A 53,643-nucleotide genomic window follows, 5' to 3' on the forward strand; every position below is an offset into this window, starting at 1 on the left:
CAACTCCTATGACGCACACAAGACTATATGATCACTAGTGTTCAGAATAATTATGACAGAAAGAGACAGGGAGAGTTATATATCTCATTCACATTTTCACTGCAGCACCACATATAAGTCCCACCTTTTCATTTTGTTTTTAAAGCAGCTACAACTTATCTATTTATTTTATATTCCACCCTTGCTCCAAGGAGCTCAAGTTGGCATACTTGACTTTCTTCTTCCCACATTTTATCCTCACAATAATCCTTTGAGGTAGGTTATGTTGACAGAAAGTGACTGACAAAGGTCACCTGCAAGCTTCATGGCTGATCAAGGATTCAAACCCAAGTCTCCCAATCCTATTTCAACCTGGGTTATGTGTACACAACCAAGCATTGTAGCTGTATTAAGCAGTGCTACCAATCAGCATCTGTATTTGGCTGACTAACACCAGTCTCCACAGCTATGAGGACTGCATCACTGACAGTGGTGAGCCAACAGTGTTTATTCCTGTAACTCCCATAGTCGTTATTTACATTAAGTGGAAGCACAATGGATACTTACATGAAAAATTACCGCTAATGCTATCCCCGTATATCTGTGGTATTTGGTCGTATATACAATTAATGTCTACATTGAAAAGTTGTTTGTTAATCATTTTGAATTATGTTGCTTACTTATCAACATATGTTTTAACATTTTCAGAGACAAACAAAGCTCTGGGACATATTCATGTCAAAGTGAGACTTGCATCTTGCTATATGTGTGGGGAGAAAGACCCAGCTTCAGTATGACTAGCTTCATTGTTTTTCCATCTCATGTGAGGTGACTCAGGGCCAGTTCATGTAACCTTGTAGCATATTCACTGCCTCTATAAGGGCAACATCCCAAGCTTAGCAACGACATATGTCATGTAGATTGGGTGATGTGGTTACTTCCCATATCAAGGATGCCCTGGATATCCAATGTTAATGTTGTCCCACCATCGGAGATCAGTAACATCGCTGTGGGAAGAAACTGTATCAGTCACATGATTTGTTCCTACAGATGTTAGTGAACCAGTATGTAAAAGGAGCACATTCCTTGGGTTGAAATCAGATGACATGGTAACCATTTTAATTTGTCACGTGGTAGCCATTTTAATGTATACTGATAACATGGAGAAAAGATCATCTGTAGCTTCCAGACATGTGATAGAGCTGAACTTATCAAATCCCCCACCATGTCCACAAATTTCTGAGTAGTTGCAAGAATGTGGTATGGTTACCACGTATCCAGAAGCCACAGATTACTGTGCCAATGCAAAGGAAGTTTTTAAGCAGCCACAATGTGGTTAGTAGTCCTCTGATTCTCTCTCAGTATCAGTTAATTACCCTGGTCAAGGTGGCAGGATTTCTTTGCTTTAAATGAATGTTTCTTCCTGCTTCATATCCAATTACCTTTATACCTGTCAGCATGATGCCTTTACCACCTTTCTTGTGGAATTACATACAAGTAACAGTTAAGCCAGAACACTTGTTTGGCTCTGTTGTCCTACTTATGTCCGACGGTATGGGTACTTCTCTACTAGAAGATGCCAAGGGTCTTTACACAGATATGTACTGTTCTCAGTACTGTGCCACCTAGAATGACAAATAATCCCTTTCACCTTCTTCCGTAGGAACCTCAGAAGGGTGATTGTGTGGCATATGTGTCAGAGAGAATGTCATTAACTTCATAGAATGAAAGGGTGATCATTTCTGTGAATACTCTAAATCCCCAAATAAACAGGTTCTTCTGTTTTTGTATTTTTATAACAAGTCAAAACAAGTTTCTGCCTACGTAAGAGGAAAGGCATGATAAGAATATGTCTGCAGATGTGATGTAAAAAGGAAAAGTAGGAGACTTGTCCTTTGGTGAACTGACTGGTGTTTGTAATACTGTGAGTGACTATAAATGGAGCTATGCATTCTCATAACTGTTGTGAGATGAAGGATTCCTCAGTGAAGGGCCAGGACCACTGAAGGAAGTTAGGCATCTGGTTTGTTTGGTAATGAGAAGTAGGAATGCAAGGTCTGTGTGCTTCATAATAAACAAACAGGACATTGTATGCCATCATCACAGGATGTCCTTCCTTCAAGGCAGCACACTAACATGGACAGAAGGAAAAAGAAATGGCAAGAGCACATGTCCCTCTAATTACTATACACCAGCACTTCTTTCATTAGCAATATGTTCTTTAAATGATCATGTCTAATAAAAGCTTTTTGTGCCGTAGTATATTAGCATATGAGCCATTCTTTGTAAAAGCATGTGCAGAGGGAAAGTTACTTTTATTGTTCCCTCTTTAAACTGCTGCTGTTTTAAAATAGCACAAACAAGATTAAGGCAGTCCTATACCCACTTTCCTGGGAGTAAGTCCCAAGTAAGTCAATGGGTCTTCTGAATACTCATGTATACCATAGTAATGTAAAATAGGGAAATAGTTCTTGCACGGAGATGGGAGGTGATAATTGTAAGAAAGATATGTAAAATTACTCATTGATCAAACTGGATAACAATACAGTTTAAATATGTTTTAAAAAATCTTAAGCAGGGTTTTGTTTAATTTTTAGTGTTCTAATTTCAAAATAGAAATAAGGAAAGAGTAAATAACTGCATTATTTTCTTCTAACTCTTGTAATTCCATGTACTGGCTAATGGGTTTTTAAAAGACCAAGATTATATAATATTTTACACCACCAAGTGCTTCCCCTTCATATGGAAATTATGTTGGGTGGCAGCAGAATGTTAACAGGCATACGTGTTAACAGGAAAATCTGTATTGGTGTGATCTGCAGAAAGGAAAAATTCCTTCTGACTGGATCAGAGTTTCATTGGATAATGTCTATGTGAGTTAAAGGTATAGCCCCACCCCCCTGCTGTTGGCAGCCATCACTGTGAGTAAATCAGAGATGAGTGGCTAATAGGCAACCTGAAACAGGGAGGAGAAAGGAAGAATCTGTTTGGTTAACACAGACTGAAAGTATTATAACATTCAGCCCTCCAGTGTTTCAAAGAAGTTAAAGCAGTAAGTGCAGCAGCACCTGTCTGACAGTAGAGAGAGGGAGAGGGAGGGAGGCACAAGCAAAAAGAATTAACTCTCTAGGTGTGAGTCAGTATTGCTTTAACTGGGCAAGTGGAAGACAGGAGAAATGTTTACTCTGTAGATATGTGTGAGACTTACCTGAAACGCCGGGCTGCCAGCTGGAAATATTTGTGGACTGTACCTTGGTAAGCAACTTTCTTTCTCCTGAATCTGGAAGAACAGATTTTTTTAGTACTCTTTTGAATGAATATGGCACTGAAGATGTTGAAAATGGCAAAACTTTTTCCTTGGAACCTCTCTCTTAAGTTCAAGGGACCTTGTTTTTATGATGATTAATTCTTTCACTGTTAATGGCAACTGCCAGTTCACTGAGTTTCAGTATTACTTCTCTGTCCTAGCTTACAAAGTGTTAAGTCTTGTTCAGATTGTACCAGGGTATGGAGAATCGCTCTTGTCAAGCCCATAAGCACTAAATGAAGAATTGTTGAACCTTCAAAAGTGAAATAGGGTGAGGAAGTCTGGAATTAAGCTGACTTTGTTCTTTCAAACACGTTACCTTGCGCAAAATACTTATTTTGAGTTGGAAATATGACTCTACGTTATTCTAGTGCAAATGAAAATCTTTGGTAGGATTAGTAGATCAATGCTGAAGCTTCAAGCCTTTGTTCTGGAAAAGCTGTAGTTTAATCCAGTAACTTTATACCAGACAAAACAAAAGGATAGGTTAACATTAACTTTTTCAGTGGACAAATTGGTTTTCTGATTCTGGGATGGGGTAGCTGTAAAGCTGAATGTTGCAAGTGTGTTATTTTAGATCAGTACTTTTTCACAGAATACTGCTACTCTATCCTATTTAAAATGTAATATTCTTTTATTAATGGGAGTGGAACATGCAGTCATAAGTAATGATAATATTTACAACAATCCTCTTAGGTAAGCTATTATTAACATTATGCCAATACTGTAGATGGGGAACTGAGGCTTAGAGAAAGCAGCTTGCCATTTAATGAATACGTAGCTGAGGTTTGAACTAGGTGCTTTGTGGCCCATAAGTCACTGTTCTGCCCTTTTTAAAAAAAAAAATCCAAGTGAATATTTCTGCTTATTTGAAACAGACTGCTTCTGGAGTGATGCTGGCAGGATACAGTCTCCTTTCCATGCCAGAGGATGTCAATACAGGGAAGGGGGGATGTTTTTGAAAGTTGTTTGTGTGTTGGAAGCTGGTGGGAAAGTTCAGCCTTCCCCATTTGGAAAAGGCAAGGCTGGGTTCCGCTCTTCCAGCCTGCACTTTCCATTTTTAGCTCATTCAGGCGCAGACAGCATTTCCTTCCTTTTCCTTTCCTTGTTTGTGACAGGTTTCTAAGGCAGCTTTTCTACAGGCTCTCTTGCACACAGTCTTGAGTTTACAGATTCCCCCTCCCCCCATTCAGATATTGAGGAAGGGTTCTAGAAGAGATGTGCACAGGTGGTGCCCCCGGACTTGTACATCCCTCTCCCGCACCCATTTTGTTTACTGTTACTTTTACCAACCTCAGCTCTTGAAAACATTGAGCTTCAAGGAAGGCAGCTCAATGTGTAGTGCATTCCAGGCTGTTCTCTGCTATCCCACCAGTGTGTATCCCACTATACAGACATTTAGGTCACACTACTGGAGATAAAGAGAAGAGAATGAGAAGTAAATGAGGTTTTCTTTTCCAGGCTGCCACGCTGTGTAGCTCATATATTCTAAATCGCGGACCACTGAGGAAAAAGACAACGTTGATAATGAAAATGGACATGAAGGACGCTGACATGACTCAATGGACAGAGGCTGAATTTGAGGACAAGTGTACGTACATTGTAAACGATCACCTCACAGAGCCCAGCACAGAGGGTTGCACTGTCACCCAGGCCGAGTCTTCCTTGCCAAGGAACTTGATTTTCAAATATGCAGGAAATTGCAAAGAGGTAAGAATGTGTTTGCCAAGGATGAGTACAACTTGGTAGCCAGATCACATTGTTTTTGAAAGTGGGCATGTCCTTTTGCTTGCTGCCATTTTAATACTTTGGCCCCACCGATTTTTAAGGCTCATCCCTAGAGGTATGTAAGAGATTGGCAGGGCGGGGGGTGCTCCAGCTATTAATGCTTTAATTTCCAATATCCTTCATAGAAAAGTTCAAACATTTCCGGACTGGCATGTATCTATATGTTCCTATATTATAGTGTGCATTATATTATATTCCTAAATTACTTAAGATGTTCAACGTATTATTGATGATTTCAAAACTTGTACCCCAAACCAGTTTAGAACTAGCTTTTTCATGACATTCTAAGTATGCATATCTGAAGGACAGATAATGTTAGATATGTTTTCTGTAGGTGCTTCTGGGTCAGGCAGTGAAATGCTGTGGTTGTATAGTAGCTTAGTATTGAAATGTGTTGCTTTCTCTTGCATTATTACATTGAGGATTTTTTGTAGTTTCTTGTATCCTTTGGTCAGATTTTTTGGTGTTCTGAGAGGATGAAATTATGGCCAGATCATTTAATCAGTAACTTGTGCTTATGTGACTTGTTTATCTAGGGCAGTACAGCTTTATTTGTAGCTGGACGCACAGGTATATTTCAGTTCATGTCCCTAGAGTGGGTACATTCTTTGTTGTTGTTTCAGAAGGGCTGGGAAAAAATTAGCCTGGATGAGCAATTGGTTGCCTGTTTATTCCTTCATATAGAGTAGCTATTATAGCTAGGCGTGATGTTCAGCTGGCTAATAATGGTAGGGACAGCCCATCATTTTTGTCTCTGTCCTACAACTTGTGGTGGAACAGCTATAACCTGTGCTGCTACTGTGTCTAAATAAACTGACCATGGAGCTAAGGAAGGGTGTAAATTCATTCCTTTCTAGTTATTAAAGTATCCTTCTAAAACAAGTAGCATGAAAAAGGTTGCAGGCAGAAACAGGACAAGAACTTCAGCTGATATAAACCGGGCACCCTGTTATCACTGCTGTTGGAAAATTTGTACAGTCTAGTTATGTCTATGGGCTTGCTTATACTGTCTCCCGATTGAATGATTAGAAACTTTTAAAAGGTTCCTGGTATATACTGTACCCTGACTTAGGTGGTGAAGCTGTAATACTGTGACAAACATACTTAACACTTGACTGATTAGCCTGGGCATGAACTAAGATGAAGCAACTTGCTAATGTCAAATTTTGTGCTGGAGTAGCACCATTTGTTTGGTTTAAACCTCATTGCCACATCACAGACAGGCTGACAAAGTTCTAAGAACTTGCTTCCTTGGTGTTGACAAACATGGATATGTATGTATAATGTGTTTTCTTATGTTATAGACTGCTGTAGGAATACTGCAGAGATTGTTTTGAACCATGATTTTGGTTTAAGATACTACAAAGTTTCCAGTTCTTTCTCATAAATTGTTACTTATCTGGATCCTTACAAGGAAGAATCTGGACAGAGAAAATCTGTCATTTGCTTGTTATTCTAGTGTTGTTTGCTAATTGAAAAGAGAGCAGAAGGAGATCTGTATATGCGCTCTTAGACCTAAGTGTGCTTTACAATCTGTACATCATTCACTTTGACAACATCTGTATGATGATAGTATGTACTATTAATTACCACTTGATTGGGGGGGGGTGAGGGAGACTGAGATCGAGAGGTGGTGAGTGGCTCATGGCTAGGTGATCTTTGACCCAGGTCCCAGGACAGAATCCAGTGATTTTCACTCATCTGGATTTCAGCTGATTAGAAGAAGAGAACAGAAACTTACTCCCTTTTCATATATAGCATAATAATATAACTCGATAAATCCAATTCTGATTTACAAAGGAGAGTTTGTAAGGAGAATTTAACATTTTGAGTGTGTGTGGGCCTAACATTTTTGGTAGATTTTGACAACTGAACTCTTTCCTAATATTTTTTGGGAGGTTACTCGAATGTCATCACATCTAATAATGCCAGCAGTGAGCTGCTTTTATGGAGAAAAAACATGAGATATTATGAAATATTAATGCTGTCATGAAGGACCATATAGAGTAATATTTCAAGGTCCTAGAGATAATTCTGTGTTTTGTATATGCACCAGTGTGTGCCTCGATGTTTTTGTTGACCTCTCATGCTTTGTTATTCCCAAACCCACCTTTTATTCTAAAGGCAAAAGACACCTCAGTATGTCACATGGTTGGCCCTTGTGGATTATTTTAAGGAGCTGTTTTTTATTATATATTTACAGAATGCGTTGGCATCACGTTATAGCAACTCATTCCTATTCTTACTGTTTGAGGCTTTATTACCTATAAATGGACATTCATTATATGTTATGTTCATCTCTTTGATTCAGTGTTCACAGCTTAGCTACTTATTTCAACTGAAATTAATAAACTACTAGCCATGAATAGACAATTGATTTGTAAATACTCCTAAATAATAATCATGTTTATTTATTTAGAATATTTCTATACCACTTTTTAGGTGAACCTCCCAAATTGCTTTCCATTTAAAAATCATTTAAAATGACCATCAACAATAAAAATACAATAAAATAGTGAAAATACAACATCAGCCAGGTAAAACAAACCGACCTGATAAACACTAAAATCTTGGGCAAATAGAAAGGCCTCTTGTCATGGCTTCTTGGGAGACCATTCTTAATGCAGGCCTCCACAATAGAGAAGGCCCTATCAAAGGTCATCAGAAGGAACCAACAGAATGGCCTCCAATGTGGATCTTAATACCTGGATTGACTTGGGCCAAGAAACTAGTGCAGCTATTTAAGACTTAGAAGTTGTGTTCCATACATATCTTTGTACTAACTGTATTCAAACGCAGCCCCACGCAGAACACATTGCTCATAGTTAAAGCTACACTTAAGAAGAAATCACATGACTTTCAATATTTGGGTGGGGTTTCTTTTAGAATTTATAAACCATCCTTCCAGTCAACAGGAAGATCAAGGTGGCTTAGAGAAAATCCATATAAACGTTTAAACAAAATAATATGTTGACCCATGAGCTATACATCTGGCGCTTACAGTCTTCTCTACATATGAAAGAGGATTGCTAACTCTGTTGCTGTGTAAATGTAAGAAGGAAACAATAGGAAAACATTTCCTCTCACTCCGCCCTTTTAAAAAGAATAAATTATAGGATGTAAGCCCTCTTTTCAACTGCATCATTCTTTCAGTCAGTGTTGTAGAAAAACAAAAGAATGAAAGTGTGTATTGTTCAAAACAAAAAGTTAAGTGAACAAGACGTCATGATAATGCTGGGGAAGTGGAGGTTAAATTAACAGGCAGCTAAAATTAAATCATTCTTGCTCCAACACCTGGCCATCAATCCAGTTCCTACTTGTTTTGTTAAGTTTTGATTTGTTTGGTATTATGTTAGTGCCCACTAAAAGACATAATAGCATGCACGTTTAACTACATCCATTCTGTGCCTAATGAAGTTTATTTCTGCAGTTGTCCTTCTAATAAGGAACCATCAGGTACACACAGTCCCATTTTTTTTAGAAAATGGAACACAGCAAACTATGGAGTACTGTTTCTTGTCCAGAGGCTCCAGCTTGTCAGGATGTGCTCCATGACACAGTCTAGTGACAGAGACAAATGTGGTGAAATAGCAGAAAGGTCAGCGATGCCCATAAAGCATCTTGGGAAGTGGCTTCTGTAGGGACAGATGAAGCATGAGAGTATTGAATCTTTTCAACTGCTCACTGAAGTGTTTATAGAAGGCATACAGTAGCTTTGTTCCAGCAATAATTCATTAGGACCCTGGTCAGTTCCAACAGTTGCTTTCTTCCTGGATTCGGCAAGTGCGCTGACTTTTTAAATGGCCTTTATCTATCTATTTATTTAGCATATTTACAAAGTGCCCTTCTACCCAATATATATCAAGGCGATATACAAATTAGCTAAAATAACAATAATAACACATAATAAAACAAATACATCAGAACAACCAACTAAAAACAGGAGAGGGTATCTTCTTTGGGATAAACAATATACATTTGAATCCATTAAAAGCTCGATCGAACAGTACAGTCTTCGCTGCCCATCCAAAACACAGGAAAAGAAGGGGACTGATGAGGAAGTTCTGTAAGAAAAGGCCCTGCCTCATGTAGCCACTAACCTCTGTAGGTGGTGGGATATATCATAATGCCTCTGATGATTATGGGCAGATTAATACAGGAAGAGGCAGTCTTTCAGGTGTACTTGCCCCAAGCCATTTAGGGTGTGTAGGTAAGAACTAGCACCTTGAACTGGGCTCAGAAAGAAACTGGAAGCCAGTGAAGCCCATACCATAGTTGTATGTTCTATGAAGCACACATCAGATAACAGTCTGGCTGCCAGGTTTTGCACTAACTGTAATTTCTGAACAGTTTTCAAGGACAGCCCCTTGTAGAGTATGTTACAGTAAGCTAAATGAGAGGTGATTAAGCCATGGATCACTGCAGCTAGATACTCCTTCCCCAGGAAGGGCCCATCTGTTGCACCAGCTGAAATGGGGCGAAGGCACTCCTGCCTACCGCTGCCACCTGACCTTCCAGGAACATCGCTAAGAGCATCTTCAAGCTGTGAACCTGATTCCTCAGAGCAAGTGTAACCCTATCCAGAATAAGTTGTACTCCCACACCCAGGTTGGTTTGACTATTATTGACCAACAAGACCTCCAACTTTTATGTATTTATTCTCAGTTTGTTCATCCACAACCAAATGCTCACTGCATCCAGGCAACCATTCAGGATTTCCACAGCCTCCCTGAAATCAAAAAAAGAGATAAGAGTTGGATATCATCAACACAAGGATAAGACCTAATCCCAAAAGTCCAGATGATCTCTCTCCCAGTGGCTTCATGTAGATGCTAAAAAGTATAGGGGACAAAACAGAGCCCTGAGGAACCCCATAGTCCAATGGCCATGGTGGCCCCCCAGCACCACCTTCTGGGAATAATCAACCAGAACCACCATAAAAAGGTGACCCCAAGACCAGTATCTATCTCAGAAGCATATCATGGTTGATGATATCAAATGCCACTGAGGAGTCCAGCTGAACTAACAGTGACATACTATCTCTGTCCAGTTCCTGGTCTAAATCATTCACCAATCCTGTTTCTGTCCCCAAACTGGGCCTGAAACCAGATTGGAAACAACCCAGGTAATAATCAACTTCATCCAAGTCATTCTGGTGTTTCAGCACCACTTGAATAGAGTACAGTAGCAGAGAAGCAATCCTGTAACTTCTATACCTGAAACACCAGTAAAAATAGTACAGAAGTCTGATGAGAATGGACACTGGGATACTTGAGATTCTGCTATCTTCTAATAGTAAAGAAACAGCAGGCTCCCTTCATTTCCTGTATGCTGGTGGCTGGCTTTCAAGAGCTTGTGATAAGTCAGTGTCATGACTGCATACTGAGTGAAAATGTAACTCACTTGGCAATGAAGTCAAGAATATTACCCTTCAGTGCAATGGAACTGTGGCTTTATATACTTCAAGCATGCAACTTCCAAGCACTGAGAATTTGTACTAATAACTCTAGGGTATATATTTCCATGGGACAAATAGAACTGTGTGTGTCAATATTACAAACTTCTACATTGCTGCAACTGTAGAGGAAAAAAATTTCTGCTACGTTTATCATTTTAGTCATATTATACATATAATTTCAGCATATCACTTGTAGGAACCCTTTTAAAAACCTTAGTAAGATTGTCATGGGAATTTGAAAGATGAGATATGCTAAAGAGGCATGCTTAACATTCAGAAGAGCACTTATCAATTTTTACTGTATTACTAAGCATTTCTAACTTGGTACACCACCATTACAAAGCAGGTGTCCTTAATGACACCTTGTGGACAAGTTTGAAATATCAGTTTATTTCAGCAGCCTAATAAGGCCTACATAAGTTCCATTTCTGCTTTTTTATTTGTAGCAGTATTTTTTTTCTGAAGTTTGTGTACAGCCTAAGGCCATTATGATTACTTAAAACAAGCATAGTAATAAAATACTGCCAATTCACCATTATATTAATAATTCTGATTTTACTTGTGAATCTCAACCAAAGTTTCTTCCTTAGTTTGGACTAAAAGGTTTCTACAGAGCTTCAGTATTACTCAGAATTTCTGTTTTAATGAAACTTATTTTTGCACCATGGTTAAATCCCTGGAAACACTATTTAGAAATAACCATTTTAAAAATATTTTGTTAAAATATTAATTGCTGGTTACAGAACTATGGTACTATCTCACATGTGATAGAGTTATATGGTGTTTTCAGCAAGTGCCAAGGTATAATTGTATCACAGAAGCCAGTCAAGTTAAGGAGGGGCCTTTCCATACAAGATGTTCTTAATGCAATGAATGTTGACCATTTGCACATAGTACAGTGTGTGGTGATTCTTCAGAAAGTGCATGCTGTAATACCTGTAACTCGGGATAACCCTTAATGCATTTTATAAAGTGGCCTGTAGTCCATGAAAATTTATGCCATACTAAATCCGTTAGTCTTTACAGTCCCACAAGACACTTCATTGCTTTTTCTGTAACAGACTAACACTGCTATCCCTCTGGAAATCCAGTGTTATTGTGACTGCCTTGTGGAATGTTGTGAAACTGTCAGGGACACCTGTTGATTATTGCCTATGAAGTGAGCATAACTTGCTCTCAGTGTCTCCTGCCTTTAGTGCTCTCATTCTCCCTTTCCTTCTCCAACAATAATCTGCCAGTTGAGAAACTTTTATATGGTGGAATTTTAAAAATAAATAAATTGGGAAGGCTGTGCACTTTTTCTTATTATTGTTAGAATGTATATCCATCAAGCAGGAGAGAGCACGGCAATCCAAGCAGTATGGTTGAAACTGACAAGGATATAAGAGCAACATGGCTGAATGAGGCAAATATTTCCCTCCGTCATCCTCATCCTCCCTACCCTTCAGCCCCTGGTAGGCATGGCCCACCTGTTCGCCAACCATTCCCCCCTCCCACACACTCATACACAGTACTTAATGGTAATAAGAAATAACATTATAATTTTCAAAAGCACCTTGCACAAAGAATAAAATACTGTTGGGGCATGCTTTGAATGATTGTACAAAAATCCCCTAACTTTCTATTTGACAAGTTCCAAGTAATACTGATTCCTAGATGTTCTGAAAACTTCAGCATACATCTGAATTAAAACTAAGATGTGTGTGTGTTTTATAACTATGTAGGAGCAAAAAACAAACCTTCCGGTCAGACTGCAAGTACACTTTGTATACTAGCTGTGAACTTTTCTTGAAAGTTTAACAGAATGTAAATGAAGGTAGATGGGGAAAGCTAGAAGAACATCTGCCTTTTTCACCTCTCTGTGAAGAGTGACAAAAATAAACATAGCCATTGGGCATGCTCCTATTTGTTCCTACTTGTTTTTGAAAGTCCCTGTTCGACGCACAACTGGTTTGGTTTTTTTAAGCTTTAAAAAACATATGTGAAACAGTTGCCACAAACTCACCAGTCAGATTCATGGCAGGCAGAATCCTAGACTTCAGTTGTTAGTAGTGGTTCTATTAAGAGTTTTTTCCACTCCACCAACTTAAATTTGTTTAACAGCCCAAGAGAAGCCTGAGAGTTGTAGCTTTAGTAACTTTTTTGTTGTAACATTTCCCAAGAGAAGCCTGGGAGTTGTAGTTTTGTGCAGGAGGCACAGGTGGCGGAGCAGGGGGAGAGAGTGGGAGCAGGATTTCAAACAGAGAAGTCTCAGCACATCATGCAACTACTATTCCAAGAATTCTTTGTATAATTAACAAATTATGTGTTTGTGCTAGAGATAGGGCCTCAAGAGTTTATCTGCTAGACTTGAGTATTTAATTTTGTGTGTCTTAGCACAAAAGAACTGTTAACACACTGGGCCAGGCAGGCTAGCTACAGTTTGGTTGGACCAGTAATGCTACCTGTAGACTTGGGCAGCTAAAACATCCTTTATTCATTCTTAAAGGTACTCTGCAGAAACCAGGTGGTGGATGATTACAAGGATGGGAGGGGTACATCTTTCCACCTTTGTTGCCTATGAAGTACTAATTCTTTACAAAAAATAAAATATGTGCCTCCAGTCTTCCAGTTTAAAAAATAACAGTGGTTACTATGGCACATGATCTAGTTAATTTTGCAAAATTTTGCATATGTTATACTCACTAATTAAGCTCTCTAATATAAATAGACTTGAGTGAAGGGAGGAGGTACTGTGATGTTTTGTTATTGTTAATATGCTTATTTTCTGAGTTAAGTACAATGGATCCATAATGCAATTGTATCCTTTCATTATTTTGGCAGGCATAATGAAACTAGTCAATAGTGTGAGAAGAACATGACTCATTAGCTTTAACATGAATGTTTACCAAGTCTGTGGAACAAACGTCTTCTGTTCATCCCCCACTTTCCATTTAAGCTGCAGACATCAGTCTTTTAAAGTCCTTATTCATGTTTCCTGGTTTACTAAGTTACTCTGTTGTTTATACATTATTTAGAGCAAATTAAAATTTAGCAGGCTTAGTGGAGGCGGAGGCGAAAGGAGGGGGAGGAAAACCCCAGCCTTTAAGCATTGTGTAAAGAGATACCGGCAGGCATGCCTTTCTGCTAAATAGAGAACTGATTCCTGATTTGTGGTCCATGATATAATTACTGGCAAGGAGGAAGCTGAAGGGCCAGCATATTTTATATATGTTCCTACCAGAGTATTCACAAGCCCTACATTTCTGTGATCAAATCCACAATAAGCAAGTTAGAGGTCTGTATCCAAAGATTACAAGTTGACCATACTTCACAAATTACTGTTTCAGATCACACTGAGTTTTGGATGGTGCTCTGTCTGTTCCCACTGGGCACAAGGATTCTAAACATCTATTTGTAGTTAGAAAAGTAGATTCTACTTCTACTATGGACCGGTTATGTCTATTGCTTCCATTGAGCTTTATTTCCCCACGAAAATGTGTGCTGTCCATAATGGGAGTTCTACATGTGATTATTGTCTCACAGTCACTATCACATTCCAGTTATCTCAGTTCATTTCTTCCATGGAATACTCACTTAAAGTCAGTAAAAATGTTGGCAGTGTGATTGTTGGTCATCAGTGTTTCTCAATTTCCTTGGTTCCCCATCTCCAAAATCCAGCTTCATAGTATATCAGCCTTTGAAAGTTGGATAATCGTCATTTCACTTTCTTGTGTGATTCATAGCCAAATGGAATTCCAAACTGCTGCACCTAAATCTTATCACAGAAACAAAGCAAGTTAAGCTAAACAAACCTTATTCAACTTTTGCAGTTCCCAATAGTAGAATAAATGGCCAACAAAGTATAGTTGCTTTTTGAATCATGTTCTTTTCTGCAGCTTTTAACCTGTATTTTAACCTGTATTTTTGAGTGTATAAAATTCTTCAAATTGTCTGACATTGTCATCTTCTCCTTTCAGGTTATTGGAGTCATAAGCAAAGACATTATCCCCAAAGGAACACGCTTCGGACCCCTGGTTGGTGAGATCTATACTAATGATACAGTTCCTAAGGATGCAAACAGAAAATACTTCTGGCGGGTAAGCAAGAAAATGAAACGGCTTTATATAAATGCATCACTAAATAAGCACCAATGAAAATACACCACACATCTGTTTTGACATTTGTTTGAGTGGTGGAAATAGGTAGAGATGGAGCTAGCCATATACTCTTATTCAGGAATTCTCTCTTATGTGATTACAACTTCTGCTGTGATTACAACTGTCCCTTCCCCCTGCCCCATTGCATGGAAGGTGGCTGGGATGGGCAATGGGGGTGTAACAGAGAAGCTGATCCAGCAAGCATGTCCTTGTTTTCCTCCCCCATGCACTGTGGATGAATGCCTGAATGGGGCTTACGCTAGCTGAATTACAGATGAGTATGGGTTAATGTACAGATAACGCAAGATCATATTTTTAAAAAAATCCTGTTGATTTTCATTTCTGTATAACACCAGCCATTAAAAAAAATCATGTGCCAATTCATCTGCTGCTGATATGACCCTTACCCTAGAACATTTCTAAAACTATTGCTCTGTCTCTTGCTCTGCAGTTGATTAAATGACTATGTGTGCATCCTATGCATGTTTAGACAGAAAAACATCCTTCAACTCCCAGCATTCCCCAGTCAGTCATGCTGTCTGGATTGCATGCTAATTACTTTTTGAAATTCTGAACAACTGCAATAGAGTGGTTATCTTGTGTCCAATTTTAATTACAGAAATTACTAGGGCCACTTCCTAAAATGCTGTCAAGCCTGCTGTATCAGGATGCCCCTACATAATAATGGTGAACAGAGGGAAAATGGCACTTAATATTGGGCTTGGGAACTCACTTACTGGATAGTTTTGAGCAAGTTACTATCTCTCAATTTAACTTACTTTATGGGGTTGTTGTGACATTAAAAATAGCTTTGGAAAAAAGATTAAGGTATAAATGTAACACATAAATAAAATATTCAAAGATACTTATGTAAGCTGTAATACAGCATCACATTATTTATGAGTTTCTTTGTACAAATAAAACTCAAACACATTCTTAGATCACACCATAAAGCTTTTTCTGGACTTATCGTATCAGACCACAAGTGGAGGAATTATCTGCCCACAGAATACTACCATGTCAAAGAGAAGAGTTGCTGCCTAGTCATCTCCATTTCTGTGTGGCAGAGCATTCAAGTGTGACCATGTGGTTTGGCTGTCATCAGTACAAGTATTCCAGAAAAGTGTATACATCTGTTGAGGATAAGCAGGATTTGGGCCTGTGTGCCAGTACATGCAAAAGGTATATGTATGTGAACCAGACCTAAATTTTTACACTGGAATAATTGGGCTCTGAAGCTATTCAGTTAAACCTAATGTTCCTGTCTTGTACTTACAAAATTCACTATAACCCACAGATGGCCTAATCAGCCATTACATGCACATATCTGCTGTTACATCACATTTATCATATGATGTGCTTTTAAGGGCTGATTCTAATGTTTGCGAGCCAGGTGCTCCAGTGGGATAGAGATTAGGCTAGGATCTCAGATGGGGATTCAAGTCCTACATCTACTGTGGCCACATTAAGTGTTTGGTAAGACGTCTTCTCTCAGCTTCAGTTTCCCCTCTTTGAAACAGGAGTAATAATGGCCTCTTTCACAGGTTTGCTGCAAGGGATAGTATAATAAATATGATAAAGGACTTCGCAATTTTTAAAAAAATGTGTACATAGAAATAGTAATCTCCTTAACTTTTGACTTTAAGATATATTTGAGGCTTCAAAGAGTAAATGGCCAAGATACATAAGTGTCTAATGTCAAAACTTTCTCCCCTTCCAAATCTCCACTAGTTAACCTAGTGCTGTTCGCCTTACCCCACCCAGCCCTTCAACAAAAGGGCTGCATTCCAATTATGAACAAGTATTGCTTTAGGATTTGGGGTGCAGGATATTTGCATAGCTTAAACTTTTAGGTAGTGGCAATAAGAAACTGCCCTGTCTCATGTGAGTGTTATCCTCATATTCCAACATTGCACGTCATTATAAAACCGTGCAGCCATTTCATCCATGCTTTCCTATGTACATCTTTAAAAAACTATAGAAACAAGAGTGACATAGACCTCATTTGTTTTCCTTTGCCCTTAATTTTTCTTTAATAAGATTAATTTTATGGCACTTGTGTCATTTTCTGCACTGGGTTATATAATAGCTGACTTCTGTTGTCAGAAGTTTATAATGAACCATTGCATATTCAGATCCGCATCAGAACAACATAAGCACACTTGCTTTCGCACTAGTTTTAGAGCATTGAAATAATTCAGAAAGTCTTTGTAGAGAATCCTGACTACCTAACTTGATATTATTCCAGATAGTGAGAGAGCTGACATCATGCTTGCATTACTTACCTTCTGAAAAGTCTTAGTAAACACTAGCGTTGATTCTTTTGATTCACGCAGCCTCAAGTAAAAAATGGTTCTTTCCCAAGGGCCTTAAAACAGTCTCGCACATGCAAAGGAAATGGTGGAATATCATTTCCCACATGTCATATAAAAGACATCCTGATTTGGCTGGCAGGAACAGGAACATCTGTTGTATGTAAGCATGTGTTCCAATTAAATTATACCTTCTAAAAAGAGAAGGCATGAGTATGCTGTACAAACTCCAAGGTGATGTCATTTCTTGTAATTGCTGCAGTATGACTCAGCACATTTTTATCTTCCTTATGATACATGGAAATCTGGTGAGGTGGCAAAATAAAGTTTTATGAGGTCATGAGATCTCACTGCAGCGGGGCATGCTTGTGTGTTTTGAAGAAGCACATAGTAAATCGTATTAGCTTTGGAAAGATGACTGGAAATCACTTGCTCTAATGTTGAAAAGTAGCTTCTATATGCAACAGAAGTGCACAGCAATGGAACTTTTGAGTTCCTGGAAATTTGCAAATCGTAGCTAACAAACTCCTCTTGAGAGCATAATTCTTCAGGCTTTGTTCCATCTTTCTCATAACAAAAACACCGCAGAATCTCTCAAGCTTCTTTGATGAAGCCACATGTATTTCCTCGCCCTCAAATGACAGGAAGTAAGAAAGTGATTCTGGTGTTTACTGCCTGTGTTAAAAGGCCAGCTTTGTTGCTGCTTTTTTTAATGACTTCACAGTCGATTTTTACATCAAACAGCATTTAGATGAAATTGAACATGTATGTAAAAAAAAAAAAAAAAGCACAGGGGAAAATGGTGCATTTGGACATGGGAAAGCCGAACTCAAATCTTTTTTTCAGCTATGACACTTTACTGGGTGGCATTCTGGAAATCACCTAACTAACTTGCCTCATGTGGGGTGGGGAGTTGATGAAAGTAAAATGAAACAAGGATGTATACTGCCACTTGCCCAGAGCCCTTGGGAACAAAGCAGGAAAAATATATAAATAAATGTTTCCTATTTGATCATGATGATTTGGGAAACTATAAAAAGCCTTTGGGGTTCCAGTTAATGTGCCATTTTTTCAGTGGTAATCTGAAAGCAATTATCCCAGAGAATAACAAAATGTTCATTCTACACTACAGTCTATGAGTACAGGCTTGTCAGGATTTTCATAATCTCAGAGGCACTTTGGAAAACAAGGGTATCTTGAATCACTACATTATTTGTTATTCTACCACCTGATGTACAGTCATATTTTCTTGAACATATCTACTGAGAGAGGAAAGTATTTCTCTTACTGTCTTAATCTGGCCTGCTTCCAGATGTGCACTTAGTTATACCAAGTTCACCTTAACTCCACCCAGTCCTTGAATAAAAGGACTGCATTCCAAGTATGAATAAGTGTTACTTTAGAACTCAGGGTGGGGGATATTTGCAAAGCTTAAAACCTGGGGTGGGGGTGGTAGGAAACTGCAAGTGCAGAGGCTATAGAGAAAAAAAGTGACAAGAAAAATACTTGATAACTTGTGACATAACCAAACTAATCAGTCTTTACAAATGTGACTCACCACATTATTACAAGTACACAGACCTTAAGTCGTTCATACCACCCACTTGTTGATCAGCAATCCTAAAGCAGACTCTTAAAGCAGAGAGACTGAATGTTTAACTTCAAGCAATATGCTTTCAAGTTGAACGCTACTAGCAAAACTAAGCATTAAATACATAAATGTCAAAAAGGTTACAAAGCATATTTAATTTGGAACAAATATTTAACCTGGTTCTATTTCTTGTATTTTTGAGAGCCTCCTATTTGAGAAAAAGGAAATAGGAGGGAAGACTTTCCATACATTAGTATATTTCATTGTCTTAAAAAAACAAAGGCTGTTGCCATTTATACCTTTCTATCTCTTCTCTTTTCTGCAGATCTATTCTGGTGGTGAGCTTCTCCGCTTCATTGATGGATTTAATGAGGAAAAGAGCAATTGGATGCGTTATGTAAACCCAGCCCGTTCTGTTCAGGAGCAGAACCTGGCTGCTTGTCAGAATGGAATGGACATCTACTTTTATACCATCAAACCCATCCCCCCTGGGCAGGAATTGCTCGTGTGGTACTGCCGGGATTTTGCAGAGAGGTTGAACTATCCTTTCACAGGAGACCTGGTGGTGATGAATATCAGTAAGTTGATTACAGCACGCACGCACACACACAGAAAGCATCCTAATAATGGCTGGTTTTGCATGATCGTGGGGGTAAAAGAAGCCATTGTGACACACCAACCTGCAGCATAGGTGATTATGTAAACAACCAGGGAATGTATGGGGGTGGGAGGAGAAGCCATGATGGCTTCTTTTACCCCCATGATCATGTGAACCTAGTCAATATGTCCTTTGCTAGTGGGGTCTAATAATAAGGTGCATAATTATATGAGGGAGTAATCTCTAGTGTCAAAATAGATTTGCAAAGAAGGCACTAGAAAAAGTTATTTTCCTGATTAAAAGCAACACAGCTTGGCATCATAAGCTTAAGTACCTGTACCAGCCTATCCGCATATCCATGTATTATTTCACTTGTGAAGCTTTAAAACTGCTTATACAGTCCTGATACGTTCGAGCAAAAAATTAATAAAAGTTTTCTAACCCTGATTTTAGAAAAGGGATAAAAAGATTAAAAAGAAAGAAATATGAGTTTATGATTTCAGTTTAAAATGCAGTGTGGTGCCAGTGGAGGCTTTTTAAAAGCCTCATTGCTGCAGGGGAGGAGTGACATATGAGTGAGTTAATGAGGTATGGATAGTCATGTTGGGGCCACATGCCAGCAGTGTGGTGGTCCTGCCCACTTTAGGGTCTGGTTCCACCCATTCCTTGCATGAGGCCCCCAACATACTTGCCCACAACCAATTTGGTGCTGGGGCCAAAAAAGTTTCCCCACCCCTGAACTATAGTGATAAGTGCAAATACCCTTAGGCTGAACCCCAAGACAAGCCTCTTCGTTCAGCAATTGACAAGTTGCATAGGGAGGTTTAAAAATATTGTTTCTTGGACACTTTCAAGAAATGTATCAAAAGTGCTTTAGACATAGAGCAGGTATGGGGAACCTCTGTTCCATGTTCTGAAAGGAGCCCACCAGGCCTCATGGTCCAGGCCACAACCCTCATTGACCTTGCTCTATGGCTAGTATGGAAGCCAATTGGGGTGGTGAAGCAGAGCACACTGTCCTAATTTGCGAGCCCAGTCAGCTTCTTACTCTAGAATAGTATCCTTACTTGAGGCGGGGGTGTAAGCTGGGTGTCCTGATAGCTACTGCCCCTGAAATGGATTAGCTGCTATCTCAGTGAATTAGGTGTGTCTAAACTGATTGAAATCAATAGCCACAGGTGAGTCTTACCTCTGCATTAGGATAGCAGCCCAATTTGATCATAACTTCAAAGTAAATGCTAACCCCTTTGAATGCGTTTGACATTCCAGCATTGGTAGTTTGGATAATATGGGAGATTTGATTGAGGGATTCCAAATTCTTTGCCATCTCAAGTTTTGTGACAAATTGTGCAACTTGTGTTTTGGGCCACTGCTGTCTTCTCATTCCCATTTTCTTCTTCTATTTTCAACTTTTCACATTGCCTCCCATCCACCCTCGCCTTTTCATCTGTTCTTTATCCTTTAGCTAATAAATCCTAGGACCATAAAATGTGTAGATATATAAAGTGCATTTGGATGATTATGCATGTATCCTCAGACAATATGTACGTTCTCGTTTTGTAAATGACTTGCTGGTAAGAAAAGGATATTCTAACCATTCAGAGAAGCAAAAGTAGTTGTTCTGTGTCAAAGAGCCATTCACCATGTCAGTTTTCTGTATGAACCCATGTGGGATTGCCCAGACCATGAAAATGGAGGGGGGATTCAAACATTCATTTTTTTAAAACCCCACATAGATATGAATAGTAACATGCTCAGAGAATGGTAAGAGAAGCAATCTTCCCATTACTAGCTGCATATAGTAAGTCATAGTGTAATGTGATAAAACAGATCCCATGCAAGCTCCACTGCAGTGAAATAACTGGGGTGTTGGGTCTTAATGTAGAAATCCAAGTTTTCCAGTTCCTTGAAATGAGGCAGCCAGTATCATAACACCTTTATATAAATCTGTGGTGCAGATATATTGGAATACTGGTTTGTCTTATCTGCAAAAGAGTATCTTAAAGCTGGAAAAGTTATAGAAAAGGGCAAGCCAAATGATCTGCAGGTTGGATCATTTTCCTTATGAGAAAAGACTGAAGTATGGTGGGGGGGTAATTTAGGGGGGGAAAGACAGCTACAAGATGTGTCAGATATTAATAAAATTATGCATGCTGTGAAGACTATGGATAGCAAGATTTTTTTCTCCTTTTCTTAGTAACACTAGAAATAAAATTGATTGGCAGTAAATTCGGGATAGACAAAAGAGAGTTCTTTGTCTCACAATGGGCAATTAATGTATAGAATTCACTGCCACAAGATGTGGTGATGGCCACTAGCTTAGATGGTTTTAAAAAGGGATTAGATAAATTTATTCATAGAGCAAGGGGTTATCACTGGCTATTGGTCATGAAAGCTAAATGGAATCCCCATAGTCAAAGGCCATGTACCACTGAATATGCCTGGCTCTGGGAGGCAAGAGCAAGAGGAACTATTGCTTTCATGCTCCATGTATGGACTTCCCAGATGTATCTGTGTAAAATAGGATGCTGGACTAGATAGACTTTTTGTTCTGATCCACCTGCTGCTAGGTTCCCAACCCTCCAGAGCAGATTTGGAAAGCACTTTGGGGAGACTGCAGTGGGGAGGAGAGGAGGAGAAGTCCCATTCCACCAGGCCTATCCTTCCACTGGCAGAATGACAGTTCTAGATCCTACCCTGTCTCTGTAACTTGCTTCATAGGGTTGTTGAGAGGCTAAAATGCCACTCTGAGGCAGGATACAAATATGATAACCATTGAAATAAATAGATGCTGAACAATAGCAGTGCTAGGTTTACTGTTCATTGCCACGCTAGTCTGGAAGCCAGTTTGAAATATCACAATGTAAAGTTAGTCTAATTAACCACAAGGCAACTAATTGGTGTTTCCACAAGGTCCACAAAACAACAAAACTGAACACACACAAGCGTGATCAGGGCTTTCCTCTTGTTCACTGTGGAATGGGCTTTGCTCTCCCATAACCAGCAGTAGGTCACCCAAGGCAACCATGGTTCTTCTAGATAATAGTGGAGGACTTAGAATTGGCTATGAACATTCATGACCCATTTAGAAATAAACTATGAGGTAATATAATAGTAAACATTAGTCTCCATTCCCAGCTTCAGCGGAATTTTTTTACCTCAGCACTTCTAGGTTCTCTTTTTTCTAACAAAATATTATTTAGAACAAAAATGTGCATCAGCATTATTAAAATTCATCACTCCAAATGTTCAGCAGCATTTACTCTAGAAATGACTCTACACACCCACAGCTACTTCTCAAGGTCTCAGGGGAAAGAATTAAAATAAAAGCTCTCAGGCTGCTCACAAGAGATCCACAAAGGAGATGGTTCTTCGAACTAGATTTGGGGAGATCATGATTCACCATACTTATACTTATGTTGACTCATTGGCTACTGTGAAGCTACACTGGTGTAAATGTCTATCAGATTGGGTGTAATCTGTGAGAAAAATACGCTGATTTTAGAACTTAAATATAAGTATATTCCTTATTTATTTATGCAAATTGGAACAAAGAACACTGTTTATCTGATCCCTGGTAGAAACCAATGCTGGACTTTTCTGTGGACTTTTCTGAGCCAGTATGAGAGCCAGTAGTAAGGTGCTAAGTTTTGATAACTTATCCAGCAATGTTGCCTTTTCCTGCACCAATTATCTTTTTTAAAAAAACACAACAGTGACAATTTTACCTTCCTGATAGATTGTGCTTAAAAACTAGGAGCATAATAGAGTATGATTTATTTGTTTTTCTGATGCCTTCACACCTATCAATCATGCACATGCTCGCACACACGCACACACTCACTCCTTCATCAACTATTCTGGATCTTCCTTCTGGGCTGCTGCCTTCAGGAAGAACCAGCAGCCTGCCATATGAGAAGGAAAGGGGAGAGAGAGAAACACTGAAAGAGAAAAGGGGTGACTTTTGGTCCTGGCCCTATCCATTGCTGGTTTTGGCCACACCCACTGCCGACATTCAGCCCCTGACAGATCACCCAGAAGGAATGTGATCCTCAACAGAAAAAAGTCTACACACCCCTATTTTAGAGTGATGAATTTTGAGAGTTACTTGATTGTCAGAGGCAGTCGGGGGAACTAGGCTAGCCAAATCCCCTCTCCTTAGAAAGGCATGTAGAAGACTGCTTTGTTATCTACAAGTACGGTGTATCAGGTGTACTGTGTTTTTTTGGACATTTCCAAGGTATGGATGTTTCCCTAGGATACTAAAAATGCAGGTTTATGAATGTCAATAGAAAAGTCAAAGTAGGATACTACTGTAATTTAAAGATTTAAAAGGAAGAGAAGACAACGTAATTGCCTTTCTTTAAACCTTAAGACTAAGAACCACTTCACAAATCAGAGTAGAAGCAGCAGGCACATATTAAAACTGGTGCATATGAAGAGGCTACGTGTCTTGTTTTCTCACTACATATATATCACGGAAATACACTTCAGGGAGCTGAGCCCAGTCATCACATCCCACAGTATTTCAGCAATGTATGTGTGGTAGGAAAAAGTTATGTAGCCACCTGACACGTTACAGGATAGAAGCAGATATATGCTAAATTTTGTATGTGTACCAATTTCTACTGTAAAACATGAAGGCATGAGTAAAATAGAGATACATTAAATTAAGCTTATTGTGCAAGCACCAAGAAGAAGAAAGGGGAAATTCCATTTTCTTTTGATAAATTGATTCAACAAAAGAAGCAACAGGTGTGTTCCTCATGTAATGATTTTAAGAAAAAGTGTGTAGTACTAATTGGAATGCTAAAGAAGTTACAGAGCTACCAAAGAATATAGCACTTCATACTGAAGAAATTTGGATACCAAAGAGACACAATTAAAAATTTTAAAATATTCATCTTGTGCTAAATGCACAGAAATCTCAATATGTGTACAGGTTTAACACTGCTCAGCATCCAAGATCATTCCGTGAAGTCCAGTGCTGTGCAAGTGGAAGTCCATTTGTATGATGGGACTCTCTCTCTTCTCCCTACTCCCACCCTCCGCGCACACACCCAAATCTGTTCCAGGGGGCCCCTCAACTGTCCAGAGCAGATATGGGCGAGGGTGCAGAGGGGAGGGGGAATCACCTCCTCCATTTTCCCCTTACAGAAGCAGTTCCAGCATTGGGAAGACTTAATTGGATGCCACCTACTGGTCTGAACCCATCAAAATGTTGCAAACATTTGCAAATAATTTAAACTTGGTAGCTTAATTATGCCGTTGTATTTATGCCATGCAGTGGTGAATAAAAACTGTGGGTTTTCACACAAGTGAAAGCCACTTGATTATAAAAGTGTCACATGTTGAACGACTGTTCTTGTGTCACTACTGTTATGACATGCAATGGAATGGTCTGTGAAGAGATTACCAAAACCTGGGATTGGTTTAGAGGCCAAGAAAAGAGACTATTGCTATGAGAAGAATTTCTGAGAATTTGCTTTCTCCAAAGGATTTCCCTTGTGACTGGATGCTATTTTTTATCATTTTTAAGCAGATAAAGCTTTCTGTTAACAATTTAATCCCATATTCAAGAAAGCCGAGATGAAGGTAGAGACTGGAACCAAAGAATAGGAGTGTACCAACTTGTTGTTGTTGTTCAGTCGTTCAGTCGTGTCCGACTCTTCGTGACCCCATGGACCATAGCATGCCAGGCCTTCCTGTCCTGCGCTCTCTCCCGGAGCGTGCTCAAGTTCATATTCATTGCATCCGTGATGCTATCTAGCCATCTCATCCTCTGCCGTCCCCTTCTCCTTTTGCCTTCAGTCTTTCCCAGCATCAGGGTCTTTTCCAGGGAGTTTTCTCTTCGCATTAGGTGGCCAAAATATTGGAGCTTCAGCTTCATTATCTGTCCTTCCAATGAGCACTCAGGGTTGATTTCCTTTAGGATGGACTGATTTGACCTCCTTGCAGTCTGGCTCATTATAATTATCCAGTATTTAATAAGCAGTTACTGGTTTTATTCCCCTTGAGTTTAGTCTGGTGCTAGTCACTCTACTAATGCAAATGCCTAAGATTGACTCTCAGTTTTAAGACAGAGGCTAATGATCAAAGTGATGTCAAAAGGTTTCTATTTGACAAGGGTTGGCTATCTGTACCTTACTTAGTTAAATCTGTAAAGTGTTCTTAAAATGTTATAAACTAAGTGTTTATACTGAGTTGAAATATTCATGTCCTTGTTTTTTTATTTCAGCACAAAGGCATGTTAATCCAAAGCAGCAAATCAATGACAAAGATGAACTTTATCAGAAAAATGTTCCCAGAAGAGAACACAGTGTGAAGGAAATCCTGAAAACTGATTCCAGTAATCCTAGAGGAAGGGACTTGTTCTATAGCCACATTTCTCCACATGCTCAAGAAAAAGACTTGGACAGCTTGAGAAAAAATTGTAGCCCTGAAAGGCCTTTCTATCCTCGAATTGTCTACCCAATCCGACCTCACATTCCAGAGGACTACCTGCAAGCATCCCTAGTTTATGGGATTGAGAGGCCTAGTTACATTGCCCACTCACCTATCCAGTCTTCTCCTACACCAAGTCCCTCAGCAAGAAGTAGCCCAGACCAAAGTTTGAAAAGCTCAAGCCCTCACAGTAGCCCAGGAGTTACAGTTTCACCTCTAGCTTCTATGACTCAAGAGCACAGAGAACCTTATCCTTACTTGAATGGACTTTATAACTCAGAAGGATTAGGGTCATATTCTGGATATGCACCCTCAAGCCACCTCTCACAAGCCTTTCCCTATCCCAAATTTCTGTTACCGCCATATGGCATGAATATCAACAATTTCAATCTCTTTCCAGGGATGTATCCCTTTTGCAGCAGCCTAATCACTGGAGGAAGGATCTCTAATCCAATGCTGCACTCCTCTGCCCTTCCAAGTTCCTTGCCATCCGATGGAAGCCGCCAGCTGTTGCAACCTGACCATCCGCGGGACTTTCTCATCCCTGCACATAACAGTGCCTTCTCCATCACAGGAGCCGCTGCCAGCATGAAAGACAAGCCGTGCAGCCCAACCAGTGGATCACCCACAGCAGGCACAGCCGCCACTTCAGAACACATAATGCAACCTAAACCTACCTCAGCAGTGTTGGCTGCCACCAGCAGTGAAGAAGCCATGAATCTCATCAAGAGCAAGCGAAATATGACTGGTTACAAAACTCTTCCATACCCACTGAAGAAACAGAATGGTAAAATAAAGTATGAATGCAATGTCTGCTCCAAAACCTTTGGACAGCTCTCTAATCTGAAGGTAGGTCCTTAAAAGAAACATTTCTAGACAGATCCCCTCACATATAACAACAGATGTTATTATCTTTTTAGGAAGGATTGTATTTGTTTAACTTGGTAAAGTACCAGTTTTCTTCTAGGGATTGGTCACCTACCTAGGTTTTAGTATTTATCTTGACACCGAGGTAATACATTTTTCCTTCATGTGATGCCTATGCATTTGCATCTTTAAAGAATTGAAAATCAGGTAGTCTCAAACAATAGTTTATTTTCCATAAATAGTTCAAATTGTAATTCCCTGCAGCAATTGAACAAGTTGGGTATAAAATGAAGTGGGTGTGACCCTATCACTTTCACTCGTTGAGGGTTTCCTGTTCTGCTGTGTGAGTTTTTGATAACTGCACTCAGAAAATGAGTGCATCCATGGGATTAACCATTCATATGCGAAAACAGGTGGCATGGTGATGCTGATGATAAGCATCTGTATAGCCAGTGGCTCCTGGTGAAGAAGTAGAGCATGTAGACAGAGACTACCACCTCTGAGTGGTGACTAAGGAGGAGGAAAAGGGGTGTGGGTGGGACCTTACTGAAGCATACTGCAAGAGGGCCGCTGGAGTCAGCATCATCAGATGTGTAGCTCACCTGTACCGGCGCTGATCACTGCAGCGAAGTCAGCAACCGTATAGGCAAGAAACTCTTAACCACTGTGAAGAAACTCTGATTCTTATCAAGAAACTCTGATGAGGCAAGAAACTCTTAACCACTATGCAGTGCTGAGTCTTGTTTATTTATTTAACATAATTTCTAGACCACTTATCATAAAACAATGTCTAAGCGGAGTACAATAATAAAAGAACAATAAAACCATAAAAACAGCAGAAAACATCTAAAAAATACAAAATCTAGACCCAAGAGCTGGTGAAAGCCTATTCAAACAATTGTGTCTTTAGGAGGCACCTAAAACACATGACAGATGATGCCTCCCATATGATAGCAAGGAGAGTGTTGCAAAGTACAGGCACTGTTTGCTTATCAAGTGTTTATTCACTTGAGAAACATGCCATTCTCACCCAAAAATATTTGATGGTGGTCTTGAAAAGCATGATATGCTCATGTACTAATCCACAATAGCAGCACATAACTAGAATTGATAATGCCTTTCAGGAAGGGAGTAGCTTTAGCATACGCTAACACTGACGTGATTAACTTCTACAAATGGTCTCTCTTTGAACATCAGTAATCAGTACAGAATTGCCCTAGAACTTTGGAGAAGAGCTGAGTTGCTATTTAAAAAAACAAAACAAAAACCTTTGGGGTCAGCTTTTAAAACCTTCCCTAGTTTTAAGTAACAATATATTTGAACTCTTCTGTTCCTATCACTTTTTACAATGCTTGGTGTTTTAGGTACTCAGTGAGTAAATGATAATACGTAACTCACTATTTTAGCTATTGTGACACTACAATAAATGTTCTGTTTCTTAAAAGGTCCACCTTCGAGTACACAGTGGAGAAAGACCATTCAAATGTACTACTTGCAACAAAGGGTTCACTCAGCTCGCTCACCTCCAAAAGCACTATCTGGTACACACAGGAGAAAAGCCCCATGAGTGCCAGGTATATAGTTATTTGTATAGAATGAGAACATGACTTTGCTGCAAATATGGATTCTGCATACATGAGGCAAAACTCAATGGAGCATTGTTTGATGTCAGTTTCCACTGCTGAAGATATGAAATGCTTTTCAGTTTTTTAAAAAACAACTGGATTTCTCTTTGGTAGTGGCAACTGCTGCAGCACAATCATCAAACAAGTTCTGGTTGCATGCTTTTTTAGGTAATGTGCTTAACCCTTGGCTGGAAGACATGCTGTTGCAATAAATCATATCCTACATGTTATTCATCATGGATTTTAAAATATGGGGGGGTGATTTTTAAAAGCTGTGTGTGGGTAAATTACATTTTCAGCACTTAGCTTTTCTGTTTAAAGATCACATAATCTTCCTCCTAATGTTCTCATTTGCTTCTTCCTAATCAGGTCTGCCATAAACGATTCAGCAGCACAAGTAACCTGAAGACCCATCTGCGGCTCCATTCTGGAGAGAAGCCTTATCAGTGCAAGCTTTGCACTGCTAAATTCACCCAGTTTGTGCACCTGAAACTGCACAAACGACTCCACACCAGAGAGCGCCCACACAAGTGCATCCACTGCCATAAGAGCTATATCCACCTTTGCAGCCTCAAGGTCCACCTGAAGGGCAACTGCCCTGTTGTCCCTGCATCGAACCTTTCTACAGAAGACCTTAATCGGATCAATGAAGAGATTGAGAAATTCGACATTAGTGACAGTGCAGACAGGTTGGATGATGTCGAGGACAATGCTGACATGGCATCTGTAGTAGAAAAAGAAATACTTGCTGTGCTTAAAAGAGAGACAGAAGGAGCCACTCTTAAAGCATCACTGCAGAGGAACCTGGGAAACGGGCTGGTCTCCTCAGGATGCAATCTTTATGAATCGTCAGATATGTCTATTGTGAAGTTGCCTCATGGTCATCCACTACCTCGGGTACCTATAAAGGTCAAGCAAGAAACAGTTGAACCAATGGACCCTTAAATGCTGTGGGATGTGTATGTATGTGTGTGAGAGTGTGTGTGTGCACACATATGCATACTTACATGTGCATTTGTATGTGTGGCAAAGAAGTAATTTTTTTTTTTTAATTTATGACTTGGCGAGTCAGGGTGCCTGTAGCAATTGCTTGTATATAGTGTCAATGCTGCAAAGCGATCTTGGCTTACAGTAGTTTCTCCAAGTCCAGTTGAAAGAAGGAACTCCAAAGTCATTGTTTTCTCAGGGCATGAAAAGAGGCAAGGACTGTGTGTTGCCTCTCCCACTTCTAAAAAAGACAATCTTTTATCCATAATCATTTTCCAGTAATAGTTCTTCATAATTTATTATGCAATTTACCATTCAAAAAGCAATAGATAGAAAATATTTACAATGATAGGAAAATTCATTGTAAGTTTGAATATGTGTTCTCTTTTGTTTTTTGTCTTGTGGCCATTCTTTGTAGAATTTATTCCTGCACATCTATTTAACAAAAGAACAACAAAATCCTAAGACTGACAGGGATGCAAGGGGAAAAATTTACATACCTGTTTCAGAAATGAGGTTTTTGTTTTGCCAAAGGTAAATTCTAGAAATCCCATGAGTTGGAACAGTACTGGGTAATTGGACAAAGTGGGTAGAATATGAGATTACCCCCAAAATGTATGCAGCAGTCAGAGAGAGAAAGTCATACTGGTGTTCAGACAAATGAAAGATTTTTTTCCCATCTACAATGCCTCATGTCTAGGATGAATTGGAAACTAAAATATTTTATCAGAAATAGTGTATAAAATAGGGTTCCACACCACCACCACTCAAAAAGTGAGTTGTACGTCATAAAGTGTTGAGCATAGTATTACAAAATGACTTTTTTCTCCTCTCACAAACTGTTCATATAGTATATAAATAATAATACCCCAAAGATGCTGCCTGCAAAGGAGGGTATTGCTGAGATTTTTGCCAGTGGAATCCTATGGGAGAATCTGATTTCTAGATTCTCTGGGAGAGACGTGATGGATGTCCTTTTATCTCCTTCCGTCTATCCAATTTCCTTGGATAGAAATTGGTAACAAAGTCCTTTCTTGGCATACCCATATTTTTCCCTTTCTTGTATGACTCAAGATTTCTCTCAGTATTTGTATTAATACATTTTGTGGTTAATTTAATTAAAAATAAAAAGGGCATTGCAAAGTTGCTGAACAACAGTTACCTCATTGAGTGTGTCCAGTGGTGCAGAAAATGCTGTTTTATCTAATGCTTTGCTACTTTAGAGAACAAACCAAAATGTGCAGAGGAGAAGACAGAGTGCACATTCTTTTCTTTTTGTAAATCTTTCTGTTTGCTAAACCCAAAGATACCATGTCAGCATACAAGGTGTAACAAATAATACATGTATATTTATAGATATTTATACCGATATACCATGTGTGTGCGCGTGCACATATATTTTTGTACCAGTTACTTTTGTGAGCCAAACCTTGTATAAAATCTATTTTACATAGCTTATGTCACCCTCCCAAAGGGATGAAATATCAGCCTTCAAACCATTATACTGTGCTGAAGAATTAATAATTCATCAGCATGCATGCATGCACAGTAATATTCACTGAGGCTCGATCCTGCAAACTGTTACTCACATTAAGTTTATCCACATATTATTTTTAAGATCTCCAAAGAATTCTGTGAAGATTGCGTGGCTGAGTCTTGCATCTCATATTCTTATTGAAGACTTTTGCTTGTGGGGGAAAAACACCCACCCCAGAAATTATCGCTGAAAAACCAACAAGATCTCACTCACCTATGTATGGTATAAATATAATACAGAACATTAAAGAGTAGGGTGAGCTGTTTAAAGTGGTCCGGGAAGTCTGCCACAGTTTCCTCTGCCTCTTAAAGGTTGCATGATCACATGTAAGTAACAGAGAGGGGAAAAAAACAGCATTATTACATTCTCTTCCACTCTGTGTATATATTTGTATCTCATAATGGTCTTCCGGAATTAGACTGTTTCAGAAATGATATCATTATAATGCCTTCTTATTTAAAACACCAAACATATCTGTGGTCTAAAAATAGCCCAAGGAAAACTTTAAATATAGCTTTTGAAGGAAGGACTACAGTTCATTACATTTCTGCTCCCATAAATTGTGAGGCAAATATATTTAAATGTAGCAATGTTTCATAAATGTAGGACTTAACTGTAGGATGAACCAAAGTACCACTACTCCTGTCACTGGACACACACTTGCTTTCATTAATTGCCTGTAGCGCTTTCTTGTATTTGATACAAATTTTACAAAGATTTATATGCATCAGCTTTAAAATTTGCTTCTTCTCTGTCCAATCTTCTCCTCTCCATTTAGGAACTTTACATGTGAATGTAGCAACAATCAGTGTTTTTTTAAACAACAGGCTCTGACCAAAGTTAACAGGCTTTTTACTTTGCTAGAACAAACTATCTTATGTTTACGTACTGGTTTACATTGTTATTTATGTGCAAAAATGTCAAAATGTAAATTAAATATAAAATGTTCATTGCTTTACCAGTGACTCCCATCCATTTCTTAGATATGTGGTGGTATTTTATTTCTAGTTTTCAGGCACCCTCAGGCCAAACATTTATGGTATATGACAAAGTACTGTGTGCATCCTCAGGGATAGTAGTCTGGTCCTGGAACCCAAATACCAATGACAGAACAAAATTTCCATACACCCTTCTCCCCCAAACCCTCACATTTCAAGTTCCTTAAGCCAGAGATGGCTACTCTGGCTAGGCTGATGAGAATCATAGAATAGTAGGGTTGGAAGGGGCCTACAAGGCCATCGAGTCCAACCCCCTGCTCAATGCAGGAATCCAAGTCAGAGCATCCCTGACAGATGGCTGTCCAGCCTCATCTTGAATGCCTCCAGTGTGGGAGAGCCCACCACCTCCCTAGGTAGTTGGTTCCATTGTCGTATTGCTCTAACAGTCAGGAAGTTTTTCCTGATGTTCAGCCGGAATCTGGCTTCCTGTAACTTGAGCCCATTATTCCGTGTCCTGCACTCTGGGATGATCAAGAAGAGATCCTGGCCTTCCTCTCTGTGACAACCTTTCAAGTACTTGAAGAGCACTATCCTATCTTCCCTCAGTCGTCTCTTCTCAAGGCTAAACATGCCCAGTTCTTTCAGTCTCTCTTCATAGGGCTTTGTTTCCAGTCCTCTGATCATCTTTGTTGCCCTCCTCCAAACCCTCTCCAGTTTGTCTGCATCCTTCTTAAAGTGTGGTTCCCAGAACTGGACACAGTACTCCAGATGAGGCCTAACCAGTGCTGAGTAGAGGGGAACTAGTACTTCCCGGGGTTTGGAAGCTATGCTTCTATTAATGCAGCCCAAAATAGCATTGGCCTTTTTTGCAGCCACATCACATTGTTGGCTCATATTCAGCTTGTGATCGACAACAATTCCAAGATCCTTCTCGCTTGTAGTGTTGTTGAGCCATGTATCCCCCATCTTGTAACTGTGCATTTGGTTTCTTTTTCCTAGGTGCAGAACTTGGCATTTATCCCTATTCAATGTCATTCTCTTGTTTTCTGCCCAGCGCTCCAGTCTATCCAGATCACTTTGAATTTTGTTTCTGTCTTCCAAAGTATTAGCTATCCTGCCCAATTTTGTGTCATCTGCAAATATGATCAGCATTCCCTGCACCTCCTCCTCCAAGTCATTAATAAACGTGTTGAAGAGCACTGGGCCCAGGACTGAGCCCTGTGGTACCCCGCTCGTTACCTCTCCCCAGTTTGAGAAGGTTCCATTGATAAGCACTCTTTGAGTCCAATTCTGTAGCCAACTGTGGATCCACCGGATCGTTGTTTCATCTAGCCCACTTTGAGCTCGTTTGCTCATCAGGAGATCACGGGGCACTTTGTCGAAAGCTTTGCTGAAATCGAGGTATATGATGTCTACAGCATTCCCACGGTCTACAAGGGAGGTTACTTGATCAAAAAATGAGATCAGATTTGTCTGGCAGGATTTGTTCTTGTAGGCCAAAACATCTGGAGGGCTACAAGTTGCCCACCCTTGTTATAAGCTAACTGATAGGGCCTGCATCAAGTGTAGGAATACACAGAAGATCCATTTCTGTCTTTGAAGTTATCACCAACAAGCCACTTCCTAGTTTTAGTCATATGTGCAATTATATGATCTCCATGTTACAGTGAAACCGCTTTGGCTTACCATTCACAGAAATTAGACAAGCTTCTTTTAGACAGTCTATAAATGGGATGTGCAACAAAATGTTTCAGTGTGAAGTGCTCCTGTTCAGAGTTCCAGACAGCTAGCTATGCCTTTTCCCAGAACATCCCATTCCCCATCAGGTTTTCTGCTTTAAAGTTTTCTGTACCTATGCAAACCTTGGGGTTTTCCCAAGCCTACTGATATTGCGCTCATGAATGGTTTTGGCTACATAAAGATTGGCAGACAGTGCTATTAGAATATAGGAAGTTCAAAATTCTTACTGTTGCAACTTTCCTTGAATCATGGTTGTGGACCCTGCCATCTACTTGTTTTGAGTAGCATAATCTTTGTTGAACTTTGTGGATATATTTTATGGGATTTCTTTCATGTCCTTCAGAACCTATGCCACAATGAGTGCCCTTTACTTGTGGGCATGTTGTAACCATAATCGTCCTTACCACAGTTGCCATGTTATAAAGAAATCTGTCAAAGTCTCAGATCCTAGGTACTCTACATACTTATCCAGCTTCTCAGTTTTCATCTTTAAAACACAGAGATTATCGCTTCAACATTTAGAAAATGTGTACATGGAAGACACTTCTATGTGGAATTCGTGAGCTTACATATGTGTAAAATGCGCCTTATGGAGATGCTGAGAAGTTGTAGTTAACTAGTTTAGTCATTACTGTGGGTACAATCCAGATAAAGGTGGGTGTGTTTCTGCCCCACTGTCACCAGCAAAACTTGTCTGCCTCCCTGTAGGCTTAAGCCCTATAGAATTCAATGGGTTTTTAACATGTCTGGCTTCCCCTGACTTGTACCTTTATTTTAGGAGTACATTTGGAAGATCTTAGAATACATACCTTAACTGCAGCTTGTGTTCTGCCTGAACAGTAATAACTACATTTTCTGCATGCCAGACAATTCCTGGTATGTTTTTAAGAAACTAGATGTGAATACACACTAAGTCTAGAAGAGTCACGAAGCAATCTCACCTCCCTCCTTCTGCACAAGCCCACAATTGAATAATAAATAGGACTTTTCCCACAAAGCTAATTCCACGTTTGCAATTTCTATCATCTAACAGCAGATCTAAAACAGGATAGGCCATGTGGCATCCTTTCCTATCTGAATTGATAGAGAAATAATGTTCCTTTTATATTGAGACCCTCAACTCTGACGTTTTTAAAGTATTTCTCTGTCCCCTTAAATTCATTTAAACATCTGTCTCAAGAATTTGAAAAACTGCCAGCACAGAACTGTGGAGTTAAGAAAACCAGAGCACCTTTGTCATAAATGTGCCAAATGGTGCATGTTATACTCCTATATTCTACAGAGTGCTGATTTTTTAAAACACACACACACACCTTAGATTAACCGTTAGCATCATAAATTATGCGTCCTTACTTGGCAAGGAAAGACTTCTTTTCTGGAGAGTTATGTCCCAAGGACACTTGTAAGCTTTAGAAGATGTTTCATAAAACACATCACAGTCAAAAGGCAATGCACATTGTAATCAGCAATCTCATCAAGCAGCAATGGTGCAGCAGCTGCTGCTGCTGCTTTGGTTGTTTTGGCAAAACTGAAGCATGTCCCTCCGAAAGCACTGACCGACAAAAACCTACTCAAGTTTAAGATTAAAGGAAAACATTAATAGGATGATTACAGAGGGAAGAAAACACACAATACAAGTAATAAGCACCTCCATTAAAATGAAGTCCAGGCATTATTTATCGTCTCTTAACATGGCTGTAGGTGTCTGCAGCACTTGTGTCCACAGCGTGGCCAATCGTCAGGGAGCATAGGAATTGTATCCCCAAACGTCTGGAGCGCACTGGGTTGCCTACCTCTGGCCTAGCTGGACCGAAGAGAACTTCCGTGCCTGTTCCTACTGGAGTGATGTGACAGACATTTTGTAAGGTGTTTGGTTTGGTGTGAAGAGACCTATAGTAGGCATTCAGGAGTAGAGTGGGAACAAAGTATCCAGTTGCATGACTAGTTCACCTGTTTGCAAGTTGGGATCCAAGGTCACCTGACTAGCAGTATATGTATATCAGAGGGAGGGAGCCAACCATATTTGGCATCCACTGTAGGATTGGAATTATATTGTAGGATATAATTCCAAGCAGCTTCTGAGAACACTGAAATGAGAACTTTCATGCCTCTTTCCATTGGGGTAAATAGCAAGAACTGCTTCATTTCTCTCATTCACACCACAAGCAGCTCCGCCGAAGAATTGATGCTTTCGAACTGTGGTGCTGGAGAAGACTCTTACGAGTGCCCTGGACTGCAAGGAGGTCAAATCAGTCCATCCTAAAGGAAATCAACCCTGAGTGCTCATTGGAAGGACAGATACTGAAGCTGAAGCTCCAATATTTTGGCCACCTAATGCGAAGAGAAAACTCCCTGGAAAAGACCCTGATGCTGGGAAAGACTGAAGGCAAAAGGAGAAGGGGACGGCAGAGGATGAGATGGCTAGATAGCATCACGGATGCAATGAATATGAACTTGAGCACGCTCCGGGAGAGAGCGCAGGACAGGAAGGCCTGGCGTGCTATGGTCCATGGGGTCACAAAGAGTCGGACACGACTGAACGACTGAACAACAACAACAACAACCTGATTAGAAACGTTTGCCTCTACAATGGCCAGTGCAAAATGGAGCAAGGCAGCCACTAGAGCACTTATTAACCAACAGAATTTGCCTCATTAAACAGCTCTCCCTTCCCCACCCCATCCCCCATTCCCTTTATATTTCAAGACACGTTTGAGCAGTCTCATAAAGACTGCATTTGATTTGGCCCAGTTAGAAGACATTTCTGTCAGCAAATTTGAAAAATGGAAGGGAACATCTTTTTAAAAAGTGAAAACTGGCCTTATGAATAAGCAGTTAAAATGCTGTATGGTCATGAGGTTTAAAACACTCTTTGAGCATAGTCATATGGAGAATTGCTTTTGCAGGACCTTGGAGACAGAGTGTGAGGCTCTTGTTCTAACCTCTCTTACAAAAATGAGTGCATGCCATCTCTGTGGGTGTGAAGTATCTTTGCTCTCCTCTACTGGCAAGTTTCATTTTGATTTGCCTTTAGAGACATGAGGCCAATCTGTGCTTGACTTGCCACAACAGAATATTGACAGTGTGACTTCACCATGGACCTGCCCTGAAACCAGAAAAACCACAGGTGCCTTTTAAAAACAAGACTCCCGGTGACGTGCTACCTTTCCTTTCTAAAGCAGCTAAGAGAACATCCTAGTAAGCATTGCTCACACCCCAAACCCAGCCCATTTCAATGGGCTGATATGAAAGTGGTCTTCTGTGAACTGGTCCTAAAATGTGTTCTTCTTGTTCTTCACAGAATGCCCATTGTCAGCTTTTCCTTCAAACAGAGGGTTGTATCCAAAACTGTCCATTCACCAGCAGATTAGGAACTGCTGGCGCAGTGGATAACCCTCCCTTCCAATCTGCTCTAGAGGTTTGGGGGTCCTCCTGAGCATATTGGGGGTGAGGGAGGAGGAGAGCAAGGGGAAGTCCTGCTGTGTGAACAGAAGTCTGCATCTTCTGTGATGTAGAGACCTCAGGGCTCCATCTAACATTTCAAATAACTGCCTACTGTTTCCTTTCTTTAGTTCCTCTTCTGGATATTCTTCCAACTGCCCAATTAGAAAACATCACTAAGTTCACCATACCCCTGTATTATTGTTCCTACCATAGCCACTACAACAATGACATAGTGCTAATTTCCCATTTAATCATTAATATCAGATCTGCTCAGGGGTCTCTTGGGCTTTCTTCACACGGAGCTTTTATCCTGTGATTGAGATTGCTCCTTCATGGAAGTTTGCAGGCTCTTTACATGACGCCGTGACCCTCCAGGGCATCTCCTGCACTAAATGCCCTTTGTTCCATTTTTAAACAGACCGCAGATAATGAGCTATCAAATCACCCTGTTGTGTTCAGCTTGAGTTCCCACTGTGAAAAGAGGAAAGTGGCATGAAGAGGAGCAAGATCAATGAAAGATAATGGATGACTCAGATACGGGGAGAAGGAGGGGGAAGGGGTGGGGGAAAAGGAAGCACGTGAAAAAAAGAGTTGTCATGATCCTGCATTTAAAATGGAAGCAGAAAGCCCTGTTTTAAATGCAGGATTTTAGGCTGGTGCAGAGATGCCCTTGTACATGTATATGGGCTTCCCCTATCTGCATATATACACTGAAATGAATGAGAAGATTTGCAGGCAGTGGGACTCTGCCCATGGACTGGAGCTTCTGCCTGTAAATGATAGCTGCATTGGACTGTTTGCCAATGGGCTTTATGATCTTTATGTTAATTCCTCTTCAGAGCAATTCTCTGAGAGCTGGAAAACATGAGCAGAATCGCCTTTTCATAGTGCAGGTAGTGAATCACCACATAAAAGGCTACATCCAATGTTGATGCAAGAGGAGCAGAGTTCTGCTCACACAATGGGAGTTTCCCGTCCCCTCCTCCTCCTCACATACCCCCATTTACCCCCCAAATATGTTCTGGAGGGTCCCCCAATCCTCTGGAGCACATTTGGGGGGCATGAGGGGCTGCAGGGGGAGGGGGAAATGGATCTGCCAGTCATGACTGTTCTGCTGGTGAGAAGACACCATTGGATACAACCCAAAATATTCCCCATGAGTACAAACATAAAGCTGGCATGTCACAGGAAACTCTAAGTTAGGGTCTTTCCTGCCTGACATGCTAGTTGTGCATGTGAAGAAAGTATTTTTATTTTGGAGAGCATTCCAACATTTTATCACCCACCTGCAGTGTGACATGGTGTAGCACACAGGATATCTTACAGGGAAGTTCTGCTTCTCTATTTTAGGCCTGAGATGATTCTGGTGAAGGAAAGGGTGACTGCGTGGAATGGGATAGAGGGAGAAATATGTGTACATAAGCATTACTTATCACAGAGCCCAACATTATTATTTTTTTTTGTCACAAGGCCTACTTAATGTTCTCCTGTTTGCATAATATGTAAACAGTCTCGCCTTCTCCAAAATGACAGCTGCTTTTCCACAATTAAGAATCAAATTCCTTTATCAGTAAAGAGTTGATACTGCAGGGGATAAAAGGCTAAAAGAAAATGACTCAGCCAAGGCCAGCTCATATGTCTATGACTTAAGCTGGGATTTCAGATCAGATGTTCCATCATCCTATCCCACTGTGGCTCCACAGGAGATTCTTAAAGTGACATTCTAGACATATCAAATGGATGGAGGAGGAAACAAGAAATGGAAACCAACAGGAACCGTCTTTAGGCTTCACAGTAGCTGTGGCATGTGTCTCCACCAGTACCACCAGATAAGCATTAAGAGCATAAGAAGAGCCCTGCTGGATCAGACCAAGGGTCCATCTAGTCCAGCATTCTGTTCACACAGTGGCCAACCAGCTGCCCATGGGAAACCCACAAGCAGGACACAAGTGCAACAGCACCCTCCCGTCCACATTCCCCAGCAACTGGTGTGCATAGGCATACCATCTCTGATACTGGACGTAGCACATAGCCATCAGGAATAGTAGCCATTGATAGCCTTCTCCTCCAGGAATTAATCTAATCCCCTTTTAAAGCCATCCAAATTGGTGGCCATCGCTACATGTTGTGATAGCGAATTCCATCGTTTATGTACTGTGTGAAGAAGTACTTCCTTTTATCTGGCCTGAATCTCCCATCAATCAGCTTCATGGGATGACCCCAGGTTCTAGTATTATGAGAGATGGGGAAAAAAATGTCTCCCTATCCACATTCTCTACACCATGCATAATTCTGTACACCTCTGTCATGTCTCCCTTTACCTGCCTTTTTTCCAAGCTAAACAATCCCACCTGTTGTAACCTTCCTTCATAGGCAAGATGCTCCAGTCCCTTGATCATTTTAGTTGACGTTTTCTGCAATTTGTCCAGCTCTACAATATTCTTTTTTAGGTATAGTGACCAGAACTGGACATACTATTCTGAGTGTGGTCGCATCATAGATTTGTATAAAGGCAATATAATACTGGCAGTTTTATTCTCAATTCTAATTATGCCTAACATGGAGTTTGTCTTTTTTACAGCAGCCACAAAGTGGGTTGACATTTTCATCGAGCTGTCCACCATAACTCCAAGATCTCTTTCTTGGTTGGTCACCACTAGCTCAGATCCCATCAGGGTATACTTGAAGTTGGAATGTTTTGCCCCAATGTGCATCACTTTACACTTGCTTATACTGAACAATATTAATATATATAAATAATGTCATGTCATCAGCAAACCTGACCAATTCACTGCTCACTCCGAATTCCAGATCATTTATGGATAAATTGAAAAGCATTGGTCCCAATACAGATCCCTGTGGGACCCCACTATTTACATTGGGAGAATTTACCATTTATTCCTACTTTCTACTCTTTAACCAGTTACTGATCTATGAGAGGACCTGTCCTCTTATTCTATGGCTGCTAAGATTTCTCAGGAGTCTTTGGTGAGGGACTTTGTCAATTTTATCTTTAATAATGCTTTCAACCAATTTACCCAGAATAGACGTTAAGCTAACCAGCCTGTAATTTCCAGATCCCCCGTGGATCCCTTTTTAAAAATTGGTATTACATTAGCCATCTTCCAGTCCTCTGGTACAGAGGCTGATCTTAGGGACATGTTGCATATTTTGGTTTTAGAAGATTGGTGGCTACCTAACTCATTGGTGGCTACCAAAATGAACACTTATTAAGAGCTAGCAGTTTTGCTGTGGCAATAGCTGCAAATTACAGGAAGTCTGGGGGGAAATGACCATGTTATACTTGAGTTCTTGGTTCTAAGGGAAGCAAAAGCCAAGTGTAGTCAAAAGCGTACCCTGGATTTTAGGAAAGCTGATTTTAATAAACTCAGAACAATGATAAGTAAGGTCCCATGGCAAGCGACTCTAACAAGAAAAGGAGTCCAAGATGGGTGAGAGCTTTTAAAAAAGGAAATTCTCAAGGCACAATTACAAACAATTCCAACAAGAAGAAAAGGTGGAAGACAACAGAAGAAGCCAAGGTGGCTTCACAAAAAGCTTAGAGATGACCTGAAAACAAAAAAGGACACATACAGTGGAAGTGGAAAGAAGGCCAAGCAACAAAGGAAGAGTACAGGCAGCTGGCACAGAATTGCAGGGATGGCGTCAGGAAGGCTAAAGCTGAGAACGAGCTGAGGTTAGCGAGGGATGCTAAAAGCAACAAAAAGGCTTTCTTCAGCTACGTGCATAGTAAAAGGCAGAGGAAAGAAATGATGGTTCAGCTATTAAATAAGGATGGCAAAATGATAACAGATGACAAAGAAAAGGCAGAGGTGCTCAATTCCTACTTTGGCTCAGTCTTCTCCCAAAAGAGGGTCTATGACCCCCCTGGCAAAGGTGAAGTACAGGCTGAAGGGGCAGGATTGCAGCTTGAGATCAATAGGCATATGGTCAAGGAACACCTAATACTTTGAATGAGTTCAAATCTCCAGGACCAGATGAACTGCATCCTAGAGTAATAAAGGAACTGGCAGAAGTGGTGTGGTGTAGTGGCAAGAGTGTTGGACTAGGAGCTGGGAGATCCAGGTTCTAGTCCCCACTCGGCCATGGAAGCTCACTGGGTGACTTTGGGCCAGTCACAGACTCTCAGCCCAACCCACCTCACAGGGTTGTTGTTGTGAGGATAAAATTGAGAGGAGGAGGATAATGTAAGCCGCCTTGGGTTCCTGGCAAGGGAAAAAAGGCGGGGTATAAATGCAATAAATAATAATAATAAGAACTCTCAGAACCACTGTCTATTCTCTTTGAGAAATCATGGAGGACGGGTGAAGTGCCAGATGACTGGAGGAGGGCTAATGTTGTACTTATCTTTAAAATGGAGGAACCTGGGAACTACAGACCAGTCAGTCTGACATCCATCCCTGGGAAAATTCTGGAGCAGATTATAAAGCAAGCCATCTGTAAGCACCCTGAAAACAATGCAGTGATTACCCGAAGCCAACATGGATTTGTCAAGAACAAATCCTGCCAGACGAATCTGATCTCATTTTTTGATCATGTAACCTCCCTTGTGGACTGTGGGAATGCTGTAGACATAACATACCTTGACTTCAGCAAAGCTTTCGACAAAGTGCCCCATGATATCCTGATGAGCAAACTAGCTCAAAGTGGGCTAGATGAAACAACTATCAGGTGGATCCACAGTTGGCTACAGAATCGGACTCAAAGAGTGCTTATCAATGGGATCTTCTCAAACCGGGGAGAGGTAATGAGCGGGGTACCGCAGGGCTCAGTCCTGGGCCCAGTGCTCTTCAACATTTTTATTAATGACTTGGAGGAGGAGGTGCAGGGAATGCTGATCAACTTACCAGGACTTCTGCTTCTGGATTCTTTGCAGGATTTACATCAGTTGTTTACACAGCCAGTTTTTCTTCTACTGCATAATGCTATCTGCCATTTACACTGGTGAGTGGAGCCTGGCAGGATGTTATTGGATGTCAGCAGCATTGTACACCCCCTCTGGAGCAATCCCTCCTCCCTCTCGGCATGAACTTATCCATTTCAACTTCCTTGCCTCCCCTTTTCACTTCTGCTGCCTCTGATCCCTACCTCAGCAACTTCTGTATACAATCCACAGTATGTTCGCAACTTCAGAAGTCTGCCCTGACCCCAGCAGTGTCAGGGCTCAGCTTCAGCACTGCAGTGGGCCTCGTAGGTTATAGCCAGGATCTGATTAGAAGTAGCCTGGAAGGGCTTGGGCCTATTTAGCCTCTGGAATGTCAGAGTCTGTGTGAGCTTATCTCTGTCGGTGTTCTCAGAGCAGAGCCAGGGGGAGTCACCCTGCTCCCCGTCCACCTGCTGGTCTGGCCTCGGCAGGCAGGGAGGCTGGAAGCTGTCTGTGAGAACCTGGCAGAAGAGAGGTGAGGTTTGCAGAAGGGTCGCCCAGTTTGAAACGTCTCTGCTGGAGAGCTGAGCAGTGATGCCCCATTTGGAAAGAGGCCTTGCTGAAAGGCCAAAAGCCCTTGTCTGTCAAGTGGCCCAGAGAGGAAATGTCTTATAGTCACACCTTCCCATTTTAAGTTGATGCGAAGGCAAAGAGCCTTTGCTAGGAACATCTTGTCTTCATTGCCCGAAGCCTTCCCTGTTTGGATCCATCATGGTCTGGGCCTCTGGAGGCACTCTGCACCTGGACTATCCTAATTAGAATTCTGGATTGCTAAGGACTTGCCATGAGGAGTACTGTGATGCTTTTCATAGACTTTGAACTCTTGTTTTGCTGTGGATTTGGTGTCTTCCTTGTTGTCAGCCCAGAGTGCCATCAGGCTGGGTTTGATCCTGACTCTTGGACTTTTCTCTGTCTGGACTCATGCTGTGTGGAGTTACCAAGGCAAAAGCTGTGGCACTGAACTCTCTACTTGTGTGGACTTACTCTTGGACTTAATAGGCCTTGCCCATGTAGCACAGAGATTCCAATGAAGGTTCAAGGTTGGATGAATGTGTGCCTGGGCCGTTTCTGGAACTCTTTCTTTTGATTGCCTGGGAAGGATGACCCCAGGAATCATTGCAGTTCCTTACGATGTTTGTGGAGATTCGTGTCTTTGATTGCCTGGAAAGTTGACCCCAGGAATAATTTAGGTTAGTGACTGTTGGCCAATACTGCATGGGAAGGATGACCCCAGGAATCCTGAGCCCTTTCCCCTGTGTTTTGAGCCTCAGAGATTTCAGTGGGGAAACCGGTTGTGTGGATCTCTGTCACGGTTGTAGTTTCTGGCTTTGGACTGTTCTGGAATTACATAGAGCCTATAGCTACTGACTCAGGAGAGGCATTTCAACCTTTTAAAACAGGGGAAAAATTGCGCGAAAGCTAGGAAACCATCAAATGATCAGCAGTTGGCGGGAAAGTGGAAGCCCTCTGAGAACCTCAGAGGACTGAATTGGGATCCCAGGTGGTCCTGATCTGGCCTGCAGGCCTGAGTTCAATATCCTCACCCTGCCTTGTTCTTTGGCTTCAACATCTGCCCTCCTAGCTATCTTGCACAGCTGCCTACAGCTCAGCCCTGACACTGAGCTAGCATGGGTTTCTACCATGAAGCCCCCACAAACTCCATTTATTTGTAGTTACAGGCCAAATGATTCTATGTGGCAACTGGGGTTATCATGTACTTTAATACCTGGATTGCCACATGCATGGCTCTACATACCTTTGCTGTTGGTGAAATCGTGCCATCATTCCTTTCAAGATTCGGAGTTCAAGCTCCAAAGCCACATCAAATTACTTCTCTCAGCTACACTGTATCTTCATGTGATATCTCAGTTACAACTTGGTAATTTGCTACAGGCAAATGAGGTTGGATTGTGTGGTTGAACAATCTTTGGCAGGTAGATGGCTGATAGGGATTGGCCTTAATAGGCCCATTGGTCCTTTCTAAATATATGGCTCTATAAAGGCAGTCACAAAGCAGCACAATTCACCCTTTAACCTTATTAAACTACAACATTCTAGTCCTGTAGGATGGTGAACAGGGTTACTGATCTGCTCATATCTTACTAGTACAATCAATAATACCATTTTCTGGTAAGCAACCATTATTGGCGACTGAGAAGCTGCCCACTCTAACCTACCATGCTCAGCCAGACGCTGAATGTCCAGGTTTGTTTCTTTGTTTGTGTATAAAGGCATATGTCGCTCTTTGACCCTAGAAAGGGCCCCCAAAGCAGCTCATAATAAAACAATTAAAATACAATAAAATCCATTTAAATTCAATATAGTCAGGAACAGAATAAAACAAAGCCTAATCAACAGGGGAGACAGAATTTAAACTGAAGTAAAAGCTACAAGAATTATTTTTCAAAGCCTTCACAACTCAACTAAAGCTTAAAAGGAAAAGTGCCAATGAAGATGTCTAGGGGGAAACTTCCACAACCTGGGTGCCACAACACCCTGTTTTGCATCCCAACCGATTGTGCCTCTGAGGGTGTTGGGATGCATAGCACTATTGAACAGAGTGGGCAGTAGGGTTGCCAGGTACACATTATCATGCATTACCGAATATGAGGACAAAAGAGAACATGGGTTTGCACAGAAATTGTATATGCTAATTTATATTTAGAAATAATTACTATGATTTAAATAGAAATGCAATACATCTCACCATAGTGGAGAAAACTGTAAAAAGCTTGCTGACCAGGTGCAAATTGTTGATGAGCGACCTCAAGGCCCTCCCTGCTCTCTGTTTTTATGGTTCTTTCTCTTTAAATAGAACTCTTAAAAATATTGACTCCAATTAAGGCTTTAAAAAAACGCAGAGGGAGGGATTTGGGGATGAAAATGGGGGGGGGGAGGTTTAAGTCCCCCCTCCTGGAACACTGTGGTCTGATCCAAATTGGGGCAGTGTGAGCTTACATGAAGGTTAACACATTTAGTTTGACCTGCATACTCCTACCCGAACCAGCTTCTCGGTCAGCGGCACAGAGAGCTGAGCTCTCTCATCTCTCGGTGCCACCAACAGAATGGCTTCTCTCATTGCTGCCCTGTGGGAAAGGCGGGAGCAGAAGAAGGCCGTAGGGAAGAAGCAGAAGCTGCTGCCAGTGCTGCTGCTCTCTGCTGCCTGCTATCACTCTGCGCTATTCCTGCTGTGTATGCAGGCTTAGTCGTGCAGGTTTGAAATGAAAATAGATGTTGACTGGATCCACAGCGGTCTGCTCTGCCGCCCAGACTCTTCCTCTTGCACCGTGCTGTTCAAGCCTCTGTGTGTGTGTGTGTGTGGGGGGGTAATTTCTTTCCAAATATGGCATCCGGCTAGTTCAATTAGTCCAGAGCCCTGATGGATGCCATATTTGGCTAGCCTAGCAAAGGAGGAGAACAGAGCATGTGCAAAAGCACCTCTCCTGCTTTGTGCATGCCTGAAGCTGCAACCCAATCACAGACGCAGATGGGATCAGACTGAGATTAGCGGCAGAAAGCAGTTCCAGCCATTCTGTGCTCAATTGGGGGCACATTTTTGAAATAAATTAACTTTTTAAGGGCAGGGGGCAGTGGAGGGGGAGGGGGACAACTGAGCAGACAGATAACCAGGACAGAAGCCATCGCCCAAGGAAACGCACCATAACAAACTTCTTTCACTGCTAAACCGCTGGACCACAGTACCGGAGAACAGCCATCAGTTTGGTAGTCATTACATTCTGTGTTCACTCAACAAGCAAAAAGGAAAACAGGCGGGATTGAAATGCAATAAATAAGCAAACAAACAAGCAGTGGCAGCAACTTCTCATCAGTAAAGCTGGGACAACTAGATTCCTCCCCACCCCAGAGTTTGCTAGATGAGCTTATCCCTAGGGTAAGTGCAGGGGGACAGGAATCTTAAGAACCCTTAAATCATGGGAGAAATTAAGGTTAAATCAGGGGTCCCAGTAAGACAATGGTTTCTGCCTGTCTCGAAAAATCTGTGGAGAGCATGTACAATGTCCTTATCTGAAGCTAAATCAGCATTTAGCACTTACATTTTATGCAAATAGCAACCTCATTCATCTAATCGCTCAACTAGAGAATAAGACATGTTCAGTAATGAATAACTACTACTAAAACTCTTAGAACCTCTAAGCAATCGTTTAGATGGTTATCAAAGTGGATATTAGGAAGAATTTGACTCTCACAGCAGTAAACTAGTAATTTTCATCTTTTTTAGTTATACATGTGGCCTCCAGGCTGAAACAGACACTGCCCCTCCTGCCCTCCCCCCTCCCCCCTCCCCAACCTCTCCAAAATACATTATCTTCACATCAAAACTACAGCTGGTCCTACAACTCATCCCAGATAAAGTTATTATCTCTTATCTGTTGCCAGAAATACTCCACACCATTACAGGGCTGGAATCTTTAAAAAATATATATGCTGAAGTCAAGTGGCCCATCACTTTATGTAACTTAGGAACAAATGGGTATTGGACTGGACACTGAGCTTTGTTCCTGCTTCAAATCTTGAACCACTCAAAGAAATAAAAGTTACATTTTCTTCCAGGACCAGAGATCATAGCACAGTTCTTAGAGAGGATGATGAAAGGAAAGCTTCCTCTTGCATTATTTGGAATTGCATGACATGATATAACCAAATTGGAGAGTCATATTTATCCCTTTAAAAAAAAAAAAAGCCATCACAATCATTTCCATACACAGGCATACTGCACTACTTTATTCACATGTACATTCCATGCTTTGTGCCTAGTATACATGCACTTCGATTAATTTTAATATACGTCCTATTAATGTTGCAATCTGACCTTCATGGTTCAAAGAAGGCAGAACGATATAATTTAATATCTATTTATTCAGATGCTGAGAAAATATTTCAGTACGTTGTTGATGCAGTTATAAATGTTACCTACCCTGAGCCTTTAAGGCATGGGTAGTCCTCCAGATGTTTTGTGGCCCTCCAGATGTTTTGGCCTGCAGTTCACATCAGTCCTAGCTAGCACAGCCAATGGTGAGGGCTGAGGGGAACTGTAGGCCAAAATATCTGGAGGACCACAAGTTGCCCACCTCTGCTTTAAGGAATAGGATGGGCAAAAAGTCAAAATGAAATATTACCAAAACAGCAACACAGTAATGCAATTATAATTAAATATCATTAAATTGTATGATACCATTAATTCTGACACAAAGCTACAATAAGCCATGAAATCTCCTGCCTGCCGCCTCACCCAACATTTTATTATCTTCAGATCAGGTGTGTGATTGGTGATGCAAACAGAAGACCACACATTTTACTCTAAATTAAAGAGGAATAACTCTCACCCCTAATTCTCTGCTCACGTAGTCACTTGATGTCATTCATGAGCCTAGCTTTAAAGGGTGAGGGAAACAGACTTTTTTACCACTCTTTTGCAACCCCATTTGTGTGTACAAGAGGGTGGCTGAAGTGGCTGAAAGGGCCACCTAATCCCAATGAAGTGATCTCAAGTAGATAGCTTTAGGGTTGCCTTTCCCCACCCACTTCATGAAGCTTCATGACTCCCTTCCCTGGCCTTTTCCAAACAGACGTATGAGTACAAGCGATACACAGCTGTCCATTTATCTTCCATTAGTTTATCTTGTAGGCCTCCGGAGTGCAAATATTACGTACTGGGCTTGCATCCATTCAGCTCCATTTGTTTTCTTTCTCCCAGCCTCACTTGCTCACTTCATCCCCGTGTCTAAGAATAATATAAACACAGTGGAGCTCTTAAACAGATAGGCCTCACATACAGTTCTGCACCAGACATTCATACGACGAGACCACAGTGAGCGTTACTGCACTCAGCACTGACAGTCTTCATCCTTGTACCACACACTCACACAACAACAACTGCTACTACCACTGTAGCAACCTTGCCGGTATTTATCAAGCTGGCGCTGTTGAAAATGCTTCCCAGTTTCTTCCATTTATATCCGTCTTGCCTGCATACCTTATTTGCTCACCTCTTTCTCTTCTGAAGTGTGATGGAAATCACATACTGTCCACCCTATGGAAGCTTCCAGGAATTGTTTTTATGCTGTAGGGAATCAACAAACAAGATGGCATAACAGTGACATATATTCTGTTTTATACCTAATTCTTCTCCTGTAAGAAGCCACTCAGCCACCTACCAACTACGTCACTGCTGTTTTCTCCCATGTACGCTGGTTTCGTTTGGCTGTTGTTATAGATGTGTTTCCTCCTGGCTCTGGCTTTTCATTATGGGTGCATGCCAGAACATGTTTCTAGAAGATGTTACAAATAACATATGGGTTGATTGATGAGTGGCAACCCACTTCTGAATTCCCAGCAGGCAAAGCTAACTCTGTGGCCATGCTGGTGTCTGCTGCTGGCTCCTCTGATCCTCCAAACCAGCTTGGAGGAGTGGCTGGAGGGTCATGCCTCCCCAAGGGCAGATGTTCCTGCTGCCACTCCATCCCCTGGCTGCCTATTTTACACAGACCACGTTGAGTATTGTCCCTATCCCTGAGCCCTCTAAACAGAAATAATGGGGATCAATGATTTCCTCACAAGGGACATAGCTAAAACAGCTCCCAGACTCTATTTATTACAATTATTTATATCCTGTCTTTCAAGATAAAATACTACCAAGGCTGCAAGCAAAACAACAATACATTAATAAACACCATTGTAAAACAATATTAAAAATAACTCATAGGGTTCCACACCACAGGGCAGTTGATAGTAGAAAGCCCTGTGGGGGAATGGAGAGAGAGCCCAGCTGGAGCAGAGGCCTGAGGTAATCTTCGCCTGTTTGCCTGTCTCTCCCTTTTGGGATCTTTCCCACAGGGCAGTTGGTTGCAATGTGGAAGGCAACAGTCCAAAAAGATCAACTTCCTGTATCATAAAATATCTGAGCTATTTTACACAGGCCTAGCCCTACATCAGACTATAAAAGGTTGGGGTAAGTGCATATCCCTCCTCTAACTTACTTTACCTTCAGCTTTACCTTACTGTGATGAGGCAAATGAAAGTCTTAGAAGGCTTTAGCTTAAAATATTGTTTTCAATTTTGAAAGATATGAGTGGGTTCAGATACAATAATTATCATAGCAATAAAATCAAAGGCAAATAATTATAAGTCAGGCTTCAACCCTCACTGCACCTGATCCAAACCACCCTATTTCTGACATTACTTACTACAATGAAATGACAATTTTGTGACATGAGATCTAATTACTATTGTCTATGAAGGTGAACGTTAATTTGTTATCATTGTCTGCCCAAATCTTGCAGTATTTGACCTAATAAACACATCACAATCTTAATCATATGGATAATTTTTCTGCATATTTCAACTTAATATCCCTTCTTTTACCAATAAGTACCAATTGTTGACAGCATGTGTGCATTACTTTTTATATGACATAATTAGGTGGTGTCTGTGTGGCACATTTTATTTATTTATTTATTCATTCATTCATTCCATTTCTATACTGAAATGAATAGCTGAAGTTCTCTTCAGAATAAGGAATGCAATTGACAAAAGAAACTAACGTAATATTAAGTCTTCTTCCTCAGTGAGGTCTGTATAATGTTCGCCATCTACAGGGAGATTTCAGCGTCTTTGAGTGAATACAGATTACCAATTTACCACATGTTTGCCTTAAATGTGTACTAAAGTGCAGCAATACAGGTGACTCTGGCTTGCTGTTGCTGCACTTCTGGCTGGTGACAAGTTCTGCTGCTATGTAATGAATACATTAGTTCTACTAATGCCTCCATGAATTTGTCCTTTGCTTAGGGAAGTAGACGGTTCATCTGTTCTAATTTCTGGCTTTTAAAAATATTGTGTGTCTTTTTAGTTGAGAAGTCTTCTGTGTATTTTAAAGCATAAAGTGATCATTATTTTAGATTTGACCCTTTTTGCAGCAATTGCAATACATTCGATATACACACCCATGTGCACATTTGCAATGGCAACCCAAAAATAAATACATTAAATTTACAAATTAAAGTTCACTTTCCACCTTAAAATCAGGATTAGGCTGCAATGCTAATCACACTTACTTCTGAGTAGAAGTACACTGCTCAACTCATCATAAAACACATATACACACTTCAGAAATTTCAGATATATGACTATGACAAATACTTAGATCTTTCAAAATACACAAACAACACTTGCAATAGAAATGTGAATATCATTCCTGAAAACCATGGAGAAAAAGCAGAGAGGACAATTCACGACCATCAGGAAAACCGGGTTTCCTGAAGGACAGCCTTCTTCCACATTATCCTCCCTGAGAACTGAGATCTTCCATCAAAGCCCTTTTCACTGCTCCTCTAGGTATTCATAAAGTAACAACATGCAAGAGGGCCTTTTCAGTGTTGGCCACTTGCCTCTGGAACTCTTCTCCCCCCCCCCCCCACTGGGAGATCCACATGGCTTCATCATTGTTTGCATGTAGGAGGGCAATTAAAACTTTTATTTTTAATCAGGATTTTGAGCCATCCTGGATATTTGGGCTGCTGCAAGTTCTGTTTGGCACTGCTTGTTATATTGTTTGGCTGTTTTTAGCATATGCTGCTCTGATCCACTTAGGGAGGAAAAGTGGAATATAAATTATTTTAAATAAATACATTAGTACTCTAGACTTTCCCAGTCAAGTCCCAAATCAGATGTGTATATCTAAACACACTAATTACTAAACCAGCCTTCCCCAACCTAGTGCCCTCCAGATGTGTTTGAGTACAACCCCCAGCATCCCCCAGCCAGCATGGGTGGCTGGGAAATGCTAGGAGTTGTAGTCCAACACATCTGGAAGGCACCAGGTTGGGGACAGCTGTCCTAAACAAACACTTGCCAGTTGGGCTATCAAGCAGAGGGGCGGGGGTTAACTTTTAACACTAAAAGGAGTGTGGAAGGGAGAAAAACATGCTCCTTCCCACTTCTTACCTTTCCTGCTCTGTTGCTTGCTTTAAGACTTTTTCCGCCAGCTCACTTTTGGTATCAGAACTGCACTTGCATCAAGATGTCTTAAAGCTGTGGATCACAGGTAGGTTCAGCAAAGGAGAGGTGGAGACTTTCACCCCAGCTCTCCATGTTAACACCAAGCCTCAATTCATAGCTAAAATGATGAATACATGTTTACTAAACACACATGTCAGGTTTGGCCCTCGACGTCCCCTGCCATGCATTACTAAGGCAGATGATCAAGTTTCCAGTGGGAGAATGTGGGGAAGCCTTCCCACTTGATAAGAGCCCTCACTTTTGCCTTGTTCAACTTTTACCATTAAAACATATGGCAGAGAAACAATCGCATCCTGTTCACACAGTGCTGCAATTTTGAAGTGCAGGTGCTCTTTGTGAGAGTGCCCATAGCCACACCCCCAAGGAGAGTCCAAAAATGAAAGCAGCTGTGTCCATCTGTATCAACGAACGAGTTCTAGAAGTTTTCATCTCCAGGAGCAAGTCTTTTGTAAAGCAAATGGGTCTTAGCTGGCCGTTCAAGACCAAGCCACCGCAAAATGCTTTGCATTACAACAGGGAACAATATAGTGGGCTGGTTTGCACATCATGGAAGCAAATTGTGGGTTAATTAATGTACGATTTGCCCAGATGCAAGCTGCTTCCACTTTGCATAAACAACTTACAAATGCCCTATTCATAGGTTGTTGCATGACAACCTATAGGTTAAACAACTCAGAGTTGACCTAAAAACAAATCGTAAGTTAACCCTGGGTTGTTTAACCCATAAAACAAACCAGAGTGTCCAGGGTCGCACATTATGCGAAAACCTACAAATAAGGCATTTGTAGGTTGTTTGTCAAACCAGAAACGGTAAATCATGGGACCTAGGTCATTGTTGCTGAGAAAATTCATTTCCCCCTACCTACTGTGAGGATTGAAGTTACACTCAGAGGAAAAGTGGGGTGGCAGATGACAATAGCATCCCTGCTAATAAAAAAGTGCCGGCTGAGACCCTGTGAGGCCTGGCTCCACTCCACCACTGTGTTTGCATTAATACAGACAAGCAAGTGGTAGAAAGCCTGACCACATGGTAAGTTAGTTGTCCATATTCATCCTTTGTGACAAGGCACTGAAGTCTCCTCAGCTATGTATGTTGTTTTCCTTATCATTAAACTTTGGCTAATTAGCCTGTGTTAAAGCAAAGTAAAACCGGTTATGGCAGTGGCCAATTTCCTCACATGAATTAAGGGTAGGGTCCAAATGTCCTTGACAGCTGATCAGAAGAAAGGATGAGGACTCTTACCTAATTTTGTCATTCCCCTAAAATAGAGCTGCTCATCCAGTTCTGCTTGTATTAACACACCCTTCTGGCAGGGTAAGCAACATTTGTGTAATTAGACATTCTAGGGGCGGTTACCATGCATGATTAACTTGACATGTTGGCCATCTTTTGCCTCGTGCCTTCAGCCACGCTTTGGCATTTCGGCACTGCACAACAATCATTTTATTATTCTACCACCACATGACTTCTCTTTTACTTTATGTATGTTGATATTGCGCATATAGCCTATGCCTATGAAGAGGCTTACCTGTCCTCAGATGGAATGTGTTGTGCCAGGGCTGTCAATCACTTAAAGAATTAGTCATTGGTAAATTACCTTTCTTTAAGCTGATTAATGAATTAATAATTTCAGTAAATGTATCAGTTAACGTTTCACATTAACAAAACCTCAGTGTAGGTGTCTTTCTCAGTTGTCAAAAGGAATGTAATATTATTTTATAAAATATTATTAAATATTATATTATTCAATTTAATAATTTTGATTAAATTGTAAGTTAATTACTTATTAAAGGAAAAGGCGTCTTCAATTCTTTTACTGCTGCTGCTGATGTCCCCTGCTACAGTAACACACCATGACCAGAACAGGCTCGAAAATAGACAAGTGTTCACTTAACATGTAGCCTCAGTAATCAATTTCACCCTCACCATCAACCAATTAAACTTTAAGACAGCACTCCTAAATGGGCAATGGGAGTGAAGCTAGCCAGGGCAGGAGATGAGGGCAGCTTTTCCTTACCCTTTTCCCCAGAGGATCCTTTTCCCCCAAAAAAAGAAGGAACAAAAAGATCCACCCCCCCCCCAGGCTGTCGTATGTGATGGCGCAGTCTGGTGGCCTCTTGGGGAAACAGAGGGGCTTTGGATCTGGCAGATCCAACATGGCCTCTGACCCTTTCCCAACATTCCCCATTTCAGGGCCTACTTCTCGTGGTAGATTTACACCCACTGAAATCTCTGTGAGTGGAACTGGGGTATTAGAATGGTCGGGCTGCTTCCCCCACACCTTGCCACCAGTGGACCGTCTTTCTGCCAGCAAAGGGGAGCCTCCACTCCATCCTAACCCCTGCCAGCCAGTGCATCCGGGGGTTAGGACTGGTCTGTGCACTGATACAGATTCAGTCAATTAAAGCTTGTATCCCTTCCTGTAACACGTAACAGTTACCTGGAAAAAAGCTGCATAGAGCAGTTTTCTGTCCAAAACCTATCACTGACTGGGCCAAGGCCTACGACACAATACATATAAAACATATTGGTGATACCACCTTGATTGTATGGTAAATATTTAGGCATTTTTCAAGGGAAGAGGCCATAACTCACTGCAGAACATATGCTTTGCATGCCAAAGCTCCCGGTGACAGTCACAGGCATCTCCAGGTAGTAGAACCCAGAAAGACCAATGTCAGAAACTTTGGTGTACCACAGTCAGTTAGTGTAGGCCAGGGTTGGGCAACCTGTGGTCCTCCAGAAGCTGTGGCCTACAACTCTTATAATCTCTCAGCATTGGCTATGTTGGCTAGGGCTGATGGGTGTTGTAGGCCAAAACACCTGGAGGGCCACAAGTTGCCCACTGCTGATATAGACAGTACTGAGCTAGATGTGCCTGATTCAGTATATGGCAGCTTTCTG

General features: G+C 40.9%; 1 protein-coding gene across 1 annotated transcript; it reads left to right on the forward strand.

Annotated features, from left to right (window-relative positions):
• Positions 1-3,019: 3,019 nt before the first annotated feature.
• Positions 3,020-31,584, forward strand: PRDM1 (PR/SET domain 1). Its single transcript, XM_084831301.1, has 7 exons — positions 3,020-3,234; positions 4,748-4,996; positions 14,492-14,611; positions 18,900-19,152; positions 25,411-26,465; positions 27,929-28,057; positions 28,478-31,584. The coding sequence occupies exons 2-7, from the start codon at positions 4,814-4,816 to the stop codon at positions 29,051-29,053; spliced, it is 2,316 nt and encodes a 771-aa protein (XP_084687427.1). The 5' UTR covers positions 3,020-3,234; positions 4,748-4,813; the 3' UTR covers positions 29,054-31,584.
• The last annotated feature ends 22,059 nt before the right edge of the window (positions 31,585-53,643 follow it).

The sequence above is a fragment of the Heloderma suspectum genome, chromosome 1 (assembly GCF_057233095.1).
Source record: "Heloderma suspectum isolate Gila_16-S chromosome 1, 16-S_ref, whole genome shotgun sequence".
Taxonomy (NCBI): Eukaryota; Metazoa; Chordata; class Lepidosauria; order Squamata; family Helodermatidae; genus Heloderma; species Heloderma suspectum.

What these genes read in the sequence shown, in the direction of transcription:
- PRDM1 (XM_084831301.1), top strand. Translation starts at nt 4,814, where the DNA reads ATGAAAATGGACATGAAGGACGCTGACATGACTCAATGGACAGAGGCT. An exon ending in ACAGAAAATACTTCTGGCGG is followed by an intron (nt 14,612 to 18,899) that starts GTAAGCAAGAAA and finishes TCTTTTCTGCAG; the next exon opens with ATCTATTCTGGTGGTGAGCT. An exon ending in CCTGGTGGTGATGAATATCA is followed by an intron (nt 19,153 to 25,410) that starts GTAAGTTGATTA and finishes TTTTTATTTCAG; the next exon opens with CACAAAGGCATGTTAATCCA.